Raw genomic sequence first — 67,500 nt, forward strand, 5'->3', positions numbered from 1 at the left:
AAACTCCTTGCACTCGCCGGCACTCCCTCCTATGTAAATAAAATCTCACCGCAAACACAGCTATATTTTACTAAGTGGCCCGGGTCAAGTAGGAGGTTTCCTTTCCGGGCTGCCGGGGCGGGGGGGGGGAGGGGTGGAGGCGGGCGGGGTCAAAGCTCCTGGCTGACGATCAGGCCTCCGACTGGCCGCAGGATGAGCCAGAAGCTCTCGGTTGTAATGTACAGTATGCCGTCCCCGGTCAGGTGCTGCAGCCGGGGAAACAGGAGAGGCTTTTTGGGCTTTCCTCCCAGGGTCAGCTAACCAAGTTGCCCTCTGTGGTATTCTAGCGGGCAGCGACGTGCTGCGACAGATCTTTGGCGGGGCGATGCACCGCGCGGGGTTGCAAAACAAAACTCTTTTCTTTTCTTTTCTTTTCTTTTTACAATAACCTGCAAGGTTGGTTTTTTTTTTCTGAAATGGAACATAGTTGGATATTTGACAGTTACTCTGACAGGATTTTTGGATTGATGCCGTTGCTTGAATCTAAATGCAAATAAATAAAAAATAAAAAATTGGATGACATCGGTGCGTTACCGAGTAGCAAAGCTACATCCATTGTGGATATGAAAACACTAATTTAATGTTACTCTCCCAGCTCAGGATATCGACGATGAAGTCTGCCGCACAAACTGCATAAAGACACTGTTTTAGCACATTTAGGCTTATTTGAAGTTTCTATGATTTTAATACCTGCCCTTTTGATGTACTGTTAAATTGCACCCTCCGCTCTTCAGACCGTAGGTGCTCTTTATGTTCCTTGTTCTCCAACTTCCTCTCCTCCTGATTTCCTAACAACCTAAATGATGGATCTAGCCTATTCCTGCTGCCTCTCAAGTGTCCTCTCCAACCGTGTCTCCTCGCGCCTCTGTCCTCTCCGCAGCATTTCATGCTTGATGAATGGGGCGCTCACGCCGGAGGTATGAAGAGCACGGCCGACCACCGAGTTAACAGAAACGGCCTGCCGCCCGCCTGTTTGCGCTGGTGTTGATGCCAACCGGCGCCCCCCCCCCCCCCCCACACACACACACACACACGTAGACGAACAGCATTTATATCACCGGGAGCAGGACACCTTTATGGCAGTGGAACGTGCTCTGGCACAGTCACGGGCCAAAGTGCAAGCAACACCGAAAGGAGCTGAGCTTACAGGTCCGCGGGTAAATATCTCCACCCTGGTGACAAGAGTGAGAGCATCATATTTCAGAGGCAAGTGTATTTAAAACTAAAAAAAAAAAAAAGAGTGCTTTCCCCGTGGTGGCAGACCTGACCCTGACCCTGAATGTGTGCATGAACATATACACAGAGGAGACTGCAAATTAACTCGGGGAGTATATGGTATCCATCAGCCAGCTCAATGATGCATTGCACAGTCAGGTTGAACGTAAACCTCAGGGTATTTCGATAAATAGGTACTTGTACGGCTTAAAACTGCTTCCTGGCATTTCATGGCTTGCATTTAGTTTGCCTTGACTTCAATTCTGCACTCAATAAAATAATTTAAGACTTAAATATTATTATTTTTTTTTTATTTTTTTTTTTTTTTACATAAGCAACATCCCGTTTTGAAACAACCGTCCACCCTCTGCTCCGGAAGCACCATGTCCACGATAAGCATGTCAGCATTGCGCAATAGCTGCTTTACGTGTCACTCAGGCCCGGTGTGACGTCAACACTTTTGTTTGATATGTCAATATGGTTAATTTATTTCAAACAGACGTGAAACGAAAGCTTTAAAAAAAAAAGGTGGAAATCAAAGAGCACTGATGGTTTAAATTGATTAATATCGTTGACTCAAGTTTTTTTTGTGTGTGTGTGTGAATATAACATACCTGCAACCAGCACAGTGCGCATTAAAGTCAGAGCATCACTAAGTGTAAACTTGATATATATAACGGTATTTGTCGAGTTGTCACCAGCGGAGTGATCGGGACTAGACACGAGAAAACAAAACAACAACAACAAAATATCACCTTTTATAGAGAGCACTTGGCGATTATAGGAATTAGTTCAACATTGGAGACAAGACTATGAACTATCTGTGCCACGGGAGGCGGACGCCCGGGTTTGGCGTGGACCCGTCTTGCGTTAAGCGGGTCCCGACTGAAGTGGATCACATGTGCTCCGATTCAGAGCACACAGTGTCCTCCACTGTTGTCTGACGGCACCGGCGGGAGGGTACAGTACCGTCGGCGGGACCGGGGGGGGGGGGGATGGGGATGAAAGCCACTTTGCTCCCAAGTTATCGGTAGCTCAGTATAAAAGGTGCACAAAAAGAAAGCCTGACTATGCTGCCACGGCTGACTCGTTGTCCCCCCCCCTCCCTCCTTTCGCTATCACGCAGGCTGTCTCACCAAAGACAAAAAAAAAAAAAAAAAAAAAGGTGGGGGTGGGGGGAGACACAGGGGAGACAAAGGAGGGAGATTCTGCAACTTCCAAAACCATAACAGCGACGAGCTGAGGTTTTTGGACCACGTTTTTTCCAGAATGAGAGAAAGCCTTTGCTGCGAACTCATTTACCAAACGTGCACAGGAGCAGGAATTATTGCGTAAAGGAGGAGAACAAACAAAACAAACAAAAATAATAATAATAAAAATTAAAAAAAAAAGTACAGGCTTTAATGACCGAGAAGAGACAAGCGCGTGCGGTGTCTTAGCAGCTAGCGTTAGCACGTTAGCTCCACCCGCACACCAACAGGCGGACAACAACAACACGTCTGCACACCCCCCCACCACCACCACCTACCTACCCACCCACCCCCACCCACGTTGCAGCGTTGGACTTCAAATTAAAACAAAAAAAAAAAAAAAACTCCACAGCTGCCGAAATGTAAAATACCCACCGGGTTCAAAATAAAAATAAAAGACATCTCTCTCTCCCCAAAAAAAAAAAAAAAAAAAAAAAAAACTCAGGCGTGCTTACAAACACCAGCGACGAAAAACTCCGAGTAGCGTGGACGACGACACGGTCCACAAACACGCGCGCATACATACACACACATATATAATATATATACATATATATATATATTATATATAATACATACACGTACACATACACACAGATACCTGAAAGCTGGGTCCTCTTTGCTACATCTCGGGGGCGGCGACGAAAACGCATTTCTCTTGTTGAAATAGTTTTGTGGAAGAGAGTCGGAGGCATTTTGTAGCCCAAATTAAATGAGGTACAGAAAGTCTCCTTTTTTTCCTTTTCAAATCCGAGAGCAAATCTTGTTCCTTGTAACTGTCTCCATGGGTGTCAGAGTCATATGACAGGCATTAGTCACAGGAGCTGCTTGGTAACCCGTTGCATTTTTCTGATTGGCTGACCGGACCCTGCCGCTGCAACAAATTACGCGATTGGCCGGTATTTTTGGCGAGGTAACCACGTGGTCGTTGGATTCGCCGTGTTGATGTTTTGTTGGGAATCGTGACAGCATGAAATGTATTCACACAAATCATAAAAGTGCGCCTGCTGAGCGGCTTGACGCACCCGGGGTCCGGTATCCTTAAATGATCTGCATGAGAAAAATAGTTAATTACAAATCCGTAAATGGAGCCTACCAAAACAAACAAACAAACAAACACAGAGAGGTGTCCGACAACAAATAGCTATTTAGGAAGGCCATCGGCTGCATTTTCCTTTTATTTTATGCTATTTTTGATACTTAACCATGTGCAAATTTGCAGAAGGAACACGTACACACACAAATATAGAAATCGATAACCTAACAAATCTACTCTATTTTAACTTAACATTTAGCTTACATTTAGTTCATATACCAAAAAAAAAAAAAAAAAAAAAAGTTCAGATAAAGAAAGGAAAAGAACACACTCTAAATTTCACATTTAAAAACTCAAAAACACTAATAGTGAGACAAAGAAAAAAAAAGGATGGTTATTAAAGGAGATACATGCATGACATCTAGTGGTAATTTTGCATTATACACTTTCTGACAACATTTATACAAAATAAATAAGGAAATCATGGGTGTTGGTTTGAGTCCTTACAGTGAAGAGAAACAGTGCACTAAAAGAGTATTTCTTAAACAAATACATTGAAGAAACCAATTAGGAGAATTGGCTCGGCCACGAAGAGCCAAAGATAAGTAAAGCATTGCACCACAGTTTGAATATAAGTAAGCAAAGGAGGTTAAAATGCTCGTGTTCACAAGATTTATGCTGAGCAGGCACGTCCATAAATACCAGTCGAGTGTGCACCTTTTACTCATTCTCTTTAAATAGCATAAATACTCATTCAACTTTGTACACTGAGTCTTAACACTTTGCCTTGAGGCACATACAGACCACCCTCATATGATACTTACACACCTTTGATCCAGATTCTGGAAAAAAAACAAAAAAAACTCATATTTTTTTACATGCAATATTTTGGCTTTTGATATCACAGGGCAGAAGGTTGTGCGTGCTTAGCAACTGTGAGAGGAAATAAAGTGGCACTTTTGAGTTTGACACAACTTTCTCTCATCTTCTGAAAGAATGCGTTTTTCATTAACAAACTCAAAGAACTTAGCTTTCTTTAGGCTGCTTTTTACAGGTCTTTTTTGCATCACCCTCAGACATAATGTTTCCTCTTTACAACTGATCTCGCCCGTTCTGGACGTCTCTGCATCAGACTTCACCTGCTTGGGTGGGCTGGATGACTGGAATGGCTCACTGGTGTTGTGAATGGTTAATCTGGAGGCTTGGTGGTTTACATTGAAGGTCTCAGCAATGAGGGGACTTTTGAACCATACCTTCTTCTTAAACAAAATAGGCCTTCTGCTAGTGATCTAGGGAGAAAACATTCGACCTTGACTATGGCCATGATCCCTCTTTAGATTTTTTTCAAAACGTCTACATCATATGATAATAAAAGTAATGAATAAGTGAGTTTCTTACTTTTGGTGGGGTTTTCTTGTTGAAGGGTTTATCTACAGATTAATGATTAAAAAACACAAAACTACTGGTTATAATGTATTCAGTGTAAGGAATATATTTGTGTGCATTAACAGTGCTGCAAATAAGACTATTACAAGAGCTTTCGATGAAATTATGCATCTTGTTAAGTGAGACTCTACCTGATTTAACTGAATCTGTTTGTATTTTAGCTTCAGGCTCAGGTGCTCTGTGGTTAATCGATAGAGAAAAGACAGCGATTGAACCAGTTGTGTGTTCAGTATGCACCAATATCATGTAAAAGTAAAAGCGCTTGAGATTCGAAGATTCAACAGAGAAACATACCTGGTTTCATAGTTGTTTTCAGCAAGAATTGTTGAGGCATCTGCGAAATAGATTAAGTTTCTATCAGACAACTGCAGACTGTTTAAGATAAGATGCAAACACTTGGCCATCAAATTAGATCGTACTCAGTTTAGCTGTTGTTGGAAAAAAACACCGCAAAATGTCATTTTGTCATCAATATGAATGCCTTTTTTTTAGTTGTAAAATACGATTTTAACGTTATTTAGGTTCAAGCATCATGAAATGCTCCCAGAATACACAATAAAGTGTACAGTAAACTTTTACATTTTTAAAAGATTTTTCTCTCAGAATCCACCATGAACCCGCCGTGCAGAACTTGTCTTCTAATCTGCCGGTAAGAGTAATTACGAAAACCCATTTGTCACGGGTTTACTACCGATGTCATAGTCAGGCTACATCTAAAATAAAATTAAAAAAAAGAAACCATGAAATTATTCTTGATTTAAATTAATCATCAGATGGTGTCTGAGGAGCCTGCAAAACAGAATCTGCAAACTAAATTTCATACTGCATCTAATTTATGTACTCAGCACATTTGTCGCGTGAAGTGAAATGTATTCAGTTTTAAACTGAACAAAAGTAAATGTACCTATGATGTTGGAAAGGTTGGGGTGGTGATAAGTGTGGATGCTCTCAGCGTGGCTCACATCCAGCAAGGTGGAGTTTTTTATGTGAAGATGAAGAGAGTCAATGTTTTCCACTGTAAAGAGGACAAACAAAGACAAAAACAACAACAACAACAACATTAGAACGGGATAACCTTGTATTGTAGTTGTGAATATACAAAAATTAACACACACCGTGATTTTCTTTTCTGAAGATCTCCGGGGAGGGAAGACTGCTGGAAGCTGAAGAGTCAGAGGAGTAACCGTTCTCCTCCTCCTCCTCCTCCTCCCCCTCCTCTTCATCATTTTCATCTTCATCATCAGAGCTGAAAGTCGTGTCTAGCTCCATGCTAGAAGATGTGATGCTTTCCGGAGTCACTGCCAAGCTTCGCTCGTCCTTTCTACCTGGCATAACACCACGTTTGAAAGCCTGCGGGATGGGAGTCACCTGGACGGCTCGGTTACCCGCTGGCGACATTTGGCAGCCAGATCTTTTATCAGCTGGTGTGGCAGGTGAGGTGGCTTTGTGTCCAGGGTTTTCTGGAAATGCGGGGCTGCTCAGGTGTGACACAGATTTGCGGTGGACGGTCTGTGTGGGTGTAATGAATAAGCAAAGGGAGAAGAGGACAAAAAAAAGAAAAAATAAAAGGACCAATTTAAGGAAACGTTGGCATTAAAAGTGCAGAGACGACAGAAGCTGCGTTCCACGTCGAGGATTAAAAACATTATATTGAAAGTGAAATATAATGGCTGATTTGAGTGATAAACACTCAAAAATAGAAATTTGTTATTCATACACGGAGGAAAACATCCACCTGTTAATCAACACACTTACCCCCTGCAGGCTGGTTGGTTTGACAGTGGGGTCGTTCATCTCGTCCACTTCAGGTTCCTCTGGAAGCGCTTCATAAAGCTTGTTGGGCAAAAGTCTCCTATTGTCTGAAAGTTTTGAAGCAGGGATGTAGAGAATAATATCAAGATGGTTTTTACCTGCATTTAGACATTTCATTTTTTATTTTTTTTAGATAAACCACTCCCATAAAACTTCTTGTTTAAATTTAAAAAAAACCAAAAAACATTTAGAAACAGAGGTAGGCTATTTAAAAAGTAAAATTATTTTTTTTGGGGGGGGGTGCTTTTTTTTTTTTTTTTTTTTTTTTTTTTTAATGAAATACCTGTATTATAAAGACTAACTGAGGAATTTAAAACAAAATCCTGTGAAATGCACAATATAGCTCAGATGTAACGTTTGCTGCTCTGGAGCTGATGTGTGTGTTTGAGTGTTTTATTTCTTACTGCTTTGTCTTCTTTGTGCTCGTTTCAGGACCGTACTGGGTAATCCACTGTCGCGACGGTGTCTGACGCGGAGCTTGTATTGATCCATCTCCAAATCAAAGTGATTTCCAGATCAAAATTCAACCCCGAGTCAACGAGCAAACAAACTTTAAACTGGCTGCAGTGCAGAAAATGCGCCAGTTAAACGTCCGAATGACGACCGATAATCTGATAGACAAAAAAAACAAAAAAAACAACAACAACAACAACGTCAGTTTTTCTGATATCTTTTCGTAAAAGAAGGAAAGAAAAAAAAAAAAAAAACGTTTTAAATTACTCCGTTTTTTTTTGTGTGTGTGTGTTTTTTTTTTTGTTTTTTTTCGCGCGTTGCTTAGCAACCGAGCACACCTGGAGAGTCAGCCTGGCAATCAGATGCTGATGACGTATGCGCGTAGGAAAGTCTAACGGAAGTTTTGTTAGGCTATGTCGATGCTTGTGATTTTGACAGGTGTCATACGTTTATATTTTAGAGACATAGATAAAAAAAAAAAGTAAAACATAAAACATGACAGTATTATCATGACTGCAAAGAATGTCTAAAAAAAAACAACAACAGTTTCCTTGTCTGCAGTGGTGAGAAGGAGTCTACATTTCCTAAAGTACTGCACTTTACTTGAGTGTTTTTTTGAAGTAGGCCAACTTATAGGTTACTTGAGTATTTCTCTATCCTTCTGATCCACTACATTTATAATAATTCATCTCTGGTCAAATCCATCACCTAACAATAATACCGTTGGTTGTATGTTTTCTGCTTAAATCTTTGCACTATTTTTAGTTAGTTTAATTTAATATTATTCTATTCTATTATTCTATATTGTGCATTTTCATATTTGATATTTAATATTTTTTACTGTTATTTTTATTTCTTTACCTGTATCTATAATGCTGCTGTAGCGTAAAAAAAATTCCCCTTGTGGGATTAGTAAAGTATCTATCTATCTATCTATCTATCTATCTATCTATCTATCTATCTATCTATCTATCTATCTATCTATCTATCTATCTATCTATCTATCTATCTATCTATCTATCAGTTTCAGAGCGAAATATCGTACTTTTTACACCATTACATTTGTTTGGCAGCTTGAATTACTATTTAGCCTACTTTTCAGTTAAAAATTTTATGTAAAAAAAAACACATGCTACTCCTATAAAATTCTATTGATTGTTATAAACAGAAAATAAGCCTGTGATGTTGAAGCCTTTTCGCTCAAAACCTCGAGACCAATGAAAACATCGAATGGGTGCTCCTTTTCATGCTTCAGGGAATTAATGCTTTTATAAAGCTGATTGATTCCTAAAGAGTTAAAAGTTTCCAATGTTTCACACGCAAAAAGCAAAGAATAGAAAATTATCAAGGTGTAAATCTGTGTCACGTTTTTTTCTTCTTCTGTCTTGCATCATTTGTCATCTAATGATCAGATGTATCCTGTGACCCTTTGACCCCCCAGGTTTGGAACCAGTCGACGATCTTCCCTCGCTGTATATTAAAACTCCCTCTTAAGGGAGCATTTAGCTGACAATATCTATGTAATGGAGTATTTTTTTTTTTTTTATGGTGTAGTGTTGATACTGTGATCTGACATCACTGCTGGTCCGGAAAGAGGTCCAGTTTGTTTTTCATGCACCCAGACAGACACAATACTTACAAAGAAACTTAAAAAAAAAAAAAAAACCAGCAGCTGTGAATTCACAGTGAAAAAAAGAGAAACAACAGACTAGTTTAAAATCATTCCAGAATTTCTTTTATTTCACTGCCCTCGTCCTATTCCCCACCCGCCCTCACCCCTATTGCTGCACTCAATCATTACAAGGATATGGTGCTGATTCCATTTTACAGCAGAATAGATAAATAAATAAGTACAATTCATCGCACTACACGCAAAAAGAGAAAAAAAAAATCCATTCAAACCATTGATTTAATAAATATGCTTACATCTAGCTGTCCTCATTTATGTACATCCGCATTGTTTATGCTTTGGGACGGTAATCAACTTAAAAAGCTTATACATTACTTCTATTGTGTAAACCCCTTCAAAAAATGTTTTCCTTCGTTGAAAAGTTGATGTTTGTTCTATTTACCTTCAGTGAGTGTAATTCATCGTCAGCTTTGCCTAAGTTACAAAGACCTGCACCTAGCAGCCGTGGCTGTCGGCAGTTGCAGACAACTTGCTATTAATGACCACAAAGAAAAACATGTCTTTTTCAAGTCAAATGCCCGTGGTCCCAGCATTGCAGGGCAAACCGCATGCATTGCCCCGAGCCCTGGTTTTGCATTATGTCTTTTGTTTTCTTTTTATCCGACATACTCTTGGTGCAAAGATGGGTGAACAAAAAAAAAAAAAAAAAAGAAGTTGTGATTGTGCCAAGTAGAGTGAGAGAACCTTTGATGACTGTTACACTGGGCCAGTCCTTTACATAAAGAAGGAGCATGCATGCTAATCTTCTGACCACAGCCATGTAGAGGTGACTTAATGAATGAGTGAATACATGACATGACATGTGATTTGGATGTGGCTCAGACATTGAGATGCTCTACATGGAACGTAGTGGACAGCAATGATTTCAAAGGCAGAAGTTGCTACTTTCTCAAACTCATCTTAATTCTGACCTCAAAAAGTAGGATGTATTTTTATTTTTTTTTACCCTGCATGATATCCATCTTTACACATTACAACAACGTTAATCCTTGTGTCAGATCAGGGTGGTGTTTCAGGCACTGCCTGTACTTGCCCTGCTGTGAGCAGCTTTTTGAGTGAACGGAAATCTATTGTTTACCACTGGCGATAAAGTCCATTACTATCTGACAAGGTGTCAGCATTATTACACATTTAGACAGCTTCTGGAGCTACACTATACACAAAGACATCACACTTGCTGTCGTAACACTCGTGTACAACTGTTAGGTTGTGTTTGGCTGGTAGGTTTAAACTGATGGAGGAGAAAAGAGAATGTCAGGAAAAATAGAAATGGACTGTGTGTTAGTGGAGTTTCTGCTGCCGGGGACTGAGCACATGATTTGTTTTGGTGAAAAGCAGGTAGCGAGTATGGAAGATTTCAAATGCCAGCAAAAAACTTACAAATACACATTGTTATGTGTGCAGTATTTCCTTTTTGTAAAAAAATGTCGGTGTCATTTGTCACATTAAAATGAACAGACAGGGGTCTTTCATTCCAAAAAAAACCAGCACTTTTTGTGTCGTCAGAACAAAAGTGAGATTTTCAGCTGCCTGTTGTGGGAATGTAATGCACTGCCAAATTCCTCCATCCTGTAGTTTCAGCATATTTCAGGCAGTTGCAGCCATCTACTTTGTGTGCATCTATCAGCATCAGCTGGGTCTCCTCCATGAAAACACATCAGCTATCAACTCTTAATGTGAATTATGCCAATATTTCTTCTGTCTGCTGGTACCACTTCCTGCAACACAATCAATCCTTTAAAAAAAAAAAAAACTGACAGTCCATTACAAATGTCATTGCATATATAATCAATAGTAGTGTCTCTCCAGCTTGCTATCACGCAGAAAGTTTTAACACGAAAGGCTGCCAGGGCTGCCATCAGTTCATGTCAGCTATGAGAAGCTCCTGCCATGTTCCCTACCTTAAAGCTGTTGATTAATTCCCTCAAAGTGATTGGACAGGTGATTATTTTTCATTTTGGCATGGATGACGTGTCTCCATTTCAAAAAAGAAAAAGCTTCCGCACAAGTTTTCATGAAAACCATGCTTTACATTTAGTATTGGCAAGTCTATGCTGCCCTCTGCTGGACAACACTGGAATGCAATATACAACATTTGTTTTTACTGTGGCATGGAAATTCACGTCACAAAGCAAAGAACTTATTCACTGATTACAGAATAAAAGTTAACTTACTAACTTTTAATTATGACACAGTCATTCTAAATATAAAAAGGAAATACATATGACAATGTGCATTATATTTTATTTTATTTTCTTTCTTTAGTTTGTTTTCAATTTGGGCATTTTAAATCTCCCATAGTTGGGCGAGGTTTGGTTTGCATTCCCAAAGCATGTTAAGCCTCAGGTGACACATCTTTGTCCCACTGCAGGTCACTGGTCAAAGCAGATCTTAGGATGCTTGAAGGAAAATGAGGCCTTCACATGGAGATGCTACTGTAGAGCTGATCGATCTTCCCCTTGAAGAATTCCTTCAGCTCCGGTCTCTTGGCCTTTAGTGTCGGAGTCAGGAGGCCGTTATCAATGGAGAACATCTCATTGTGGATGTAGATGTTCTTCACCTTCAAAGGGAAATTGGAAAAGAATAAAAAAAAAGATGTCAAATGAGACCGAGATTCTTGAGAGTCTATCATCTTACTTTGTTATGTACAGTAAGTGCAGTAAAGGACAAGAATCCCGAGTTATCCCCAGTTAGTGTAATTTGAGGCAATATAATTACAGATAAGACAAAATCTTAGCATAAGACCTGTAACACAGTATTTTCTGATGTATTTATCTGGTATTAACTATTGCTCAGCCAAGGGAATAAAAATCGATGTATGTTAATAATCTTGTTTAATCTGGGTAATTTTAGCTGTATTTTTTTGTACTTATAATCATAAATGTGTTTGTAATTTGCAGTATACCCACAATAGTGCTAATTAACTGCTGCAGTATAAACATTATTTACTGGCAATATCAGATCTTTCACGAGATATTTCTCATACTGTGTATGGACTGTACCTTCAAGACCATTGTTATTTTACATATTGTGTAAAGATAATTAGACAAAATACAACTACAACAAGAGGCAAACCAAATATTGGCAGTTTTAATATCAAATATATACAGTAACTGTCTACCTACCTGCTCAAAAGAGTGGAGGCCACTGGCTTTGCCCAGACGCACCAAATCTTCAAGGATTGCCTTCTTTAGTTGCTGTTTGGAAAGGAAGAAAGTTATCTTTGTTATATTTCTATATTACCTTTAATATTAATGTTAACTGGAGGCTACGTTTTTTTTTTTTTTTTTAATCTATGTGCAACATACCGTGTTTTTACATAGGTCCTTGTAGGTGCCCAATATGCCTTTCTTTTTGGCCCATTCAGGCATGACTTCAGCATCAGGAACCACAATTCCCACCAAACAGGACTAAAAAAAACCCCAAAACACACAAAATATTTAAGGAAAGGTCAAAGAATTGGGCACTAATCTAGATATACTTTAGCAAGATATAAATAGGAGCAACAAATTACATGTAGTCATTAGAGAACTATAATCTGAGTAAGAAACCTATTTCATTTTTATGTTTCTGGGACATCAAGAGGCTGCGTGCATGAGTGTGTTAGTGTCCTTACCTGCAGACTGTCTCCGTGAACATAGAGCTGTGCCACAGGTTCACACCTGATGTAGATGTTCTCGATCTTCTCAGGGGAGATGTACTCACCCTGCGCCAACTTGAAGATGTGCTTTTTCCTGTCAATAATCTTCAGCGTGCCATTCTGCAGGCAGAGGAGGAGAGGATGAAGGAAAATATGATGAGAGGAGGAAACTGGATAAAAAAAAAAGTCCTCATGTAAACACTATGGTTTATTAAAAGCAACTGCTGTATGCAATAAAAGGCTTTATCATTATGACTATTATGATACAAGAATGATGTACGCACAGGTAACCATTTGCCGATGTCTCCGGTGTGGAGCCAGCCGTCCACATCCAGCGTGTCCGCCGTTCTCTCCGGGTCTTTGAGGTAGCCCTTAAACACGTTCGGTCCCTTCACACAAACCTGGATGACAAAGCACAGTGGAAAAGGGTCGAGGTCAGATGTGTATATACACACACTATGTCCTGTACAAACACTTGCACATGTATTGAAAAGGCCAAAATTTTTTTTAATAATAATGTATTATAAATTCCTCGACTTTGAGGTGCTCTGGTCATAACTTTTTAATTTTAATGTCAGGCCTTGATTCTTTTTGTGGCATTTTAAGATAATCCAGTGAAAAGTGGGGTCGTAAAATGTTAAATGAGCTAAAAGTTAGCTCTTAAAACACTCAGACATGTACATAATACAGTAGGAATGTTTCTTCCGAGATCTCTTTGCTTACCTCTCCCTCTTCTTTCGAGGCAAAGTAGTTCTTCTCAGGAACATCCACCAGTTTGATGAGGTTACACGGCAGCGGAGCCCCGACGTGACCTATTGTTCAGTACAAGAGAAGCCTATTAGAAACTTAGCAACTCAACTTTTTAGATTTTCCTAATTAAATACTCAACACTGACCACATTCATATGACGTTCATATAAAACCTTCTACATGAGGAGGCGAGACAGATTACTCCTACACACAGTTGGTCACATTTATGAAGGGATAATGTCTGTGGAATAATATTTCGCAATAGATATACAGACTTGAAATATCAGAACTGAGCAGCAGGGAGTGATGTAACACAACAAATTGACGTTTGTCGACATGGTGAGTGTTATCTAATTACTGCCCAGCAGCTGGTTGAGGCAGATACTATCAACCTTATTGACAGGCAATGACACAACATGAATCATGCTATTCTCTCAGTGTTTCTCTCATCCATACTCACTCTTAAAAAAAATATGTGGACATAAACAAAGGAAATACTTCTACTTTTCAGAAAATGTTTTTAAGTCAGTAATTTAACTTTTTTGCTGTATTTGACAATATTTGAAATCACACATATTACAGACTTATGGATTTAAAAGCCTCTCCTCAATCATCAGATAAGGACCTACAGCTGGTGAGCCTTTTACAGTAAATGTAAAAAAGTCATGTTCTGTAATTCATATTCAAAGAAATGGAGTTTACTATGTCTGTTGTTTCCAATCACTTGGGAAAACCCACATTCAATACGGTCCCTTCTTAAATTTAAGCCAGTAACTTTTACAAAGATTAAGCTGCTCTTTTAAAGACACATGATGGATGTTTCTGGCTGCATGTTCATGTGTACAGTAATAAAAATAAGAATAATTAAAAAAAGTAATAAAAAAAAAAAAAGTAAAAACATAACTGAAAGATAAATAATGCTGACACTCACATTTACTAAAGCCCTGACCTTAATCACCATTACCACGGCAGGAAGTGAAGAGGACTTATTCATGGGGTTTCATAAGATGAAAAGACACACCTGCTGTTTGCCCACTGAGCCCCTTTGTAAACTGATGAAACTGATAAGGTTGATGGCGTGTTCACCAGATTCCCAGGAACATTACACTAGTTGTGAGTTTACTGTGGAAAGAACAGGGCACCATCTTTGAACAGTATAATGGTGGCATTCACCGTCATTCTCTCCACTGATACAACTTCCCACATACAACTTTTATTTCAGTAATAAAATGCAAATTCAATTAATGTACATCTGAAATAAGAAACAAAGAGGATTAAAATACTGTACATGGTTTATTGCGGTTTTATCTATATCTATAGATAATTATGTGATAAGTCTTGTCAAAGAAAGACGCTTGCCGTTAAATCCAGCATAACAGCTTTAAGTCTTTATAATTGCAAAGGGATCACTTGGAAAATGACTTCAATGCCAGGATGTTTAATGCAACAAAGCAACACACTTGAGGCTAAATCCAGGCAGTTATTACAGCTTCTGGTATTTTATAATGATGTTAAAAATTACCCATCAGCTCTCACCGTTCCAGGCCTCTCCCTTTTTTCTTTTTTTTTTTTCCCTTCATAAAGCTCCTGGATATGCAGCCTCCCCCTCACTCTTGACCTGTTTTTTTTTGTTTTTTTTTTTGTTTTTTTTTCCCCCACTGATCCTTAAATCATTTACTCGGAGCAGAGCAGATACAGCTTGAGTGTGTGAGCGGTTACGTCTGTGTGGGCCGTACTGACCCGGCACTGTAGTGCCCATTTCTGAAAGTCCGGCAGTCGAGGAGAAAACATTTGACCTCAGATGAAGTTTGCAGACACAGTGAGCTTCTTCAAGCATGGGAGTTGTTTATAACTTTAAATCGGGTCGCTTTTAGACCTTTGAATGGAGCCGACAGTCAACTGAACACGCTCACTGAATTCAGAGATATGGATCCGTATGTGTTTTCGAGGCCTGTTGCATAAACAGCGACGCTCACCTGGGGTCCAGTCTCCAGGTGTGGTGAAGGTGCAGCCAGCTGTGCACTCCGTCTGGCCGTACGCCTCGTACACCTACAAAAAAACCACAGACAGTGTTGAGAAGAGAGCCGTGTGAAGAATTTGAGTGCACCCACTTACAGCACTGTATTCAGATGTCAATGTTAAGGGTCCCATTTGAGCTTCAGACCTCGAGAATGAGGATATTTTGTCTGATTCTTTTCTTTTGCTCGTTAGCTCTCTTTTTGGTCTCTCTTCACCACTGAGGGAAACATCGGTCTCTTTAGCTGTCGTTTCACCACCTGTGTCGTTAACTGCGTCTGTCTGCTGTCGGTGCCGAGCAGTTTGTGTACTATGAATTTTTAGAGCTTTTTTGCTAAAAACAGCTGCGTGCTGTGACCCAGAAAGACACAATCAGAGTGCAGATTCTGATGATCATTCTCTGTAACCATGACGGTTAATGTAAAAGCAAGGGATAGGACATACAGACTTCTTTGTGTTATGTAGGGTCCTCAAAAAAATAGAAGAATGAGCACACGTGTGTCTGACCTGACATCCCAAGGCTGCTCTGAGGAATCCCAGCACACTGGGCGAGGTAGGAGCCGCTCCTGTTATAATCATCCTCAGCCTTCCTCCCAGGCTGGCCTGTGCAAAGCGAAAACACATTATTAATAAAGGGAGGTTTCTATTTTTTTGTTTGAAATAGTAAAACAAACAAAAACAAAAAAACAGGCTTTAATTGGTATTAAGTGTATTTGAAGCAGAATATACATTCACACAATCCAGATGAAGAAATTAGCTGAATTTTTAAGTGTAAAAAAATCTCAATAAATAATACTTAAATTATTTTTTTGTTACTTTAATCTTGCCGTTTCAATCAGGGTCACTTGAAAGATTCTGAATATGATGAACACCAAGAAGAACAACAATGAAGCACACGAGGGGGTAAATACGGGCCGTTATGATTGATACTAGTCTTATACACGTACTTTTTGTTATTGATACATTTTAAAGATTGGGTGCAGGCTTGTAGGGTGTGTGGGAACATAAAGACTGCACTTAAAAAAAAATATATATATATATAAATATATATATAATTTTTTTACAGATTTTTCAGTGAACACTAAAAAAATAAAAAGAATGACAGTCCTGCTTTAAAGAGTGCAGTATTGAGGTGTATTTTCCTCTAACCTTCTTTAATGGATGAAATTAAGTGTGATGCTAATAAGGGTTAAAACAACAACAACAACAAAGTGTCTCAATGAAGCTTTGATTTCCTTCATTATGATTCATTTTTACAAACTGTCCACATATTGGACATATATTTGTTGTGCTGGTGTTGTTGCGTTAGTGTAACAGACATCCATAGTGGTACTTGTGATAGATGTATAATCTGCTTAGAGGAAGGAAACATGAATTACCTGAATCTTACTAAAGAAGATTTTGTCCCAGATGCTGTCACAGCGAATGATCCCACTGCTGACTTCAGCCCCTTTTCTTTTGGCAGCGAAGTTGAGCAACCAACGCTTCAACGGACTGTTTGCCTGGCTGAAAATCTGCAAAGGAGACAAATATAAAACATGTTTTGGTTGGAGACAGTCCCTTCTGGTTCCAGCTGTTGAACACATGTAAATGTGTTTATGTAAATAACCCTGAATTATCAGGGAGGAGGTTGGCGCCAACCAAGAGAACAAGAACGGTCTCTCACATTGCTCCCCGTGACAACTCTCTTGCAATTTTGAGAGTTTCAATTACCGTAAATGCATTCCTGAAAAAAACAGTTGACCAAAACCACACTTATTGTCCTGAGTTACGACCTTAATTGCCTCGTTGCCAGCGGATCTAACACACAACGGTTTCTTTAAAATCCATCTCTGTGTGTGTTCACCTCACCTTGTCGTACATGCGGTTGAGCAGCCGAGGCACCACAGGGAAAATGGTCGGCCGCAGGGCCTTCATGTCATCTGGGAGGAGACGGATGTCGCCCTGATAGAAGCCGATCCGTCCTCCATGGCAGTACACCACAGACTGCAGGGACAGACACATCACACAAACAGTGAGCTCACCACTATTCTCTCATATCTTTTCAGAAAAATCTCAGCCCCATAAGGTTTTTCTTTAGGTAATTCAGAAATAAGAATCAAGTCACATTATTACCAAAATTGATGGAAATGAATGGAAGTAAACTTAATTTTGTACAGAACTTTTTATTTAAAACAATACTACAAAGGGCAATAGTGAGAAAAAAAATAAAGCATTCATTTCTAAAATTCTGAACGTGACATGATGGGTACTGAGTGTGCTGAGTGACTGCTCCATGTGGTGCAACAGATAAGAGAGAAAATGACTCATGACTCATTTCTAATTCCGGATCCTGCAGCAAGGGAGAAAAATAAATGTGGTGCTTCTGATAACGTTTTATCAAGTCGGACTCAGATCTATGAACAACATATCAGAAAAGCAACGGGCTGATGTGCAGTTTGCAAATTTTGCTGCATGTTGGAGACTGTTGGAGGGAATTGTAGTACACAAACGGGTAATAGAAATACACCCTATACTGTGTTTTAAATAAGAATTACTGTAAACCCAGTGCCTGACCTTCCAAATCTTTTTTTCACACACCCACAATCATCTGCAGATCATGTGAAGATTGTGACACTTCCACAAACTAAACATTAACACCACACATGAGCTTTTGTAGCCGAGTAACTATGCAAGAATTGCACCATTTGTGGCAATTTCCGGTTTCTCGAGCCGTCTGAGGACACGGCTGAGCATAAGGCCTGCCCTCTTTTTTTTTTCTCCCCTGAACGAGACATCACTGGTGTCAGATATGGAGCGTTGTGTTTGTTGTTCAACTTGCTTCTATTGTGCGATCTCATCTGCTGCTTTCTGGGGAAGTAAGGTGGTTTCCTGTGTCTGAGACTCACGCCGCTGACAACGCCGCTGACAACGCCGCTGCGCGCTACATGCAAACAAACCTGGCTGGTTCAACCTGATGCAACCCGATTGGCCGCACACACCTGAGGCACGCACATTCACACAATGCGTACCTGCACACTGTACTTATTATTCACTAAATGAAATAATTACCACGGCATTAAAGAGCATTAAAAAGGTCCAGCAGGGCAACCTTAAGGTCAATTAAGGAGGTAGAAATAGCAAACTTGGAATAACTATAAGCTGATTCATAATCAATGTGTGGTTTTATGACAGAGACAGAACCTTTGATTGACAGGCAGTGACTTTAGAGATTCTCAGTAAACAACCAGCATTTACTGCCAATTTGTCTCTCTCTGAGGTCTGAATTACAAAAGCTTTGTTTGCTGTCAGAATTGAGTCAAAACTTGAATGGTAACAGCTGCGATGAAAATCAAAACCCCACAGTACATACAAACATACTGAAGGTGAAGAGCTACAAGTACGTGACAATTTCTTTCACATCAAGCTCTGTTTCTGAAATATTAGACCATATTAAACCTCCATCCTTCCATCCTATTTCTGTCAGAGAACCCTGAGTTCATGGAATTGTGAATGCTCGACTGGGTTTCTGGAGGATGAAATGTGCTTGACAAACAGACCCCCAAAAGGGAAAGTATGGATGGAAACTCTTGGAAGTGTTTCTATTTCTGTAAGCATGACAACTAAATCCAAACTCTGACTAAAACTGACAAAATAAAACAACAATTCACGGTTTTAAACAGTGCCTGTCAGTCCAGAAATGGTATGCGGTCAGTAACAAGCACAGGTGTGTAGGTGTGTATGTGTGTGTGTGTGTGTGTGTGCGCTTCAGCCAAATACTTGATGCCAGATGCACACCACTTGGTGTAAATAAGGGAAATGGCTTTTAGAGATGGAAATCAAAACTCAAGAAAGGAAAGGAAAACTGAGGATAAAGTGTCTCCCTCCCTCTCGTTCTCCTGCCCACACACTAAATAATTGACACCCACCTTCAGTGACACGCAATACACAGATCCTTCCTCTGCCCCCGCCAACATGCTGAAACTCATAAACAACTAACTATCTCATTCCTGTGGTCACCGATCCCATTTTACCTCAATGAGTCTCTCAAACATGTGAGCCAGTGGCAGGAAGGAAATGAGGCAATCATCCTGGTTGGGGAAAATGACTTTCTGCAGAACACAGACGGAAGGAAACAATCAGATGTCTTTGCAATGATCTTGTAACATCAGCAACTTCATGAAAATAGAAGTTTTTATTAAGGAGAAAAGAAGAGAGGCTAACTCACGTCTGTTATTTTGAGGAAGCCTGAGAAATCTGCCACCACGTTCCCATGGGTGAGCATGACTCCCTTTGGGTTTCCTGCGCAAGGACACAGAAAACACACGACATTACACGAGTGAAATTCCCCTCACGTGCCCGAGGAGCACGTAGCCATCCCAGGGGAAGGAAAGTGATCTGGCACCGAGAGACATGGCCGGCTCAACGGAATTTCATCCAGATCTTACTAAAAATTGCATGTCTTGGAACCCAAGAATGATTTGCACTGACAAAGGAGCTTTTATCTTGTGTTGTTGGTATCAGGTGTTGAGTAAATCAAGTGTGACACTAAAAGCAGAAAACCTAAACCAAAAACAGCCTACTGAGTGATATTATGTATCATTAGATTCAGTAGCAATGTCTGCAAATTGTTTCACTTCGCACTGCACTGATGGGCCACAGCGTGTTTGATCTGTACAAGCACATACAAAAGAAACTAATTATTTCTAAACCGTAGTTATTATCAAGTTTCCTTTACAGAAAAAGTGGGAGTTTCCCATGTTTTCCACACATGTTATCACATGTATGACATGTTTCCCATGGGAAAAATACATGTTTAACATGTGCACAACCAAATGTGGTCACATGAGTTTTTTGCACATGTGAAATTCATGTGGTTGTTCTGTCAAGGTTAATCCTGTGAGAGAACAAAATTGGGTATATTCAGGTTATTCTTCCTCTAAATGTACATGGTTACATAAATACTTAATCTACCAGGCTGTGTTGGCATGTGTCAATGTTATTTCAAAAATAAGTCATAATTATGTCAAAATTTAAAACACTACTTTCTCGTTGAAAAAAAAAATAATCCCTTCATCATATTTTTTTTTTTTTTGGGGGGGGGGGGGGGGCATTTCCTATATAACACACTCAAATGATCTTTTTAACTCTCAGTTACTGGAATGTAATTATCCCCTTTACACACACACACACACACACACACACACACCAGTGACCACTTTGTGTGTGTGTGTGTGTGTGTGTGTGTGTGTGTGTGTAAAGTTTCACATGAAGCAATGCCTCTTAAAAGAAACTGTGTTCCTCTTTCCTTTTTCCAGGGCAGAGAGTTGAGCTCATGTTGGAACAGAGACTGAGGGAATTCTTGAGAAATGCAGGGCAGTGTGCTGAAAGTGAAACTTAAGCTGGAGTGGCTGCAGGTCTCTCTCATTGCCAACAGGTGGCAACATTTTCCACTTGAATGTGGGCGCAGCAGCTGGTGTCGCTTGTAAAATGACACCAGTGTGTCCTCACATGACCTCCCAAGAAAGCAGCAGTGTTTCCCAGCTCGCATGAATTTATGGCTGAACACCAAGACTGGGTATTTAAGTAAAGGAGGGAGGGCGAATCTGCTGCTTTGAAGAGATCTGATTTACAGTAAATGCTCGCCTTCCTTTCTTCACACATGTATTTAATCCCCTCATAGAGAAGCTGTATTAATGTGAATTTTAAAGTGGCACTCCTTTGTCTTGTGTTTTACCAATACCAAAGAATCTAAATGCATTAAACGGAAATGAGGATGCACAGTATTCCAGACCCATTTTTAATATGTTATCTGTATAATTATTAGAAATCTCCAGCAAGATAAGTAGGTAAGCCTAGGTAAGAGTTATTAACTTGTTAAACTGCAGCTTAATGTGAAGACTATGACTGGCCTGGAAAGGAATTTTGGTGTATTATTAGCTAGTTGAACTACCCAACCTCTTGACTCATCAAAAACATTTTAGTTGACCTCTTTACACAGGCTGGTTTAGGCTGTTTTATAACTTGACCTGTAAATCCATAAACAGCAGGGAGAAGAAGTTGCATACAAAAGTCTGATTATGAGTCAGAGAGCAGGCAGTTAACTTATATAAATCACAAATATTGTTTGGATCGATGTCATTGAGGGAAAATTTACTAAATTAAGTAAGTTTAATTATAATATCTTCTTTGATGCAACACGGTGCTGTGTGGGCAATATTTTGCAAGGGGGTGCACAGATCCTTACAAAGAAGCTGTTTAACAGGAGCAAAAAAATAAAGGTTTTAATCCAACTTGTGCTTTTCTCTACCATGTTTCATCTTCTTATTTCATGTTAAAGGATGAATAATGATACTGCACGTGATCTGCTCTGCTGGAAAGTTTGAGTTATTTAAGACTTAATAAAACAAATACAAAGACACTGATAGCATTCTTCACAGTTGGATGGGTCTCCAACCCCAGAGTGACTTTCGCGTGACTTCCCTGCAGCAAACACCTATTATGCATGACATTCCCACAATTTACACAACTCTCTCACCTGTTGTTCCACTAGTGAAACACACAATAGACAGGTCATCTGGTGCTGGTGGCTGTGGGGAAAAAAAAAAAAAAATGGCATCAGTCACAAAACATGAACTTAACATGAGATGAACTTCTACTTCTCACAGCTTCCTCAACAGCCAGCTGCACCAACGCACATAAAGGAATGCTGAATGTTTGTATATTGAGCTGCGTAGTATTTGCAGTCACTATCCCCTTTCTCTGTCATCACACATGCAGCAGTGCCTGCAGCGTGTTGTTGTTAACATACTGTCACCAACACTGTTTCATCAAAGTGCTTTCAGTGCAGTTGCCGTTTCAAGTCAGAGTCTCTCTGGCTTTAAACAGAGAGTGAATATCATCTTGGCTGGTCAACAGCCAGTAGGCGAAGGGTTGAGCCTGACTTGTCAGTGTTCATTGTTTAACTTGTCAGCACCAGCTAAAGGTAAATCTGACAGAGCTGTCACAATACAGATATATTTAAAATATTTCAACAATGCAGGAAGCTGATGTGCTATTGTGTTTTTGAAGATACTGTCAAAAATTCTTACGTTAATCACTTGAAGGGCCTTAAATAGATTCAATTACACGTGCTGTTAAATCCATTGAGTTCATACTTGCACCAAAAATAAAGAGCATCATCTTCAGTTGTAATAAAAAAAAAATTAAAAAAAAGACAAAAGTCTAAAGCCCTGTTATCCTCAGTTTGTTTGCAGTAAATTGCACGGAAACCTGGGAGATTATTTTTCCAACCAAATAGTTAAAGGAGTCTTTGAGGGTTCTAGGGATAGAATTATGGTAAAAAAAACAACAACAACACAATAGTATATGTATGATAACTGTTGTACATCTGACAACACTGGCTAACATGCTCACAATGACATTGCTGATGCAATGTTGACCCAATGTTTTCCATGTTCACCAAAGCCCCTAAAACAGCAACTTCAGTATTTGCCCACAAAGCTTTTTTTTTTCCCACACAAAGTTATTGGAAATGAACCACAGTTACGCAACAAACCCTGCAAAAAGACTTTTTTTATGATCAGAATTTGATCCATTTGGTCCAATAACATTTGGGAAGTGTAGATCATCATTTAAGCCCATTCGTTTGTGCGGGGAGCCAAACAAGAAGTCAGCCAGATTGGCCAGCTGCACTGGCAATTTTTCTAACATGGCTAAAACTGTTGTACAGCACATCCAGCATAGCAGAACTCTGAATTAGTTGTACTCACTATAGGTTTTCTGTAGTGCTCCGTGCCCAGAGCCTGTAAAAAAAAAAAAAAAAACACATGTAAAATAATTATTAGTAAATTTGATGTTTGACATGTAAAAATCACTTTAAAATGATATTATAAAACATAGTTTTAGTGTGACTTCGTGTGAACAGCGTTAATGGTGTTTTCTCCATGAATTTTTTTAATCAATGACACCATGTGAGTCTTGACCAGAGCTTTTTTTTTTTTTTTTTTTTTTTTTTTTTTTTACTATTTGATAACTAAGGCTAAACATTTGTGATTATATATTGTTGGAAAGCAAACATGTTCAGAAAGACATCTCTCTGATTTTGTGTAAGTATTCCTGCTCAGTTTGTGTTTGCAGATCAAAGCTAAAAAAAAAGCATTTAGTGTCACTCTTTTCATTTCTGAGAAACCAGATGATCTGGATGTTTGTGATGCTGGTGCAGTTCAAACCTCCATGAAGGTTGATCATAACAGAGAAATGATAGTTATGCAAACATGAGACTCCCAGCTAATTTCTAGGTGTTTCCATTGCTTTCTGCATTTTATGTCCTCTTTGTGCTAAACCGGTTTATTATTAATCATGCATAAATGTTTCTTGCAGACGTGCACACTTTGCCTTTATGATTAGGAAGTAAAATATGAAGTTGATTTTAAATTGCCCTTTGAGAATACTATCTGCTGGACTGGTTTCCCTTCTTTGTTTGTTGTGACGTAGCTAATGAAGCATTTACACTTACGGGAATGAAAAGAGGAGTTACATTACGGTAAATGTGCACATCAAAACTGAGAGGTATGACAACACGTCTATTTAACTGAGGTGGGTTGTGTTTTCTGTGTGAGATTTTGGGGCTATGATGTGCCACATCGGTTGGATTATGCTCAGCCATAGACCAACAGATAAACATCACACTCGACAACACAACAGCACATTCATCCTTTTTGTACATCAAACAAATTTTTTGATCTGACAAAATCTAATCTAAATCATCAGTTTGTTTTGACTGGCTGCACACGGCATTTCAGTTTGTGCATAGTTGAGATACTTGATTGTTACCAGGCAATAAAAGAATGGCGACGCTGCAGTCATTGCTGTAACATAAATATAATCAAATGCAGTTTAAGTACATCAATTTGGATTAATCCCTGTCAACAGTCTGAAATTGGTTATGACGTCCACATTGTGAGAAAACAATAACATATGTTTGTCATCCACGAAGTGGGTGTGAAAGTTCTGTTCAGTGAAGTCGCCGAAGCCAGCGGAATCCAGGCAACTCAGCTGTTTAAGAAGATTTAAACAAATCTGGATTCGGCAAATTGGGTTTGCATTTAGATAAAGCTAAAGAGCAGGAAATCTTGACAATATATCAGATTCGTCTAAACGCTGCTGGAATGGAAGAAAGCACCAGATAGAGTGAGAGCACCAGTTCTTGAATCACAGTAAACATCAGTGAAGTTCAAGTGCCATTGTAGTGTTGTTGGGAAATAGCTATTTTGAAAGAAGAGTAATTCAGACCACTTTGATTATTTTCTAGCCTCGGTAAGCACCTGACTGTTCATGTATTGTACAATATACGCAATATTATTTAATACATGTTTTACATGACTTCCTCAGAGACAATTCTCCAACCGGACTGTGATTATTTTGTCCTACACTTCATACCTCGACTTCTTGCATGGCCTGCAGGTGGACGCCGCAGCTCTCGCTGTGCTCCACTAGGGCGGAGTCAAAGTCATCCATCAGGATGATTCTTCGCAGGCCGGGAGTCTCCCTTCGCTCCACGTTATCCAAAAGCACCTGAGCTTTCTCTGCTTTGTCGCAGATGACTGTGGAGATGTCGGCTGAAATGAAAGAAGCACACAAGAGCAAACGTACCCTTGTGTGAATATCAGCAAAATAAGAAATGAAAAAGAAAAAACAAACAAATGTGAAGTTGAATTTTGGTTAAATTTCTGATTTATAAGGGTTTTGAGAGAGAATGTAAGACGTCCAAAGCACGAGGATGATCTATTTGATCAACTTGTGTGTTTTTAACTTGGGACAGTACTGGCATTCTGACAGAACAAGTTCAGCTCAGTTCAAAGTCTTTGACTGCAGTTTATTTTTGTATTTCACAGCTATGATGTTTCCATTGTCTTCAGTTCTGTCATAAATTCAGTCCATTTCTTGTTGAAACACTTACATTCAGTTCAATAAAAAAAAAAACTGTGCTTATTTAAGTTTATCAGGTTAATGGCTCAGCAACTTCATATTGTGACTATTTCTAAGACTTTTTCAGTCTTTAAATAAACTTTAATCCAGGAAGTAACACTGTGTATCAGGAGGTTCTCAGTCACCACCGAAGGGAGCTCCACTGCTGGAAGCTGCTGCTTGAGTCAGTCACACTCACACGAGTTGTTGTTTCCAAATCCACACACACATTGCTCATTCAGTAAAATCTCACTATGTCATTCAATAATTTAGCAAGCGGTTTTATGGTTTGTTCTTTCAATAAGGAGGAGACCGTTTGTCAAATTTACACCTCAAACTTAAAGCTTGGCCAGTTCAGAAGAGACTGTCACTCCTGCACGTATGTGTATTTACATGGCTGCCAGTTAGCACAGGTATGAGCTGTATGTCGGTGTGTGATAAGTGTGTGTTCTTACCGGTGTTAATGATGAACCGTATGGCATCTGCGCCTAGTGTGTCATAAAGGGGCACCACCACCATGGAGTAGGTGTAGCAAGCTAGCTCTGAGATGATCCACTACAATCAGACACAAGTCAAAGTTCAGGAGTTAGAGTTCATTCATCCACTGGAATTCTGGAGACATCCTTTTACTTATTAAAATGTTAAGAGTTAATACAAGCAACAAGAGAGGACTTCCATGTGTAAACATGTCTGTGTATCTGCAGCCTCTCTGTGAAATGGTTTACGTGCATCTTTTCAAAGCCACTCGGTGTAAAAAAGTGAAGCAGAGAAACAAGAGTTGAAGAGACAAAGCGTGGGAGAGACTAAGACTGAGACAAAAAGAGGCAGTCACCTCAGGTCTGTTCTGAGCAAACACTCCGATGAACTGGTTGGGATTGGGCTGGCAGCCTTGGTGCAGAAGGCCTGAACCCAGATGCTCCGCCCGGGCTGTCACCTACGGAAAGAGAAGATCAGACTGATTGGAACAAACCCAAATGAATGTTGCGTAAATCTTCCAAAGGAGACAGAAATTAGTCCAGTTTCATTTCCTCCTGCTTTTAATTTTCTTGGGAAATCCAGAAGTTAGACACATAACCCGTCCACATAATTTAAAAGCAGCAAAGCTGCAGCTGCCAGACGCAGGAACGACTGCCAGCAAAAGAATTGCTCACTGTGTGAATGTGTAAATCAATAAGCTTATAATATTACTGCCCCATCAATTCAGCACGAGTAGATCTGACTGTAGTTACAGTGTATTCCATTGTGTTGCTTCTGGGGCAAATGAGAAATAAAAATAAAAACATAATTCAAAGCAGTAAGTAGGCTTACTTTCATATCTTATAAGAACAGCCAGCACAATGCTTTAGTGCTTCAATCACTCTCTGTTAAAGGATGATATCAGGATACAAAAGCATCATGAAACAGAATCTATAGCTCTTGTATAAATCGTCAGGGAAAGCCAAAGGGTACCAAGCTCCATGAGATCCTTTATGATTTGTGATTTTTTTTTTTTCCATAAGAATTGATTGGTCAGGAGGTAGTTTTGATTTCAAAGTTACCGGTAAGAATTGAACTAAGGGTTCAAGCTGAAATTACCTCGTTAACCCCAAATCCTGCTTCGCAGCGCCGGCCTCTGGCAATAATTTACTGGTAATTATATGAGGTTTATTTTTCACCATTCTTCAACTATAAAACAACCACAATCAAAGGCCATCCGCCCAATTTTAGGTCCATTGTTGGAAAGGTCAACAGTTCCAGTCTCTGGAGAAATACATGTCCTTCGATTATGTAAGAATATGAAGTGCCAACAATTATATTTCTTAAGCTACCGTTGTTGTGAAAGACACCAGTGGAAAAAGGGATTGATGTTGTTGTGCTTTAACAGGAAAAGAAAGTTGCGTAATAGTTTTCGCATTTCAGTCTTGCACCTTATTTTCCACGTTAAATTAACTGCTCATCGGTTCAATTACAGTAGGAGACTCTAAACGGGGTTTTAGACATGTCCAGATTTGTTTGGCTGTTTAGGGAATAACAGTTGAAATAAAGAAAATCTTTCCACCCACCATTTTCTTGTAAAATGACATGATGTCACTGATAAATGTTGAGAGTGGCGTAATACTCATATTGCCTTTCTGTAGATTTCTACATCACTTGTGTGAATAAAGTTTCCATCCATCCAACCACCAGCACTCCAGGGTTTTTCCAAACAGGTCTCCTGTGCTTGTTGGAACCTGAAACTGCTTTGAGGGACGTTGGCTTTTGTCAGCTGTTCCAGGAAGTGAATGACAGATCACTTCTATACATTTCCGGCAAAACAGATTAGACCTCCAAATCTGTATACAAACTGCAGAGCTGATATTGGTCCCACATATCAATAAAGGAACCCTGCAGCTGAAGTTAAACAGCATAATATATTAAGCAAGAGCAAGGCTGTGTAGTTAAAATGTCACATTAAAGCAAAGGCGACAGACTCAGATTTAAATTTTCAAATTTGTCATCAACACTGACTTCGGATCCAGTTTTAAAAAATGAGATCATATTTTTTCACTTTTGGACATCATTTGTTTTATAGTCATATTTGCAGAGTGCAGTTCTTCAGTGGACGTTGTTGATGGTGCCATGGCGTTGTTGCTCGGCAGACTGGGTGCCACAGAGTCAGTATTAACTTACACAGTTACTTGAATGAAAAGTTTGGGCAGTTTAAAGCTCATCACATATATGATGAAAAGCGACAATGAAGTTTGGGAAACGCCTTTTAAAAAAAAAAAATCGTCTTCACAGAAAATGATGTTCGGACAGATTTGAAAAAACAGTATATCTGCAAAAAATATGATCATGTCATAAACAACAGACCTTTGAATGATCACAGCTATAAAAAACAACTCATAGATTCTGTTTTATTACCCTCCTCTGCAGCTAGGAAAACAACGGTTGTTGTTAGGGGGAGAAAAGATGTCCCCCTGAATGGCACTAACCTCTTTGTAGGATATCCATTTGTAAGGCTGGTTGGGGAGCCGCGAGCCTAAGCAAGGTCCATCACCTGTTGAACACACAGGGACACAGAAACTCTGTTAAGCATTTTTCAGTGAGTTAATGCGGTATTAAGCATTATTAAGCACGTTCAAGGTTTTAAATAAGTGGGGGATTCAGACGGCTCAGGGTCAAACCTCACTGACCTGATGACCTTCTTGGTGTAAAAGAAAGGACATCACCATTCTTGGTGTTGAGGCTGAAAATATTATTTTTCCACATTTCTTACGTCAGCAAGATCCTGAACAGTCTCTACTATGTTGGCTAAAACAGTCGAGTCTTATTCAAGCTTTTCTACTTCAGAACCATCGATTAGCAGTTTTATGAGCAACTGTTTGACTCGTGTCGGTGGGAAATCTTATCGGTGTGTCACCGGAGCTCTGTTCTGATAAATATTTCTGCATCGTGACTCAGTCACTCAGCCTTAAACTCTTTAGCCGTGAGCCCTGACACTGTTACCGTTAGCAACGATGGCCATCACCTCGGCAACAGTGAGAACTCATTTTACCTCCAGCAGCACAGCAGGGATATAATTGAAGGTTTCCCAATCAGACCACAGCATTGTCAGACTGTGTGCTATCTCTGTCCGCATGTGGGTAAGACTGTCAACAAGAAAAAAAAAAGTACAGTATCGCTGCGAGTGTGTGTGCGTGTGTGTGTGTGCGTGCGTGTGTCTATCAATCTAAAATGACAAAGAAGTTAGATTAAAGCTACTGAAAGGTGCTGACATATATTTGTGTTTTATTAAACGCATGCTGTGTATATCCTGTCTTACTTGATACTTTCCGCTTTCATAAATTGTACATTTTCAGAACTAAATTGCATCTTGTGCCACAGACATTTCTTTCATAAGCTTCTCTGAAAAGTTGAAACCTGATATTGGGGTTAAATGAATGTCTAATAATGCACAGGGCAGTACAATTTAAGTGCATTTTAATTTGAGTAATTTTGATCAAGATAAAATGGTAAAAATATAATAAATAATATATAATTTTGAACAGTGAGGTGAACCTCCTCATGGACAGTTGGTATTTGATGAGTTTTACATGATTATTTTAATCACAGCTGCTTGTCTTATCATTGACTACTCTTTTCATATTTTTAGAGGTAATTCTTTGTCTGAACAAGATTACATGTAATCTTCATGTTTTTTTGTTTTTTTTTGCTATCTATTGATCTTGGCAAGGAGATGACTGTAAAATAATCTTTCATCTCAGCAGTTACCTTTGATGACACATGAATGAAAGAAACACTGTCCGAGTCTGGTGGAACCGAGGCTGCAGCAACATGAAAAGCCTGCAGGCTCGAGTGGTATGGTATGAGTGTGCAGTTATTTTTCCACCTCTCATCCTACCCACCAGATATATGCAGGCCTCTCTGGAAAACCTCATACATCGTCCGGGCGTCGTCGTGGTAATGAGTCAGCAGTTTGGAGGGGTCACCCATCATAGATCTGCGAGCCCCATCTTCATGCTGACGCAGAGAGAAAGAAAGGAAATCCTTATAAATCATTTTCAAGACATATTCTTTCAATTGTATTTAATTCTTCCCCATCATAAAACAGTGTTGAATAGACACCCACACCCAGAGGACAGCGAGAAGGAAATTGTCTTCCTTGTACTCCAAATGATAATCCATCTTTTTTTTGTCAGCTCACAAATGCCTATAAAAATATCGAAGCAACAGAGCTTGCACGAAGCTTTGTTTTGCTCCCCTGAGGGAACACTGCTGATGCATTCTGGGTGATTAGAGTTCATTCTCATAAAGACGGAGAGCGGTTGAAGCAAATGCTTGTTTGCAAATGAATCATTCAGGTTAAAAAGATTAGGGAACCTGGCATGTTTTCAAACTCACATAACACTCACACCTGTATTCCTGCTTTATTCCTGCACTACTGACACACGCAGGTGACGCGGTGTGTTGGATTCTAGACTCACGACTTCAAACATGTCAGGTTACCAGACATAAAAAGAAAAAAGCCCCGAAGCCACACAAACAAAGGAGTTTGGTGTTGCTCGCATAAGTTGGCAGCCTCACGTGTCACTACGACAGCTGCTGTGGGTACATGTAGAAAAAAAAGGTGGGTGTGGTTTGGTTAGGATGTCGGTTAAGATCAATCAGAGCAGGGTGGAATCAAAGCATGTTTCTTCCACAGAGCAAATTATTATTATTATTATTATTATTAACATGTGAAAATGACAAGTTCAAGAAAAACAAACACACAACAGTCTTGCTCTCAGGGCAAAAGTAGGATGTGTTTAACACAAGTGTGTGTCTTTCATGTGACTTGTGACTATCAATTTCTCCCACACATAGATAAAGTGTGTATGTCTTTGAAGGGTTGTTCATGAATATGTGTGTGAGTGCTTGTGTGTGTGTGTGTGTGTCAAGGTTGTAGGTTTGTTTCATGAAAGGAGTTATGTAATGACCGACGAACAAGGAACCAAACCCCACTTAAAATTACATTTAGTTTCATTTAATCACCTGATAGTTGATTATTTAGAGAACTTCTATGAGAAAACCTTTACTAAACTACATTTCGCTACCTTATCTATGATTGCCGCTCTTCTATGTCTCTTTAGAAAACCATTATAGCTAGACACTGTCACTGTGGGTGTGTGTAGAACAGCAAATAAAATCATGGGCAAATAAAAAAAAAAAAACTAAGAAAAAAAAGCACTCCCTTTCGACTTATGTAGCTTATTGCTGTGAGTACCTGATAACAGCTGAAGGTGGCCCAAATGAGTGCATCATTATTATCGAAACAGATATCGTGTTGATTTTGGTAGTTGGACAGTAACAAAGCACTTTTTGAAAACACTTTTTTGTGTGTGTTATTGTTAGCCTTTGTGAATGCAACCCTAACATTCATACATTTGTACAGTCTTACCGGCACCTCCTCGGACTGGTGCAGCAGGCTGCATGGCGGCTTGATGGGACGGGGTCTGGTGGCCAACCAGTACGCCAGCACGGCGGTCAGAGCGCCGATGCCCACCAGCGTGGAGGTCGGCAGGGAGCGGAAGAACTGTCCGAGCTCGTCCATCTCCGGTATCCTCAGGCCGCTCATCAACTCCTGGGCCTGCATCTTCTCCATCAGGGTGGAACTGAGCTCTGCAGGAAGGAGGACACTCATTCACTTGTGATTTCTAACAAAACCTTTTTAGGTGCGTGTACTTAAGAAGGAAAAGTAATTTCGGGTAGCATGCAAAAATCATTTATAGGCTTTTGTGACATAAAAAAAGGTCAACTTTTAAAATGTATTATTTTACAGTTAACTTATACATGAGCAGGTCCAAAAAACTTTTTTATTTTAGCCACATTAACAAAAACTGTCTTTTTTCTAAAGATTTACTTCCTTAGGAGGAGCTTTAATCAATATCTGGTGGAATAATTGTGACTTTTAATCACAGATTTTATGTACCCTGGCATAATCAATCAATACCAAATCAATACTTTATGAAGCTAATCAGGTGTGCTGGTGGAGGTTTATAATAGTTTTGACACCAGTGCTACTGAACAACAGAAGTCAATTAGGAAACCCCACACGTGCAATCTTCTCACAAGATTTCGGGGCTTTAAAGACCAAAAAAAAGAAGAAGAAGAAAAAAAAAAAAAGAAGAAGAAGAAGAGGGACTGAAACAGAGAAAACCACAGTCTGTTTTACGACAGTGGACTGCAGCCTAGGATAAAATTAACTGTGAGAACGTGATCAACTGTCCACAATCACTCATTACAACAACAACAAAAAAAATTCACTTCCACCTTCAAACTCAAAACCAGAATTTTATTTCAAACGTCCATCTCTTTTTCTTCTTCAATTGTTATGTATTTAACCAGGAATGTCCCAATGAGATACAACATCTTTTCTTTGGGGGCAGTTTGGGTCAAAATAAGAAACATAAAAGCGACGCATTGAACCACAAAATTAGACCAAAACAAAACAGACAAAAAAAAAAAAAAACCTGGATGAAGGGCTAATAGGAAACATGGCAAATAGTGGGGCATGTTAAAATCAACAATATTGAGCTATAAATCTGAGCCAATGTTGGCATAAAAGTCAGAAAACTATTACATAAAATGACTTGTGTTCTACCAGGGGTTTATCCTTGTGTTAAATGCAAGGACATGTTGCCGGTGTGTGAGCTAAGCACATGTTCCTCCATGCAGCATGAATTAACGTATACACCTGATAATTCATTGACTGTGACTGCAAGCAGAAGAAGCAAAATATGTGATTTTTTTTTTTTTTTTTAATTATTTTTCACCTCATATAACGGCCTGGTGACACGTTTGCTTTGGAAACATAATTGATTCAATACAAAGGAGTGCTCGGCCCAGCGGGTGCCTCTCTGATTTCTTGAGTCATTTCATCAAATGTGTTTAAACACAGATGTGCGTGGCGGACAGGTGTTGTTTAAGGACACTGAAAAGCTGCTGTCCAGAAGGTGGTAACGAAGCCTCATTACAGGCTGGCCTAGTTGCAGATACAAACAGTCACCACGCACACACACACACGCGCACACGCACACACACACACACACACACACAAAACTAAACCCTCCTACAAATTTCTCAGCCTATCAGTCTTGCCTGATAACAGTGTTTTAAGACTCCATTTGACCTCAACACTCCTCCACCCAAAATCCAAATGACCTGAAACACACAAATTATGCTTCAAAAAAATGTGAACGAGGGGTCTTCCTCTGCACTCCTCCTCTAACTGAGTAAAAGCATCTCAGAACAGATGATCTGTACTCCAGGACTAAAACACACACTTGCCACACATGTAATGCTAATTAATGTTGAGCTACAGTGTCGCACACACACACACACACACACACACACACATGCACACACTGTAAGATGCATTATTTAGCGGAGGGGGCGGGTGGCTGCAGTGCTGAGTGGAGGGTTTCCTTCCCTCCCCTTGGACATGAGTCAGAGACAGCACCACCTGATCAAACGAATAGCGTAGGGGCACTGCTACAGCTCACAGCCAATCAGAATCACTTCCTGTCTGTGCTCTCGATCTCGCTCTTTTTCCCTCCCACACACATGCACGCACAGCCACAAACAGAAACAGACAGTGAGGCCCATGATTATTAATATCTGAGGCCGTGGGAACACTGACATTCACCTGTTATTTTGAGAAGGACTAGTTTCTTCACTCCGCACGGGGGTGGTGAATCACATGCAATAAAATTAAAGCAGGAAGTCAGATGCACGACTTTCAAAATAAAAAGAAAAAAAGAAAAAGCCTTTAATATTGTTTAAAAAAAATAAATAAATAAACAAATCTTGATACACCTAAATTCTTAATTGTTAAATGAGCCTATTTACTCTACCCACATGAACAGTATGGCCTGGCATGAAAGTATATACAATCTATCAAAGCCTTTTTATGCACTGAATGGGACATACTGGAATCAACCTGTAAAATATCCACGAAACGTTTTGAATGGTAAAATGTAAATTCCCCTTGATTTGCTGAAACCCTAAATTCCCATTAATATGACATGGTTTTAGAGTGATCTATTGTAGCTCTGGTTTTATGATAATTCAAAGACCAATGACCAGTAAACACAGAGACAAACAATGAAAACTTCTTATACTGGAAAAGTAGCACCTAATATCTGTTTAAGACACTTTGACTGTCCATAATTAAAAATTCCTAGAACAAAATAACTCTTTAAGTTTGATATCTTTCAGTAGCACTCAGTAACAAATACATTTTGGTTACTTTATACTTGCCTATCAATGATAGATTGAGACACACGTGTTGAATGATTTATTACAACTGTTTCTCAAAGAAAAATATGCGTTGCTTCCTGCACAGAACTACAACTGCATATCAGTGTACTATCAAGCACGTCATAAATCAGGTTAAAGTTCCGCAAAATGCTTCTTTACATCCTGAAGGACTTAACAGCAACACTGTTAAAAAATACACTTTACCTTCACGGTCGTGAAATTAAAGATCTTTTGACATTCATGAATACCAGCACTCACATACTGTATTATTATATTCCCCAAATGGTCATGTGATCTCAGTTAACTGTAATTTCTACTTAATACAACCACAAAGAACCCATACAGACACCCAAATGGTATCAGCAAACTGCATTATTTACAGTCATTTGCAAAGCAGCAGCACTGACAAATGACTCAATTATCACAATCTGTATTACAGCCAGTCACTGCTTTGAATCAAGTCTATTGCACAATACCTCTTACTACTCTACGGTGGAGTCCCTGACGCGGCTTTCCCAAACACAGCTCGAACTCGAATCCCTGTTTCTATTCAGATAGAAACTATCACCTGTAACTGAAAAACCACAGCATCTCTATGATGTTGACTGAAAACAGTGCTGCACCCTTAAACACCGCAGCACTCCCTGGTTCTCATTATTTTTTTGACTGTATTGATCACATAGTTCCTCTTTTTTTTTTTCCCTTTTGTTTTTAATCTGTGTAGTTCCAGTAATTTTGATGGGGGACCTGAAGAGGCTTCAGTGCTGGGAAACGTTCAAGTCAAAAACATTTTGTTTTCAAAATGTCCCTTTGCGGGATCGACAAAGTCTGTCTGTCTGTCTGTCTGTCTGTCTGTCTGTCTGTCTATCTATCTGTCTATCTATCTATCTATCTATCTATCTATCTATCAATACTAAGTAATATAAACTACTTGATAATATTTTAAAGCCTGTGTCTGGATACTGAAGCAGTTACAGAGCAAAAAGTTACTTTTGTTAAAAATGTGCTCCCCTGCTGAGTCCACAGACTCGCCCACTGTGTACAGCTGGAGTCTGTTAGATTTAATCTCTTTTAAGATATGACAAATCGAAAACATAATCTGACTCAGCTTTAAATGTTTCGGTTGGATGGGTAACTGGCAAATTAACGATGACTTAACAAGTAAGATAATAAAAAAAATTCAAAATACGAAAAGAAAATTGGAAACAGATAAGTAACACCCTAACATTTTTTTTATCCCATTTACAAATTCTATTGCATACAGAGGCTGCGATTATTTTAAAGGAGTAATGTATTATTTGGAGAGATGCACTGTTTTGGGAAAAACCCTTATTCATGTTCTTTCTGAAACCTGAGCGTGTAGATGGACACCACTCAAACCTGTTAGGTTAAAAAAATATACGTACCAACACTTCTATATTTTAACTAATTGACACAGAGTATGTTCTTGATTCAATTCATACGTAAATATTAATGTGAAAATGACAATTTTAAAGTTTAGGGGGTTAGGGGGCTGTGATCATTTCTTGACAAACAGCAGCCACCTGCCCAGTGTGTCAGTGCAGATCCAACTATGGAGGAAATTAGGAACGTAAACAATAAAAACTGTCGTATTAAACATCTGATAAGATTCAACTCCAGCTCTTCATTAATTAACACATATGTTCTTTGTCGGACCGGTTCAAGTAAAAACAAAATACACTTTACCATTTCATGAGGGGTTGTCTGCCAGGTTCTTTCTCAGCTGAGACCTGTAACTTTCAGGGATCTCCACCGGTTGCCCAGCAACTGTTTAGATGTAAGCATGTTTTTCTACCAATTGAGCAAATAAATACATTTACAAAAAAAAAAAAAATCATGCAATATAAGCAAACGTTAACTTCTCCGAGTAAACATATGCTCTTAAAAGAATCACGTTTTTGTGGCGTTCATTTGTCAATTTTTGAAAGCAGAAAATTTGAGCAGTAAAAAGTGAATTGACACTTAACTTTGTCGCCATAACAAAAAAGTCATTCTTTTTTTTTCTTTTGGTTTGAATTGAATACACGATACAATTTGATTCCTGTAGCTGAACACCTGCTCGCCTGCATGGAGTAGGTAATTTTGTCCCATCACATGCTATACTTTCCACATCACGGCGTGTAGCCTTCATACTGTTCCATAATACAGTACAGCTGATGTATTTGAACACTTCTGACAGACAGATCAATGGCGAAGCACCAGCCAGGCGGGCAGCAGCATAACACACACAGACGAGCTCATTTCCATGTCAGCGGTGCGCCTGCACATGTTGTTCTTCTTTTTGACATCTAAATAAAGGTTGAAGTTTTAGGTTTCTCAAGAAGACGACCGCCACATCGCCGTTCCAAATCGCGATGAGTCTTGAGGGGAGTGAGACATGTTTTAAGGGACTGAACACCGCAGATGACATGTTTATTTGCTTGCTTTGTCTATCTGTGGGTCAGCTTGCTCGCTTGATTTTGTAACTCCGAATCTTCGTTATAAATGTTTGCCGCGCGTGTATTTAGATCACAAGTGCGCTGTTTAGATGACCGGCTCAAGAATGTGTCAACTTTGTGTTCAGTGGCTGCAGTGACGACTGATTCCCAGTGGATTAGCTGGTGTTTGAAAGGAGAGGCAGAGGATGTGAAACAGCTCTCGACTGGCTCTAAATATAGACAGACTCCATAACCCACTGACACCGCTGTGCAGAGAGCTGGAATAGAGAGGGAGGAAGAGAGCGGCTGGTTACAAAAGCATCACCGTGCACAAAAACACGCTCAATCTGGAGACACTGAAGAGGAGGAGTAGATGGAACAGGGAACCCTGGAGGCACATATGGTCGTAATGACACCAACAATAACGCAAACTACAATGAAATGTGGATTTGTGGTTTTGTGATGCTATGAGAATTTTTGGTTTTTCATCATTGCACATCATTTCAAGCAATGATTTCATCAAACTGCAAACAGTGTAACAGAATGAACCGATCATGGATTTGATTATCTTTTGAGATTTTGCACGACTGAACAGGCTGGCCAAAAGGGCCGCGGCGCCTTCCCGGACAGTCCTCTGGACTCCGCAGAGGAGGTGGGTGAGAGGAGGATGTTAGCCAAGCTGACATCGATCGTGAACAACACCTCTCACCCGCTCCATGGGACTGTGGGAGCTTTGAGCAGCTCCCTTCGGTGGCAGACTGCTGCACCCTCGGTGCAGGAAAAGAGCGCGACTGCAGGTCGTTTGTCCCGACGGCTGTCAAGACTGTTCAACGCCAGCCTAAAATAATGTAGTGCTGTATGTCATAGCACCTGACACTTTTTTTTCCCATCCCAAGTTGTATTCATACATTTTTTTTTATATATCTAGTTTGTGTGTGTGCGTGTGTGTGTGTGTGTGTGTGTGTGTGTGTGTGTGTGTGTGTGTGTGTGTGTGTGTGTATTTATTCATTGGTCTTACTTTTTCGAAAAAAAATAATTTTTTTTTAATCTATCTTATTTTTATTGTATACGTATTTGTAATTTTTCTTTCTTGTAGTTGTAGAATCACACGCACAAAGCAAGCGCTTTGATTTATTCACAAAAGTATGACTTTAATCTTAAAATGACATTTCATTCTGGAAATATCATTTCAACTGTATTCTTGACATTTCAACTTTATTCCCGATATTTTGACTTTTTTCTCAACATTTTGACTTTTCTCTTGAGAGGAACATTTTTAAATATCGTTCTCCTCTTTTTTCTTTTTCTTTTTTCTTAATGTGGCCTTCATACTCTGTTGAACTGGAAAGACCTGCAGCTGACTGTCTATACAGTTTCGTTAAATTAAAGTTGACACACAAATGTATGTCACCTCTATGAAGCGGCTTGAGAGGATCCCTGTTGATCTATAAATATGCAACATGTAAACGAGGGGTCATCTTAATATAGATTAGATCTCATTGGGTGACAAAACCCACTTTTTCCTGCTCATCTCGACAATACTAGGCTAACTGCTGAGGTTTATGGGCTGAGGTGAGACTACATCTGCATATAACCCATATCTGCAGATCATTTTCGGGCACCCACTTGCAGCACCTGTTTGTCAAGGCCCTGCAGCGTTAAACAAACCAATGAATGCCTGAGTACAGAAATGCTATCACGCCACATCTTCCTGCCCTGAAATAGCCCAACAGCAGCAGGAGGCTCACAGCTAGCCTGATGCCTAATTGGCCTCCAGTAGAGATGCAAACCTCTAACTGCCTGTTCTTATTTCTGGGTCTCTTTGTTCTGCTCTCATCTGTATTTTCATGTTTGCTGTCAATAAAGAACAAGAGAGAGCAGGACATTATTTAATGGACAATCCGTTCCAACACAGACCTCAACACCGACTTCTGATGACTCATTAAAACTTCAGCTGTAAATATTTCAGCTTGAAAAGTGATGTTAGGCCAGGAAACAGAGCAGGTTTAGGAGCTGGGCTGGAGGCAGTAAAGGTCTTGAGAATTCCTCCTGAAGAAGTAGCCCTGAATGACACAATTGGGCTTTGTCCTGTTTTCAGTCCTGTTGAATTATATACCTCTAAATGGAAAATGACATAAAAGAATGAAAAGCCTATCAAAGTCTCCTTCTTCTTTTCTAATTTAGATGACAACTGGTATCCTTTACTCAAGGTGAAATCTTGGTACAAGGTCTCACTGGAGGACGAGGAGGAGGAGGAGGAGCAGATTCAGCCTCAAGGCCACATCTATAATCAAACCCACTGAAACTAGACACACTATGAATGCCTTCAGGTTTTTCTCAGCATCCAGAATGAATTTCTACTCACTCAAAAAGAAATTTCAAAAAAAGATTTTAATACAATTTCTTAAACAAATGGGACAATATCAGATGAGGCTGCATGCTGAAATTTGCATGATTATTTTGCATAAAAGAGGTCATCTCTCCATGACAGCCTAAAGCCCTGTTAGGTGTCCAACTCTTTGTCCCGTAGTAACCTCAGTAACACATCCCAGGGACACCCACACACAAATAGGGTACGTCCACATACAAGTCTCTGAGTCCATCCCTGTCGCTTTGCTCGAAAGATTGTTGCTTCAGCTGGTGTGACAGAAGAACAGCAGGTCAGCAGCGAACCATCAGCATGTGAACTGAAAGACTTTCCTGTTTTATGTGTGAAATAAAGAGCACATCGCGATAGCAAAGTTAAATTCATCATCCCTGTAGCGGAAATTCGGTGGCTTTTGCAGCTCCGGCTTTTAACCAACTGACTTAAGTCTGCAGCTAAATTGCAACCATAAAGTCATAAATATTGACTTTATTGTAGGAGAGGCTGTATTTGAACTAGAACATTCTCTCCACTCTAATTTTTATTGACGTGTCATAGAAACAGCTTAGCTGGCTTTAATTTCCGAACTCAGGTTAAACTTTATGATAACGAGCACCATCTGCTACCGAAGATCTTGATTGTCGTTGAGAATTAAAAAAAAAAAAAAAAAAAAAAGCCTGTAAGTGTAAGTCAAATTTTTCTGTCCAACTGTAAAAACGCAGCTCAACACAATGATCCATTCAGATGATTTGATCCATTGAGATGAACACTGAGAACGTTATAACATTAACTTGTGTCGATGGGCAAAGTTCATGGCTGCATACTTCACTTCAGATTAATTTTATTTAAAAAAAATCTTCTCACTGCTGCATTGACCGCTGAGGTTTTCTCTGAAAAAGTCCGTCACAACTCCTCATTTGACTGGGGGTCTATTTCGTGACGTTGCTTATGGCGTGCTATTTGTTGATAATTTCCTGGGATTTTCTTCAGGCTTTGCCATCAGACCATCTGCCATCTGTCTGTCATGTTTGAAGAAGTAATAGAGACAGAGGATCAGTATCAGCTAACACTGAAATCTAATCTAAAGTGAGATCTGTCACGACAGCGAACTGCCAAATTGATTTGATAACACAGAAGTAATAGTGAGGGGGAATGTGGAGGAATCTTGACAAATGAAAATGCTGTGTCATCGTCAGCGCCTCATTTGGACAGAGAACATTAGCGTACTGGCTGGAGAGCCCGACAGATGTGCACAGTCAAAGCACAGAGTGGATCATATCTATTACAAAACATGTAGTGTACATACTGTGCTTGAACATCTGGATTAAAAAAAATAAACATTTGAACTTTTGGTACGTGCCAGGGCTCCATCTGAAGAGGCATGTAAAATGTAGCACTTGCAATATGGTTCAACGCAAAATAAGTGAAAGGTTTACAGCTGTTAATATCCACCCAAAAGCAAGAATATAATCAAGGTGAATTTAACTTCAGTGCACGAGTTGCAGGATCCTAAAGGCTATCAGATGATTCAAAAGGCTAAATATGCACTTTGATATTCCGGAATGCAAAATTCCCACCAAAGAATTTAATTTAACTGTGAAGAACTGACTTGAAGATGAGTTACTCGGAGCAAAGAAATTCCACAGATGTATTCACCCTCACAAAAAGATAAATATGATGCAGAAACGGCAGCCTTTTTGGCAGAGAATTTGGCGGACTTTATTCATGTTGCATCCCACCCGGTGACTTGACGAAAGCGCCTCTGAGTTGCTTTACCCGAGGACGTGCAAAAGGTTGGAGGAATCATCGGGCAACGACGCTTTATTCAGTCTCTTTTAGTGAGTAAATCTACACTACAAAAACTATTGATTGTCAGCTATGAAACTCTGCACCAATGCTTGTTTAAAGCAACAGCCCGTCATCTTGTCCAATGTTCCCCCTCTCAGGAAGAGTCCACTTAGCGAAGATTTTGCTGCAGCGTGAGCACTTGAAAGCTATGCGGGGATGAGGGCTTGTGAATGGGCCAGCAGGACTTCCTGTGACCTCCGAGGCTTAAAGTGGAAGGAAACGCAACCCGTCGTCCTTAAGTCCCGCCCCATCGGCCCATCGGATGGCCGTCACCAATGATTAGAGTCCAGCGTGGAGAGATTACCGCCTATTAGCACAGAGGCAGATGACCAATAGTAACCTCACTACAGCACTCTATTTAAAGAAATCCTGCTCGGGGTTTCTCTTATTGCTTTAACTCTTTTTTTTTTTCCCCTCTTTTGCAGCTTCAACTTACGTCAGTGCAGCGCATCTTTCTGTTTGCTCTTGCTTGCCTATTTTTGTTTTACCACGCGATGCTTAATCATCCTTGCGTAGCACCGACTCTCTTTCTCTCTCTCTCTCTCTCTCTCTCTCTCTCTCTCTCTCTCTCTCTCTCTCTCTCTCTCTCTCTCTCTCTCGCTCACTCTCTTTTAAGCACTTGCCCTTATCGGTCTCTGCCATTCCTACACTTAGACCAACATCCAGGACTCAAACTACAACCATTTTCCTGTTTCTGTCACGGAGGCATAATCATACAGCAACTGCAACATCCTGTGCAGATGAAACAACCGTTTCCCCTTCTGCACTGAGACGCAGAGCAGCAGGTTAACTGCAGTTATCATTCATAAGATAAAAACAGATGAAGATACAAGGTGCTTAATAAAGCTGTATTAGGGACATACTGAGCAGAATAAACTGCTATAAATAGCATCTACGTGGATACTGTATATATACAATAAGCAACGCAGCAGTGAGGTAAAAGTAAAAGGAGACACACAAAACAAACAAACTAAAATAATGCAAAGCAGGCGACAGATCGAAGGTGTAATTGCATTGAAGAAGGGTTAAATCAGCTGGTCTTTTAAGACAGCGGCACTTACACAGGCGTCGGAGGGAAGCAGGCAGCCGGTGAGGTGAGGTGTGACGTGTGTCTTGTGCAGCTGTGTGTGCGTGTAATGTGGTGTGTGTGTGTGTGTGTGTGTGTGTGTGTGTGTGTGTGTGTGTGTGTGTGTGTGTGTGTGTGTGTGTGTGTGTGTGTGTGTGAGTGGTCTGTCAAGGGGCATCAGGCAGGATATCACATCGCCCCATGCAAACTAGTGATTACCTTCCCACTGCCACCGGCCAGATTAAGCTGAGGCAAGCAAGAGGAGGAAGAAGAAGCAGCGAGATGCGTTTCGGCCTCGTTTGGGCCCGGCTGGCTTCCGTATCACACCACCCTCCGCTCGACAGACGCTGCACTCTCTCACCACACCCACCCAACCCCTTCCTCTTCATCACTCTCTCTCTCTCTCTCTCTCTCTCTCTAAGACATCCTCCCACTACCTAAACATGCAGGCGCTTCTCCTCCTGCACTAAATAAAAATGATACACACACACACACACACACACACACACACACACACACACACACACGCTGACAACAGTGACAGACAATAGGCACACACATGCAAATAAACCTGAACACTGTTGACATTAAATGAGGCTGCACCCAGTCTGATTTGACTATTAAAGTGAGAGGGAAGGTTGGCTTTTAGATGCCAACCTGAGGGGTGAGGACCACCAAAGAGGCCACAACACTATTTGTTCAGGCTCCTTTTTCTACCTCGAAGATGGAAAACTTTTCATCCAAAAAGGTGCGGCTATAAACTCAACTCTGACAGGGACAATGCTGCCCATTGCTCAGAAGACATAAGAGCATGTGAGGCAGGCAGACACGGTTCAGCACTTTAAGGCTGAGCCATTACCCAGCAATAGACAATATGGGGGAATAATGTGCACTGAATGCTGAAACAGCAATGAGCCACTCAGAGGAAAGGCTGCCACGTGGCTCTGAGAGCACCCAAACCGGCTAATATTATTGATTATTATTGACACCGGGACTGAGGCTTTGTAATGTAAGGTGTACATGTGTTACATTTAATGTACCAAAATCCAAATAACAAATCCAAAATCAATTACTGTTCAGGAATTTGTCTGGGTGTGATACATCCAGCTGTATTTGCCTCATTACTGCTAAAACTGAGTGCCAGAGCTCAGAGAGACATTTATTACACAGCAGGAAAGACTTAACCTTCAACATGTATCCCGTCATAAGGTGTAGTCATGCAGTGTGACTTTAATTTGCAGGTCCTCAATTCAACAGTTCCAGCTGCCATCCCTCTAACAGTTACAGTCACGCCAAACTTAGGAGTCATACAGTGACAAATCAGTGTCCCTCTGGTGGGCATCAGATTTGGACATGAGCTACCATGCTTCAATACTAAAACATCACTGGCTGTTTCCTGCCAAAGGGTGGGGTAAAGCCACCACCATCCTTTTAATTAAATATTGAGGGAGGAAAAAGAATAGGTTTACACACCGTGCAGGGCAGATGGTGATTAAAATGAATTATTTATTCCGAGGAGCAGCAGGGTGTTGGGACGTGATGACAGGTGAGGGGTGCATGAATCCTCCCCGAGGGAACCTTTTTTGGCTTCAGTTTTCAACCAACCAGTTCAGCTGGTTTTAAACAAATTTTGCCCCTCAGTTGTGACAGGGTGCGTCGGTCTTTAAATACACGACACAAGCAGCCCTGTAACAGCAGATTTTAATATTAATGCACTAGGCAAAATGCAAGCTGTTACTGGCTGGTCGTCACTTAGCAACCATGGAGGAACAAACTGTTCAGATGTACCTATTCATGGTCAAAATTTAACTAATGATCTAGAGCAGGGATGCATTAAAAACAAAACTGACAGAATATCTAGTTTCTTTCGTTGTAAAAAAAAAACAAAAAACAATAAGCCTCTGCCGCTGTGCCACATAACGCCTCTAATCGTTGACACTACTGTAAAACACAGTTTGAAACGGATTATATCTTTAAATTTAAAAAAAAAAAAAAAAGATCTCATCAGGCGTACTAGAGGTCAACGACCAGTCGTATCTCTGCTCGGTTTCGATGCCCCTTCAAATCGCTGTGCTTAACCAGGGTGGGGGTGGTGGCGTTCAGAGCGCACCGTGCTGTGCTCTCCAGTTTGCCGGTAGGCCGCAGGATTTCAGCACTCTTCACTCCTGGACAGCTCCGTCCAATCAACTGCGGGCTTTTGAAGCGCGTCATCCGTCCTCATCCCTTTCCTCATCCTCCCCTCCCTCCATCCCCGAGGCATGGCGGAGGACATCACAGGCAAAACGCTGACTTTCACAACCGGCTTTCTGCCGAACCGACATGGTTTATTTCGAATAAACATGCAGGAGGTGGATATCTGTGCAGTCTGGTTTATGTACAAGCACACTGTCGGGATAATCAGGGGAGTTCTGGCAGAGAGGCTGCTGGGAGATGCGGGCTAATAGGGTTTTTAAAATGACGTGTGTCCGGTTTCTACGCACAATGTCACACGACCTTAGCAGCTGGCCGGCCTTAAATGCACAGGTTTTTATTTTTATTTTTTTTTATCCCGTTTGTCTCCTCATGACAGCCACCCTTTCTTCAATGGCTGGATTTTCAACGTTTAAACACATATTTCCACCTGACAAATTGATTCAATTATCTGCAGAATGACTGCACGGATGCAGCCGCATTGGCAGCTACAGTCCACATAATCGTACCCCGATTAGAGCTGGTTAAACCTGACTGCATCCCTCCATGTTGCTCCGACGCGTTACGAAGAAGGGAAGCCATGTACTGTGGTGAAAGCTCGGAGATGTTGCACGGAGGCTGAGCTAATAGGCTACACGTGTAGCGAGAGAGAAAAAAAAAATTCAAGATGTCACCGGCGTCGTTACAAAGCCGAAGCGCCGACTGCAGCAACTGATCATCATTAAACAGTCGACGAAGCGGCTTCGGTGAAAAAAAAAAAAAAATAGAAACCCCCACAGCCTTTGAGAAATGAAAAAGCCGGCAGCGAACGAACACGCACACACACAATGCGCCTCGGCATCGTGCGAGAGACAGGTGCATCGGTTTCAGACCCAGCCCAGGTCCACACCAAAAAAAAAAATCATAAAGATGAATGACACACACACACACACAAAACAAAACAAAAAAAAAAACGAAGAGATAATCCAAACTCACCTAATATAATCCAGAGCGACCCAGAGACCAAAACGAATGCGAGCATGTCTTTCTCATTGAGTCAGCTGTCCCGGCGCAGGAGAGGCTCAAAACTGCAGCATCGACTGCAGCAAGTCGCCGACAATCTGGGAGATTAAGGAGGGGAGGGTAGAGGGGGGGGGGGGGGGGGGGCGGCGGCGGCGGCAATATATCTGAGACAGAGCGCGGTGGGGGAGCCGGGCAGGGGACGACGATGTCCAGCAGGTTTCACTGTGAAGATTTGGCCTGGAAAAAAAAAAAAAAAAAGGACTCAGCGGTGTTGACTAAAGAAACAGACCGCCGGGCAGCCTATTGAAGCATCCTTTCGCCAGGGGGATCTTCCACCTTCACCTAGTTGGCTGCTGCGTAATGGCAGACACAACGGCTGAATTTGAGGCGCTTGAATGACGGACGGAGGAACCGATCGACGCCAAGGTTATCGAGGATGCAATGTCTATTTTCGATGTCAATGTATAACCTAAGCGTAATTCTTCTTTTGGCTCTCACATTTTAATGGGAACAAAAATCGTGCAACGCTCTTCATCGTATCTGAAATCCCTGATCTAATTCAGAAATTCTTATTACATTAAACGTGTGCACGTGCAGTTAAACTGCTGTTACTTAAAGCTGATAACGTGTGTATATGAACAGGTTTTTTTTTTTGTTGTTTGTTTTTAAATATTGATTTATTTCAGAGGGATATTTGGAACATCACGCCATCCCTGCAGCTTTGACACGGAGTAACTTTGCATCACGATCACGTGGTACGGTCAGACCCTCCCAATGAACTGAAGTAACCTTGAGAAAGGCCGACAAAGAGACCGACCGTGGCAGTGAGTGACAAGACGGTCAGGTACCCGCAGACAGGACAAGAAATAAGAAATTTGAATGCACGTTAAAATGAGTGAATTGTTATCTGCAGCATCTTCACCTGTGAATGCATCACCGATGACTTTGGTCTTCGCTGGCTGCTCTGACTTATTTGACCTTTTTTTTTTCTGCAAAATGCATTCGATTAACACCGAACTCCTTACAAGTAGCTTCAGAAGTGAATAACATGCTAACTGTCTTATTGTGTTGCCATCACTTGACTGACCTTATTAAATGGGTCACTTGTCGTAAGGACTGTGTAATCCGTCACTTGCAGCAATGCCACCTCCCAGGTCTTCTCTCCCTACCTTGATCCTATTGCAGAGAAAACATTCAAGAGGCAAAGGACAAGTCAGCTTACCGAGACAAACGGTTATGCTGGTCATTCACAGAGGAAGTGGTCGAGCAGATACAGAAGCAGAAGTGAGAATGTCTTGTTTTTCAATCTCATGTAGTTTTTAAGTCTTGATCAAGTTAACTGTCATCTGCCAGCAGGACACAGTGAGAGTGAATGCAGTTCAGGCTGAAATAGATTCGTTTATTTATCTTGAGATGAGATCAAAGTACACGAGAGAAAAAGTAAGGTACAGAAAAAACAAACAAAAGAAACCAGCTAATAAACCTGCTAATAAATACCGTAAAATTACCAAACGTTGTGTATGATATGATATAATATGCTGTTATATTACCACAGATAAGTGAGGTTGTTGTTAATGTTAGGGATGGAAAGGAATGGAAAAAAAAGAAGAGAATAACTTTACACCTTCTTTCACAGGATGGTCAGAATCTGAGAGTTTCTTATGTTTCAAGTCTTGATATGTTATTTCTATCCCTGAAACATGGTTTATTGTCCACACAACAGTACACAACAAGATTAAGACTCTGCTAACAACCACAGAGAGGTTGTATTTACGCACAGTGGTGATTTGAGCACTTTCTAAAGCATGCTGTCAGGCTCAAAACGACAATTCTTACACGCTGTTTCTAACAGTACAGTTGAAGCTGACTCTTGAAGCTTTATGGGTGCTTGAAGAGAAAGCCCTACGAAAGTACAGTATCTGTGCAGTAAAGCAAAGAGATTAAGATAAAAAAAAATTTAAAAAAAACATGATGTTGCATGACTGTAAAGGGAATGAAAATGTATAGATTTTACTTTCATTGGTTAGAAAAACAAAATACACCTGTCTGTCCCCTGTAGTTTCTTTATCAATGTTTTACAGACATTTTATTTTTTAACAGCAGTGAATATGTAATCCTCCATGACAAGCACGGTGTTACATTGACCCAGTGACCCTTTCTCAGGAGAGTCAACACATTTTACTGCTGTCCTTTTAACCCTTGTGTTGTCCTTGGGTCAAAATGACCCGCAGCTGTGTTCAACCAAGTTCTATTTTATTTTCATATTTTTTGGGGATCATTGGTGACAAGGAGGCTGTGAGGGTTTCTTTAAAGAATGATGACCAATGATCCCCAAAAATATAGAAATATAGAAATAAAATAGAACTTGGTTGAACACGGCTGCGGGTCATTTTGACCCAAGGACAACACGAGGGTTAAGCATTTACCATATTTTAGAGAATAAACATGATGCCTTCTAATGCAAAAATCAATTGGAATCTAATCTAAACTAATGCACTGAGATGGTGTGAAATTTTTCACAACAGTTTATTGGAAAGGGTTATTCAGGGTTAATATGATTAAGGTAGGTAGGTAGGTAGGTATTTACTTTATTAATCCCCGAGGGGAAATTTTTTCGCTACAGCAGCATACAGAAGCAATAAGATAATAATAGAAATAATAGAATAAAATAAAATAATAGAATAGAATAATAGAAAAGCAATAAAATAGCAGTAAATAGCAGTAAAAAATATAAAATGCACAGTATATACAGTACATTGTATATCTATATATATTATATACAAACAAACCAAGAAACACAGTCAACATGAATTAAATGTTAAATGTCAAGTATGCGGATGTATTTTATTACCGAGAGTCACAGCACGATGGGACAAAGGCTGCAGGTGAAGGGAGTTGTAAAATAATATACAGTGAAGGACGGATGAAAGAATGACAGATGTTGGAGCTGGGAGTACTTTTGATCGCCTCCTCACATACTCAGGCCACATTTGAACCTTTAGCTCCCACATCCCGGCTCCAGTCTGCATATTTCACTCGGTTCCGTTTGGTGTCATTCAGTCATAAAACCACCTGCCGATAGCACACTTTTCCAAATCTGCAACGAAAGGAACAACATTTTATCGATCTGTGTACCCGTATGTGGATGAATGGCAATAATAATAAATATGAACAAGTAAAGTGCATGAAATTAAAGCAAGACACGTCAAAAAAAAATGTTAAAAGCTAAAATAACTTATTTCCATCAGGGTAATTAAGTGCATCTCATAGTTTAGCGCCAGAACTAACAAGTATTTTCATTATTGATTAATCTGTTTATTATTTTTGATGTTCACTGTCTATTAATTGTCAGAATACAGTCAAAACCCTGGAGAAAGTTAAGTTTTTGCCTTTTGTTGCTTGAAAAATGACTGAAACATTATAGAAAACAATCAACAGTCACTCTTATTGACCTTGTCTCCATTGCTTTTGATCGTACACAGCAGCTCAGATGTCACACATAAAGATGCTGGTCAAATTTATTGATCTAAGGGTCTTGAGGTCAAAGCAAATTTAAAGATGTTATATTGCAGAGTTTCCCAAACCAACACACAAACCCCATTTCTGCCACAAGACAGGACGAAATACAAAACACCAACAGTATCTTTCCAACGGCAAATATTTTCTTCACCTCACCTGAGGCGCAAACATTGAATGACCGCTGACTAAATATTGCCCAGTCACTGCACAAATATGATCGATACTAACCCTTAGGCCAGCTGATATGATGGAGTGTGTGAGTCATCCCCTTGTGCAGCTCTGAACAATTGCAAAGACACCACTAAATAGCAACCACCTCCTACTCCTGAGGCCCCACCTCCCAGAAATATGGTACAATCAGATTAATAAACAGATCCCCATTCGTTTTCTGTCGATTGACTAACTGCTCAATTGAGTGATTTGTTCAACTCTGAATCCCATGATCACACTCAGCCTTTGTTGATTGAATGAAAAACCAAGAAGGTAAAATTGTCACAGACACTCTTATATCAATCATCAGAAACCTTTTATTGATATTTGAATTTTCTGCAAGCGGGGAGCCTGCATTTGTTTCTTAAAACACATCTCTTTTTTGTTCTTGATATTTCATCTGAATGCACTTTTGAAGCTTTGAATTTAGACAATTTAATATCCCCTGACATGTGGCGCTATTAAGTAGATTTACTTAAATATCGTATTTAAGTGTTATTTTCATTATTTCAAAATGGAGTTTTTTTTCTCCATTTTATTCTTTTATAGTTATACTACAATGTGGGATTCCTAAGTAAACTATCTGTTTTCATCACAACTTATTTTTTGCTAATGGTTACTCTAATCGATCAGAAACTTCCGCTCAGCTGTAAATTCTCAGACAAAAGTAATCTGCCTTTGATAGACTGTTCCTGTATTATAGCTTACTAATAATTCACTGTTTGGCCTATGGGGGGAGATAAACTCTGCACGCTCTTATGTCAAACACTGAACCAGCAAGCCGGTTGAGTTGAAACCTCAGGAAACAGTATTGTGTGTGATTGGCCTGAGAGCCAAAGTCTTGTTAATTCACAGTCTAAATGTTTACTCACGTCTGTTAATTTTAAGCACATGTTGTAGAACTTGCTCCTTTCTTTAACTCCCTTTCAACTCACCTTCTCTCCTCTTATTTCCTCAAGTGCAAACAAATCATCCCCTCTTGTATTTTCTCCTTTTCTATTTGCCATCCAGGTTCACAATGTAACTGTTTTTTTTTTTTGTTGTTGTTTTTTTTGGGAGGCGGGAGGGACGTCAAAGAATAAAAGTTAAAATGATGAGACAAAAATCACCTAATATTTAAAAACACTGTATTTGCTTTCCACATTTTTTTCCAAAACATTTCCCGTTTTGTATGTAATATGTATGTCCAGGACTTGACTACGCACAATGCTTTGGCAAATTTTCCATGTTCGAGAAAAGAAGAAGAACAAGAAGAAGAACAAGAAGAAGAAGAAGATGAAGAAGAAGAAGATGAAAATTGCTGAGGCATGAAGTTAGGGTTGGACTTACGAAATGAACAGTTTGAAGATGCATGGTAGAGCCTGCAGCCTGCAGCCTGAAACGTAAAACAAATACACTGCTGTGGAACAAACAGTCATAAAATAGTCAATATGCAACACAGGTATCATAATTCAACAAAACTCTCACCAGACAAAGTGTTACACCCCCCTCCCCTTTTTTGTTTTTTTTTGTTTTTTTTTTGCTTGATCCATTGTCAGTGAGCTGTCAAAGCAGATGGTCCAGGGAGATATTGAATGCTCAAGCAGCTTGTGTCATGACAAAGCCTCAAATTACTGTTTTATCCTTGCAGGTGGCCTAAATAATCAGAGTCACCATCACGGTGCACTGGGTGCCATAAATTGTACAGGAATTTGGGCGGATAACACACTGATGTTGGACTAGAGCTGTATTTCAGGATTAGGTGAAGTAGTAAATAAAGCAGAGGCATGCAGGTCAGTCATCTTTCACCGTTATACTGTAGAAGACAGTTTTAAGATCTAAGAATTATTTGAGAAAATAAATTTAAAAAAATAAATAAATAGGTGTCATTCAGACTTTCAAGACATCCATTTTGAAGAGAGGTATACAAATCCTATGTGTTTTGGATCACTTATATGATACCACAGCACAAACATCCTATAACACAGTGGCTCCCGACCGTTTGGGATAATGTTCCTTTAAAAGTCCACAAGAGATATGTCAAATGGTATTTTCTGAATATTTTTTAGATACTGGGAAGAGACTTTTTTTTTTTTTTTAATGTATCCTGTTTTAAAAATAAATAAATGAACAAAAAAAAAAAAAACGATATCACACGTTCTTGCCTCAGCTGCTCCAGTAAATTCCTACAATTCACATGTTTCTCTCGCAGCCTGCAGAGCTTTCTTGACAGATTTACGTGTTCAAAGAAGACCAAAAAAAAAACCAACAAAAAAAACAGGTGGGAAAATCGGGATATTAATCCCCTAAGAATCAAACTTTCTGCCTTCATTGGGAAATCCCACAGACCGACTACCGGTGAAAACTCCGCAGGAAAACTCCCTGCTATTCCTTTCCAGACGTGAGCGCGCACTCGAGCAGACGATACCAAAACCGGCGCGATGCGTGCACACGCACACACACACACACACACACACACACACACCGCGCGGTAAGTCCCTAGAAGGACAGCAGCGGTACGTGCGACCGAAGTGGCTGTGCTTGTTGCCTAAATCCCCCCCCCCCCTAAACACGAGCTCCAGGGTTTATCAAGTGAAGTTACCCGAGAAGACCGAGCGCTGGAAGTCGGCCTTGTATTACGGTGAAATATTGCAACATCGCGTCAGTTCATTTTTACTGCGCTTTTTGCAGTTTCGTGCACACGTTGCCTTTAGTTCTTTGCGCGCCCTTTGGAGAGGTATTGTCGCCGGTAGGGAATTGCAACGTGCGTAAAGCGTTCGGCAGTTTGTCTTCCGTGTCACACCCCACACACGGCTGCTTGTTTTCCCGCGGTCACCGGCTGTTGCAAGCGTGCACGAGCCACAGTAAATGCGGTGAGAAAGTCTGTAACCTGGCTCCCCTACCGGCGACCGAAATTATTACATCATTTCTTGTAAATGCTCGACTTCTCCGGTCGGTGTCTGTTTATGCAGAAAGGCTGGTGCCCCGTGCACATATTTATCATGACAAGGTGTGTTGGACGAACTTTGGCACGAGGAGGATGAATGCGCGCGCGTGAATGTGCTTATGAAACAGATTATGATAGTTTACGTGCATATATATATATAAAAATAAAATATATATATTTTATTTTTATTTTTAAAATGAGGAATACTTTGCACAATCTCCCACATGGTAGATTTTAGATTATCACCCGCATTATCGTTAATAAAGCCTAAACTCTTTGAGTTAACTACGTGCTTTGTTTAATAGAACATATAGCAATAAATACATTAACTTTTACTGTCCGATTATACTTTGTGAAACTTAAAATATCACGTTGCAATAATATTTTGCAAAGTGTGACATTGCCTGCAAATATCGAAACGTTTTCAACGCAGACCAACTGCAACGTTTGCACGGTGTTTTGCTAAATATGAAGAAAAAACACGAGTGACATAGATGAGTTGTTAAGTTTGATGGTATTATCTACGTGCAGCAATCAACTGTCATAAACCCGTGTTGTTATGAACTTCCTTCTAGGCCTTTGCAGCGTGATTTCTCGGAAATACATCTACTGCTGAAAAAAGACCACACAGCGCATGCGCTACAACACTGTAAAAAATGTCAATCTTGTCCTTAACAACATGTTTATGTTTGAGACTCCAGCAGTTGTTCTAATGACATTTTTCGTTGAACAAGAGTAATGATCTGCAAATATGATGAATATGAAGTCCCTTTGGTTGAAAGATATTAGTTTTTATTGATTGAAGAATAATTATTTTGCTATCAATGGCAGTGATCTTCTTTTTCGACTTTTATAAGCACCGGTCATTTGGGGAAAAAAAAACAAAACAACAACACACATGACTTGGATGAATGTGCTATGGTAAAATCTTGCAAAAATATTCATCAAATAACCAACCATTTTTAAACTAATGTTTGCAACACAAGACTTCTCAGTCGACGAGACTTCGCAAATATTTTTGCTGAGGATACTTTTTACAGTGCCTTGCCAAATCGGGGAAAACCCACTTCATCCCTATAAAAACCTACATCGGTTATCTCCGTACAGCACAGTACTTACTTGCAAGGTCTCTACGTGGATAACTTAAAGACCAGGAGAAGCTTCTCGGGAACAAACCCACACTTACCGGACTATTCTGGTGCATTTTCTTCTTCTCGAAGCACAGAGAAAGCAAAATCTGTAAGTGGCTACACATTATTTTATATCTTTAAAGGATGTTTGGCGAATGCATTTTATCATATTTATATTATTGTTGGCGGGATATCTCTTTCTTTCTTTTTTTTTGGGGGGGGGGGGAATAAATATGATATACATGTTAAATAAATGCACATGGCGGTTACGTTCATAGACACATGGGAAGATTTTTGCACGGTTTTTTTTTTTTTTTTTTTTTTTTTAAACTACTCAGATGGTTAACTTTGTGTAATTCTTGCTCATTGTGCGTGAAGTCTGACACTTACTTACTAAAAGCAATCGATACAATTAGGGGTGGAAGAGGCTTTTTTTGTTTTTTTTGTGCATCAGCACGTATACGATGGAAGAGTTGCGGTCTCCAAAATGTCTCCTACTGTTATAAAATCAACAATTTTATAAACAGTTGGACACGAAAATAATCTCAAATGGCTTTGCAAAGTCTTTAAAAACATTTTTTTTTTTTTTTTTTTTAAACTCCAGTCACTAGAAGTTTGTTGGGCTGTTCTGACTCTCTTTAGTATCGTTGACGCCTACGCGTAAACGCCCCCCCTACTCATCTTGCGTGGCCTGGCCGTGAACTCCTCTCAAGGGCGGGCCAACGGGCAGCAATTCTGAACCGAGACAGACGCGGGAGTTCAGACGCGCTCACTACTGTACTTCAAACTCAGCATTCTACATATATCTAAATACTTTCTACTCCTTTTCCTCTGTTGCTTAGACAAACATGCCTGTGTCAAGGATGAGGATGAGGCCCTGGCTGGAGAAGATGATCGAGTCCAAATCCATCGCTGGTCTGAACTGGGTGGACAAGGTGAGAGGATTTTTTTTTTTTTTTTTTTTTTTTTTTTTTTTTTTGGACCACTTGGGTCACATTGGATTGGTTCATGTATATGGGTTTAACTTTAAATCTGTTGTCAAATTATTGAAATGAGTCGAGGAATAGACATTTTGAAATGTATTGTAGGATTCGTCGCTGGCTTTCATATGATAGGGAAGTGATCTCTGCAAGGCTGCACGTTATTTTGTTATCTTTAATTGTCCAGGCTGGCCGCGCAATATTTGCATGTTGCTCTTAGATTAGTTTGTTTGAAGCACCAGTTGGGATGGACTTTAGTGTTGTAAAGTAGAAAATAAAGTGCTTTAAGTAGACAGTTTAATGGTCAGCAAAACACTGTGCCAGACTTTTTAAATCAAGCAACCCCTGGGACTTCAAACTGGTGAAAATAGACACCAAGATACTAGCAGTTATGTTCTGATAGTGAGCAAATTTAAATTCTCTTCCTAATAACAAACTGGTTAAAAATCAAGACAGAACAAAAAAAACTGACAAAGGTGTGATTTTTTTTTTTTTTTTTTAGTTTTTCTGCTGTGGTTACTGTGCAATTAAAATAATATTTGTACATAATTTAAGGTCGTACAAAAGAAAAAAAGTTGAATGCCGCCTCTTGCAACATTTGAACTTACTCTACAGTCAACGTGCTGCTACTCTGGTTCCAATTTGACATTTTGTTTGTATCTTACAGGATAACACGATGTTCTCGATTCCTTGGAAGCACGCAGCTCGACACGGCTGGGAGCTGGACAAGGACGCATGTCTGTTCAAAATGTGGGCCATCCACACAGGTGAGCAAATGTGAATAGCTGTCCAAATAGTACAGCAAATAATTCACATCTTTAGGATGAACAGTGCATTTAACGATCATGTTTAAATGCATTCTGCAGGGAAATACGTCGAGGGCCAGACTACTGACCCCAAGACATGGAAAGCCAACTTCCGCTGTGCAATGAACTCTCTGCCTGACATCGAGGAGGTGAAAGACAAGAGCGTCAACAAAGGCCACCAAGCCATGCGCGTCTTCAGGATGCTGCCTGCTACCCCAAAATCGAGAGGTGAGAAAGTTGACAGGAAGTGTATGATCACCGCTCTGCAGCATCTGCTCGCGGCTGACCTTTTTTTTTTCTTTTTCCATTTCAGTCATGAAATCTTTTTTTTATTTTCTTTATTTTTTGACAGTCGCATTTGACAAGGGCATTTCCCTTTACGACGTCAACTGACCAAACTGTTTTTATTTCCTGTGCACAGATAAGCAAGGCAAAGCAAGGGAGACAAAGCCGAGGAGGAAGGTAAATACCGTAGATGTTGTGCTGTAGTTTGTACACAGTCAGAGGCCTAGATTCAAATTGTGCCACTCTCATGCTGACCTAGATTGTGTAAAGCTGTTAACATCATCATAATGTTATTTAAATTGTATCTTAGTAGTAAAAAAAAAAAAGACACATAGCTGCAGTTTTCTTTGTTTTTATTGGCCAAATCTCACCGAATTTCGCTGTTTTTTTTGTCGCCGCAGTGCGCTCAGGTCAAGATAGAGGAAGACACGGACTACAGTGATGCGCAGTCTCCCATGGACGAGTCACTGTCAGAGGACACTATGTCCACTCAGGAAAGCACAATCGACAGCACGGTGCGGACGGAAGAGCCAGGTGAGCAAGAAAACGTTGAAGGCATTTAGCAAAAACTAGATAAAAATACAAAATGTTAAGTGTTGTTCTGATGTACATTTGAAAAGCTTAAAATGACATTCAAAGGCCTTAAATTTGCCACAATGATGTTGAAGCACTAAGTGTACTAAATACTGTTGTTTGCCATCTTTGCAGATTTCTCCTTCGTGTCTACGCTTGAAGTTCCGGACTGGTCTCAGTCAGTTGAGATTGGACCTGACAGCTTTTCTCCCAGTTTCTGCCACAGATTTGAAGTTTCACCTGAGCACCACCCCGGTAAGACAATACACCCCCCCCCCCCCACACACACACACACTAATAAATGGTTTAGGATTAGCCTATATATAGTAAATACAAATAGATAGAATAATATCACAGCACTATTCTCATATCCACTTCTGTTTCTCTCCCTCTCTTGTTGCCGTGATTTTCCAGTATACGAAGACATTATTGAGGTAAGCATGGCTTCCAAGGTTCTCCTCTTACATGCATGCATTTTTCATTGACGGGAATACCCATGTTGCCTGTTTGGCTTGTATAATACTACTCAAAACAATAAGCCTGATTGTTAAATTGACTGTTTGGTGTGGCAAAACATAGCCGTACTCAGTCTGGTGTTGCTCTTTCAGATTTGCAAGCAACTGGAGAATGACAACAACTGGAGCAGTGTAGACAGCAACGGGTTCCTGAGCAATGAACTATGCAACAGTCCAGGGAGCCATTGGAGTGACTCTTCCTCAGGTAAATGCTACTAGTTGATGATGGATGAGCAAATCCTTCTGCTAAATAATACATCGAAAGGATTACTGTTCAGCTTTGAATTTAATATTACACTTGAGTGCTCAAAGGCTTGTTCAAAACACGCTCGTCAGCCTTGTGGGCTCTACGTGTAGCTGGAGATGAAGTTAGCATTAGTACTAGTATCAGACAATTTCCTCTAATGTATGACCTTCTTCACCTTTACTGACCTTGTTTTTTTCTTTGTTTGTTTTGCAGTCGACGAACTAGATGAGCTGCCACAATACACAACTTTGGGCTCAGAGTACACCAACCCCACAGACGACCTCTGGAACAGCTTTTGCTATCAGATCTCTCCGATGCTCTGAGGCCTGCAGGAGAGGAGAGGACAGTACTTAGACACTTTGGACTTTTAAAAAGCTCTTCCTGTCCACAATCGGAGCCCCCTTCTTCAATCTCACATCATCGACCCCTCCGGTGTTCACACCTTAAGCTAAAACCCCATCCCCCAGCATGGGCTATGTGTGTGTTTTTTTTTTTAGCACCACTCATCTCTCTCATCCCAAGTTGTGAACGGAAGTTGAACAGTGCACTGCTATGTTAAATAACTCAGATGCTGTTCATTATCTATGTTTTTGGCTGGTTCAAAGCATTGTGATGTTTGGCTCTTTTTGTGAAGAGGTGTAACAGCTATTTAGCTTGGGTAAGGCATTACGTTATCTTACACAACTATTAATTATTACGAGGTAGCTGATACCTCAAAACACAAATAATCTCACATTCACTGCATTCAGTGTTTATCAAATAATTATTACATAAAATGATTTTTTTTTTTTCCCCGTTATATTTGTACAGGTGAATTTCAGTTAAGGAGACAAAAACGTGTTTAACTTTTAACCTGGTGAAAGCTATTAAGCTCTACAATCTTTGCTTAAGGTAGTTGTAAAAAATGTCTGTATATAGTGTTTTTTGTGTTTTTGTAAAAAAAAATAAAATCTTGTAAAAATATGAATGAAAGCGGATTCTTTATAATAGATACAAAAGGCAAATGAAAATGTAGGCGTGAAGATGGATGGCTTTAAGTGTTCTGCTTTCATGAAGTTAATGATTTAGCACAGCTGTTTAAGCCTCATAGTGGCAAAGATAACATCTGTGGAAGTCTCTTTGAGCAATGCACCAAAGTTAAATTAACCTCAGCAGCACTGGTCTGAAAATAATTGGAAAAAAGTCAAATTATCTGATGAATATGATAGTAAATGACTTATTAAAGCCTCGAACTGTCTTAAAATAAACAGTAAATATGTTTACTAAACTGAATAATTAAGCATACAGGTTGAAGTGTATTTAAAATTTTGGCCATTTTAAAACTCAAAATAATTACAGAGAATTTAAGTGGCTTGTTATTGACTAACTTGTGGTATACGGTTTATTGAATAGATATAGTAAGTAGTTGCATCAGTCATTTTCCCTTCCCCCTTCTGGGATTCCCCTGTAATCGCCACATATTTTGAGGAAATAGAGTCAAAATGACCATGAACAACAGTAACTAGGAAGTAAATGGTCTGTACTTGTATAGCGCTTTATCACCTTTCAGTCTCAAAGCGCTTTAACATGGTTTTTCCCATTAACATACTAATGAGACAGATCACCTACGCAGGGTGCTGCCATCAGGAGCACATTCACATACACCGATGGTACACCATCGGGAGCAACTTAGGGTTCAGTGTCTTGCTCAAGGACACTTAGGCATGTGGACAGGAGGAGCTGTGGATTGAACCACCAACCTTCTGATTAGTGTGCAACCCACTCTACCGACTGAGCCACAGCCTTCCCCAAGTAAGTAAAGGCAACAACTGTGAGGAATTGAGCCCTGGATGGATTGATTTGATAAATATGTGTCCATATTTAAAAATGAACCCCTGCACTAGCTGAACACGGAAATTAAATTCTTTTCATTCATCTTGTGAACCTTTTCAGGTTTGTTTCGGTGTTTGCTGAAGACTGAGAAGACTTGTAAATCCACTTTACTGATGAAAATGTGATAAGAACTTGTTTCCAAACAAGGAAACTATCTGTTTTGGTTGATGGTTGCAGGGGATTTGTGTAGACACACTTTAGAGCATATTATGTCATTCTCTTTGGGGCAAATTAAGCCTTTTGAGAGGAAACCACACATTTCCTGTCAAATATTTACATTAAAGGCCAGGTTTTATGTAATCTTTAAGTATCTATGTTTGAATAAAGCTTGAATGGAGCTTTTTAGAAATTTCTTTAATAGTTTGTTTGTGCTGGTGCGTATCAGTATGATCTTACTGATAGCTTGAGAATTTGATCTCAGTGCCATTACCTTTATTTAGAAAAATGTTACACTGAGTAGGAGACAAAACAAGTAGCACCATTTCAGTGCTCAGACATTTCACTTTCTCTAAATAAAGTTGCATTGCATTTCAGTCATTTCCTGAAATGCCTTTCAACAACAACTAGAAAAAAGGAAACCGGGGCAAACTCACTGAACTCAAAAATAACTTGCTATGCTGATTTAACTTGCTGGTGAAGTAGTTGATTCTCACCACAGTGTAATTGCACCTACAGCTGTTGTTGGTTTTATCGGTGTATGTTGGTGCAAAGTTATGAATTTTTTTTAATGAAGCAATCCGATTTTGTAGGTGAAATAAGACTGCAGAGACGTGGTGGAAGCATCTAAATGTGATGCATTTCCTGAGGCCAATAGACTACATACAGTGGGTACGGAAAGTATTCAGACCCCTTTACATTTTTCACTCTTTGTTTCATTACAGCCATTTGCTAAAATCAAAAAAGTTCATTTTATTTCTCATTAATGTACACTCAGCACCTCATCTTGACAGAAAAAAACCGAAATGTAGAAATTTGTGCAAATTTATTAAAAAAGAAAAACTGAAATATCACATGGTCATAAGTATTCAGACCCTTTGCTGTGACACTCATATTTAACTCACATGCTGTCCATTTCTTCTGATCCTCCTTGAGATGGTTCTACTCCTTCATTGGAGTCCAGCTGTGTTTAATTAAACTGATTGGACTTGATTAGGAAAGGCACACACCTGTCTATATAAGACCTTACAGCTCACAGTGCATGTCAGAGCAAATGAGAATCATGAGGTCGAAGGAACTGTCCAAGGAGCTCAGAGACAGAATTGTGGCAAGGCACAGATCTGGCCAAGGTTACAAAATAATTTCTGCAGCACTCAAGGTTCCTAAGAGCACAGTGGCCTCCATAATCCTTAAATGGAAGAAGTTTGGGACGACCAGAACTCTTCCTAGACCTGGCCGTCCAGCCAAACTGAGCAATCGTGGGAGAAGAGCCTTGGTGAGAGAGGCAAAGAAGAACCCAAAGATCACTGTGGCTGAGCTCCAGAGATGCAGTAGGGAGATGGGAGAAAGTTCCACAAAGTCAACTATCACTGCAGCCCTCCACCAGTCGGGGCTTTATGGCTGAGTGGCCTGACGGAAGCCTCTCCTCAGTGCAAGACATATGAAAGCCCGCATAGAGTTTGCCAAAAAACACATGAAGGACTCCCAGACTATGAGAAATAAGATTCTCTGGTCTGATGAGACCAAGATTGAACTTTTTGGCGTTAATTCTAAGCGGTATGTGTGGAGAAAACCAGGCACTGCTCATCACCTGCCCAATACAATCCCAACAGTGAAACATGGTGGTGGCAGCATCATGCTATGGGGGTGTTTTTCAGCTGCAGGGACAGGACGACTGGTTGCAATTGAAGGAAAGATGAATGCGGCCAAGTACAGAGATATCCTGGAAGAAAACCTCTTCCAGAGTGCTCTGGACCTCAGACTGGGCCGAAGGTTCACCTTCCAACAAGACAATGACCCTAAGCACACAGCTAAAATAACAAAGGAGTGGCTTCGGAACAACTCTGTGACCATTCTTGACTGGCCCAGCCAGAGCCCTGACCTAAACCCAATTGAGCATCTCTGGAGAGACCTGAAAATGGCTGTCCACCAACGTTCACCATCCAACCTGACGGAACTGGAGAGGATCTGCAAGGAAGAATGGCAGAGGATCCCCAAATCCAGGTGTGAAAAGCTTGTTGCATCATTCCCAAGAAGACTCATGGCTGTACTAGCTCAAAAGGGTGCTTCTACTCAATACTGAGCAAAGGGTCTGAATACTTATGGCCATGTGATATTTCAGTTTTTCTTTTTTAATAAATTTGCACAAATTTCTACATTTCTGTTTTTTTCTGTCAAGATGGGGTGCTGAGTGTACATTAATGAGAAATAAAATGAACTTTTTTGATTTTAGCAAATGGCTGCAATGAAACAAAGAGTGAAAAATTGAAAGGGGTCTGAATACTTTCCGTACCCACTGTACCTTAACTTAAGCACTGTACTTAGAATTTTAGGTAGGACACTTGTGTCCTGGGGGAACCAGAACACAACATGAAAAGACACTCCCCTTTTTCTCTCACCCAGAAATCACAAACAACCACATATTTTAGCCCTTTAAATCTATACGCACAGTTTCTTTGGTGCACAGGTGGGGCAGAAACTAAATGAGTCCCACGAATAAATACATTTGTAACCACAAATAAACACAACAAAGCCTCACCTATTCTCTAAACTTAGAAACAGGAAAAAAAAAAAAAGGAAGTTAGCCTCAACACATGTAGGGCCCACCATTATAGAGGTCGTGGCAGATGGTGAACGTGAAGAGGAGCTGGAGGAAGCATACCTGTGGGTTGAGGCTGCAGCCAATCAGCTCGCAGGAAACCTGCACACTCATTTACCGTCACACACCAGTCGAGAAAACCCACCTGCGGTCTGTTTTGCAGTACTTTTATTCAGTATTTCCATTTTATGCTACTTTAAACTTCTACTTCACTACATTTCATGGACTTTACTTTTGTCTCCACTTCATTTTCAATAGACTATTTGACATATTATATTCACTTCACCTTAATAACAGTTAACCACTATTTATATATTAATGCTGATTTCAAAACTACGTAACTACTTAGTACTCACTTAATACTGAGTCTGAAAGAAAGAACGATAGTAGTAATTTGCAAGTTTTTAATTTGTAGAATGTAAACACACTACTTAAAACTTCCAGAAAATTCCCAGACAGTAAACAGTAAAAAACAGTAAAACAGTAAAACTGTCACAAGTTTTGTTTTCTTTCTTCTTGTTAAATGTTTTGTTTTTTTTGCCATCAAATGAAAATGTCACCAAAAGCAAACATCTTAAATTGTCAATATCAGTAAATCTTAGGCAGTCAAAAATATTGTTCGTTTTCCAAAAGAAACCAACAACAAACAACTGGAGTAAATTTAAAGCTACAATTTAAAAGGCTTTTTGAGGATTTATAATGACTCCAAATTACTATTGTTCTTGATTATTGAAACATTTAAAGGGTGCTTCAATGGTAGTATTGAAATGCTACTGTGGTTAAACACCTGCGCAAACTATCTGCAGCTGTTGCTGCCATTAATAACATGATAAAGTATATATAAAAAAAAAACAACAACAACCAGTATGATAGACAAATATGAAAACAACTTTATTATGAATTATGTTGTGGTTCTAAAAAACATGGACAGTTGCAGGACATGATACACGTCATTAAATGACAGGTGCCTTAAATTAGATGTTAGGGTAGTTGTCATTTGATTTTTTTTTTTTAAGTAACATAAAAATGACTATTTATGGCAGTCTAAGCTCCGGCTATGATGTTTGCACATGCATGATCATGAGGAAACTAAAAGGGTACTCAACAAATTAATCATTAACTAATCAAACTGAGGTAAGGTTGATGCTAAGCTACTGTAACATTGGATACGACAGCTTTGTTCAGTTTACAATGTCTTGTGATTTTCCTTCGAGTATAAAGTCCTATAAAAAATATCTACTCAACAACAGTCAAGTAAACACAAATAGAAAGAAATTCTGTATTAATTCTTAAACAATAAAAATAAATCTCGAAGATATATATCTATAGACTGTATGTTTGGCAAACTCGATTGTACAAACTGGAAAAAACAAGAAGAAGCAGTGAAACGGTGTATCAGCACAGAATGCAGACTTCATTTTTAGCGTATGTCGATATATATTGGCAGAATATCTGTATACTTCCCGACTGTCTTTACACACAGACGACCATTACACTCCGTTCTTCTTTCTTCTTCTGCAGACAAAGAGGTAAAGGACCACCAGGGCTGATTTCGATCCTTTGTAGATTGGTATCCTTAAAAAAAAAGAAAGAGGAAAAACAGGTTAAGACCGAACATATTCCTGACTCATCATGTATCAATAGCAAAGTCCCAAATTTGTTGAACACACTTCCACTTTCATTGAAACCAAATAAACAAAAAAAAGCTTTCAAATATTTTTGTGTTAGATCTGAGGAAGTGCGCTGTCTGTAAATCTGACAAAGACAAAAGTCTGGGGAAAGTTGCAGGGAAGTAAAAACTTTGTTTTTTTTTTGCAAAACCAACAAGGAAAGGAAAAGGAGAAAATTTGACCCGTGCTTATTCAAAATGAAATTGAAGTAGAAGAAATATTGTTGCATTTAGTTTTTGAATAAAGTAACAAGTGAAGCACGTGAGGAATTAACTAAATCAAAAGAATTTTATTTAACAGCGATTCATTTTGTTTAAACCTGCAATACAGAACTTTTGTCTCCTAATTCTGCCAGTGGGCGTGACTCCAAAAACACTCCACATTATAAGTTTCGCAGTAGCTTTTTCTGTTGCGGCTCTCAGAACTTGATCCATTCGATCTGATAACATTTGGAAAGTTTAGAAAAGCGTCACGACTGAATTATTTTATCCCCACTCCAGTTAGCATTGGGCAAAAGCGGAAGTTAGCTACCAAAAATCTGTAGTGCTCATGTTCTGCTTATAAGGCGAGGCCTGTATGCATTAATCCGGCCAGTGAGGTGAAGTCTCACCAGACACCAGATTTAAAATCTCTGCATACTGCAAGTACAGAGAGACTTGTCTGGTGATAGTTTTGGTGACAGGTTAAATTAGCATTGTGTTCTCATTTGACAAGGGCTTGAATGTAATGGACGTTCATTCATATTTAAATGTTCAACTTGATAGTTTGAACAGAGATGACAAAATTTGTCAATTCTAACAGATCAGGCTGGCAGATGGAGCAGGTGCCAGACTAGCAAAAAGGTCAATAGCTTTGTGTGTGTACAGAGCATGTGTTTGTGCTAAGTGTTTTAAGTCTATTATATTTCATGAGGTATGAGATTTTTGAACTGCAGTTCCCTTAAAATTGCTTGAATTAGTTAAAACTGTACTATTACATCCTCTGGAAGTGAAAAAAAAATAATACGTTGTAGTAAGACAACTTTTCTCAGTAGAATAGTTGTTGTAAAATCATTGGATGTGTTGTTGGCAAGAAAAATACAGCTGCAGCCCGCCTTATTCTTCAAATTGGTCTATTCAAATTTTGTTTTAATATGACGGTTAGCACGACAGGAGTTCACCCTCAGGAAAAAGGGTGTGGTACTCGGCTAGTCCACAACTTGCCATCCCTGCACAAAGGAAATGGCAGAAAGAAACACCAGATATGTAAAACCCACAAGAGAGGATGGCGGAGTAAGAGAGCATGGGAAGGGGTGGGGGGTGGGGGGGGGTGGGGGGACTGTATGAGGATGTGTTGGTGATAGGTAAAACAAGGGCGATATCTCAGCTACTTTCCATCTGGCAAATGTAATTATTTCAATTGGCTCCTCACACTCACAGTCACTTTATCAGTGTTTGCATGCGTGTTAGTGTCTTCACAGTGTGTTCACACAAGGGTTTTTGATTTAATACTTAAGTTAATTTTACTTCACACTTGTTTATATTCATAATTTAGGACAGGCTTTCTCTTTGTCTTTGGGGTTGAGGTATTGTTTTAGTTTTGGCCGTGAAGTGCTACAAACTGCAAAAACAGGTCCTATTAGCTCTGTAGATACTTTTGTCAAGTCTGTAAAAACGACTGTCGCCATCCAAGTCTGTTGTCTTCAACTACCAATCTTTTAGAGAGACTTTGAGATATAAAGTTGGGCTAAGAGGAGCTACAACCGAGTTGCTGTTAACTTATCATATAAGATGAAAAATGTAAGATCCTGCGATAGTAGAGTTTGACACAAACGATGTGAGACTAATATCGAGTATTTTATATAGTAATCTAACAGGGTGTGATGTGATCAATCCAGCCCACTGAAAAGTCTCAAAGATCATTGCTTGTCTAATCTAATCAGAAGGTCTGATACTGAATTCTCTCTCACGTTTTTCTTTTTTTTTTTCGGCTCTCTTTCTTTGTAGCAAAAAATATCTGGAGAGAAGGAAATCGTTCATCTACATCCAAAGCCTTAACTAGATCCCACTGTTGAGCGTTTGTGTTTTGGGTGACCGTCTTCTCACAAGAATTCTTGTAAAAATTGTAAGAAAAAAAAATTAAATTCAAATACCTTTGGGGGCTAACGAGCACAATTACTTCAAGTTCATAAATGTAATATAGAATCAGACTGCGTGGGTGGGGAGGTTGGCTTTGTTATCGATAGTTATTTATTTTCTTTACAGTCCATATACAGGATACCTGTCGGTCAGTGTCTTTCTTCGCAAACACACCTGAGCTTGTTTGTCTTGGTATGATAAAATCATATCTAGGAAACAAGACTGGCCCCGGATCAGATCATTAAAATCTATTCCATCTGATTCTATGCATACATGATATTATATGGGAAACACAAAACATAACACAACTTGTTGAATATAACTTAGTCAAAACTGTGTTTTTTATTTACCATATTTAATATCTTTGGTTTTACAAACATTTAAAAACTACTATGCCACTGGATGTGCCAGGGACCGCTGCCGAGGCTGACTGAAACACACTGCAGCTGTGATCATGACTGAAGCCGTGGAGTTACAAACACATTACACATTAAACTTTTCTGTTTCCTGCTTTACTGTTTGCTTCGTACACAGATCGCACCTTTTTGTCTTCACTTAAAATGGAAGATTATCTCAAGCACATTTTCAAAGGCAATGTTTTGTACTACAGTCTGGTTTAATGGAGGACAAAGAGCTTCCATTGAAGCTTCAAAATATACACTCTGTTTGACAGCCATACAAATACATGGCTGGCTGTGAGACAAAGTTTGATGCAATGTTGGTAAGGTAAGCGGAACAGGAAATAAATTTGAACTCAGGAACTGTTGCAGTATTTGAGCTCAGTTGTCTTGCTTGTTTTTATTGCGTCACTTATTTTCAGTGATTAACAAATGCAACCATACAAACAAAAGGTCAGCAGTTTGTTGACGCTTTTGTCGTTCTATCCGCCAAGTGGGAGAAATTAAAGCCATTTGCAATTCCCAATATCCAACAGTCTCAATATCCAACTCGCGGATCCAACAAGAAGAAGAAACGCCAGAACAGTTTTCTACGCTGCTTGTAACCATGATAGATGATAAGCGAGACCCCGAGGATCATCGTGGGGATTTCTTCTGGATGACTTTTGCAATAGCTGGCAATAAGTCCTGCATTTCTTCTGACCCGTAGAGAAAGACTCCCCCAGGGAGGCAGGTCAAGTCTGCACTACCGAACTAAGGAAGAGAACCAGAGGAGCGGGATCACTGGATGTGCCAGGGACCGCTGCCGAGGCTGACTGAAACACACTGCAGCTGTGATCATGACTGAAGCCGTGGAGTTACAAAGCTCTCACTGTACATCGATACATTAGCAACACAAAGTTTATGCAGTGGTTGTGTGCGTGATGACTGTGCTTGGCTGAGCGATGCATGGAAGCCACTTTTCGTCTGACCTGTGGCGCATTGGCAGGACATTTGTGACAGAAGCACTGCCGATTCAAGTAGCTACAGTACAGCTGGACATATCCACAGCACCGTAGCAGCAGGCAAATTCAAACAACAACCACATTCAGCCCCAGCTTCACCCGCAACAGTCAGACAGAGCAGCTGCAGCTGTGCTCCCAACCAGCAGCTGTCTACGGTCAAAGATATTGCTTCTTCAAACTGAATGATAAGCACTGACTGCACCATGTACAGATTCACATCATCTCTTCTTTGTGTTGTCTTGTCTGGCAGTACATCATAACAACAACTGAACCAACTGTTCATATGAATCAGTAGGAATGCAAAACTAACCGCAAAGGAATGCAAAATTAGTCCAGAATTAAATTCCCTACATTGATGTTTCAGGGGCTTCATCGAATGATATGACATAGAAACTGACTTCATTTGACTGATAGTGCAGTTTCATCTGTTTTATGATGTTGCCTTTTTACTGCACAGCATTTCCCTTTCACAGTGACTCTAGTGATAAAAAACATCATGTAAAAATGATAGATAGACAGAGAGACAGACAGAGACAAGAGCAACACCCTTAAATGACAGAAAGAAAAAACATTTCCCACCATGAGACCACTCCCCACTATAAGCCTTAATTGGATATAGTACAGTATAGTACAATATAATACTGTAGCAGAGGAGTAGAGAGATGCCTAATTAAATTGTAGATGATTATATCAACATTATAACCACAGCAGGTGAAGTACTGTACGGTTCTGCAGCTTGTGAGGCTCTACAGTAATCAGCAGGTGAAATGTCAATTGAATTTCATAAACTCAACAAACACTAAACACACACCAGCAGTTATCAAATAGGAGTTTGCCCTCCATTTGACACATTCTGAGAGGTAATGACATAATTCAGTAATTCAAAAGAGGAAAATTAGAATTCACATAATCAGACAACCTTTGCTTTAGTTTGTGACTATCAGTTTGGTTACTGTCACCATTGAGGAAGTCAAACATTAACACACTATGTATCATAGATTTCATGTTCTACAGTGCAGATGAAGGCCAGCTTTTGAAAGTTACCGCTTTGGTGCTCTCATTTAAGCACAATAAAAAGATTGCTGGGAAGGGAAAGTACTCTTATTTTCTGAAGAGAGTTTGATTTCATTCTTCCATTGTGAGATTTTCTTACATAAAAACAAATCCAATACTTACATAAAAAAAGATGGCTTTCAAGTTTTACGGATTTTACCTTTAAGGTAAAAACAGCAATTTCATCTCCATATCTGACATTATTTTCCTCATTGAAATCGAACAAGTTGTGAACGTCTGTTTTCAAAAATACAATACATGTGGATTTTATACTAATTAAGACATAGATCACTTATCTTTTTCACAAAATTCTGCATTACTATAATCGTCACCAATTCCTCAATTACGTATTCAAAATCCCACTAAAAAGTAAAAACTGTACTACTATTGTGTCCATGCCTCAAAGACACTGGACAGCATTCCTGGTGTAATTAGGTGCTTGGTGGGAATGCTGTAGAATGAGCCACACAACAGCAG

General features: G+C 39.8%; 2 protein-coding genes and 3 long non-coding RNA genes across 5 annotated transcripts in view; 2 read left to right on the forward strand and 3 right to left on the reverse strand.

Moving 5' to 3' along the window:
• Positions 1–4,938: 4,938 nt before the first annotated feature.
• On the reverse strand, positions 4,939–5,322 carry LOC138195902 (uncharacterized). The gene is made up of 3 exons (XR_011178098.1): positions 5,281–5,322; positions 5,118–5,164; positions 4,939–4,970 (listed from the first exon to the last, which is right to left on the reverse strand). It is a non-coding gene; the product is annotated as an uncharacterized lncRNA (long non-coding RNA).
• Positions 5,323–11,173: 5,851 nt separating this feature from the next.
• acsl6 (acyl-CoA synthetase long chain family member 6) lies at positions 11,174–45,153 on the reverse strand. The gene is made up of 21 exons (XM_069145971.1): positions 44,937–45,153; positions 31,194–31,414; positions 29,662–29,776; positions 28,249–28,313; positions 26,127–26,228; positions 25,750–25,849; positions 24,767–24,945; positions 23,098–23,130; positions 21,864–21,915; positions 19,554–19,627; positions 19,360–19,437; positions 17,198–17,332; positions 16,726–16,860; positions 15,854–15,949; positions 15,307–15,379; positions 13,305–13,393; positions 12,866–12,982; positions 12,558–12,701; positions 12,250–12,351; positions 12,067–12,138; positions 11,174–11,501 (listed from the first exon to the last, which is right to left on the reverse strand). The coding sequence occupies exons 1-21, from the start codon at positions 44,980–44,982 to the stop codon at positions 11,361–11,363; spliced, it is 2,169 nt and encodes a 722-aa protein (XP_069002072.1). The 5' UTR covers positions 44,983–45,153; the 3' UTR covers positions 11,174–11,360.
• Positions 45,123–48,404, forward strand: LOC138196173 (uncharacterized). Its single transcript, XR_011178113.1, has 2 exons — positions 45,123–45,389; positions 45,650–48,404. It is a non-coding gene; the product is annotated as an uncharacterized lncRNA (long non-coding RNA).
• A 4,320-nt stretch (positions 48,405–52,724) lies between these two features.
• On the forward strand, positions 52,725–57,117 carry irf1b (interferon regulatory factor 1b). The gene is made up of 10 exons (XM_069145972.1): positions 52,725–52,857; positions 53,591–53,683; positions 54,396–54,495; positions 54,595–54,762; positions 54,956–54,996; positions 55,221–55,353; positions 55,528–55,647; positions 55,807–55,826; positions 56,001–56,112; positions 56,368–57,117. Exons 2-10 carry the CDS (start codon positions 53,597–53,599, stop codon positions 56,475–56,477), a joined length of 891 nt encoding a protein of 296 aa, XP_069002073.1. The 5' UTR covers positions 52,725–52,857; positions 53,591–53,596; the 3' UTR covers positions 56,478–57,117.
• Positions 57,118–61,648: 4,531 nt separating this feature from the next.
• LOC138196176 (uncharacterized) overlaps positions 61,649–67,500 on the reverse strand; it is a 15,039-nt gene continuing 9,187 nt past the window's right edge. Inside the window, exon 2 of the long non-coding RNA XR_011178114.1 lies at positions 61,649–62,356. This is a non-coding gene — a long non-coding RNA (uncharacterized lncRNA). The remainder of the gene's footprint in view (positions 62,357–67,500) is intronic.

Source organism: Embiotoca jacksoni, unplaced genomic scaffold (genome assembly GCF_022577435.1).
Source record: "Embiotoca jacksoni isolate LCO1_2020_lvr unplaced genomic scaffold, fEmbJac1.0.p SCAF_13, whole genome shotgun sequence".
Lineage (NCBI taxonomy): Eukaryota > Metazoa > Chordata > Actinopteri > Embiotocidae > Embiotoca > Embiotoca jacksoni.

Coding starts and splice junctions, on each gene's coding strand:
- irf1b (XM_069145972.1), top strand. CDS start 53,597: ATGCCTGTGTCAAGGATGAGGATGAGGCCCTGGCTGGAGAAGATGATC. Junction 54,496..54,594: donor AATGTGGGCCATCCACACAG/GTGAGCAAATGT, acceptor TGCATTCTGCAG/GGAAATACGTCGAGGGCCAG. Junction 55,354..55,527: donor GGTGCGGACGGAAGAGCCAG/GTGAGCAAGAAA, acceptor CCATCTTTGCAG/ATTTCTCCTTCGTGTCTACG.
- acsl6 (XM_069145971.1), bottom strand. CDS start 44,982: ATGCTCGCATTCGTTTTGGTCTCTGGGTCGCTCTGGATTATATTAG. Junction 15,950..16,725: donor TCTTCTTTAGTAAGATTCAG/GTAATTCATGTT, acceptor CGCTTTGCACAG/GCCAGCCTGGGAGGAAGGCT. Junction 12,352..12,557: donor TTCACGGAGACAGTCTGCAG/GTAAGGACACTA, acceptor GGTTTTTTTTAG/TCCTGTTTGGTGGGAATTGT.